The following is a 72,089-nucleotide window of genomic DNA, read 5'->3' as shown; positions in this document are numbered from 1 at the left end:
CCCTAATTTAGAAAACCACTCAAAAAATTCCAATTGTAACCGGTTAATAGTTTAAACAGTGTAATTGTGAAATTTAAGACCGAATGCGAAGAGATATATACCAACTAACCTTGTTCTTCTCGTCGATTCAGAAAGGTAATTCACCAATTTCTCATTATCTCCAACTTAGTGACCCAATTGCAAATTCAGAAACGCCAATCTCCAATTCGCCTTGATGCAACAAATGATTCTTGAAGGGGATCGAGAATGACGATGAGGATGAAAGAGCTAGAAGAAGAACGAAGAAGATATAAGTGTACAAGGGTTTGATGATAAACTGGAAAGAAGGGAATCCTATAAACACAAATGCGGTCTATGGAAAATCCAAAAACCTACTCCGTATTTTTTAATTTTTTCCTTATTTTAGATACTTGACAAAAAAAACTGTTGCAATATTTCATCAAAATATTAAAAAAATTTAAAACTATTGCAATAAAATAATGATAATATATAATTGTTGCCATAGTTTTTCTATAGCAACACTATTCCAAAGTCAAAGTCTACTCAAATTACTCCGTAAGAATTATTTAACTGTTGCAATAGCTATGATATAGCAACACCAACAAAACTGTGGTATATATAAAAGCCTAAAAGGGCGTTGCTATAACCATTTTTTTCTTGTAGTTTCTAAACTGAACGTTGACTTTTTAAAATTGAACATAACAAATAATAATACTTTGTAGGTGATTTTTATAAAGTAACTCTGGAAATATATTCATGAAATAAACATCCACGAACACATTTTTATCACAATTGATTTAAACATAACTTTTAAATATCTTAACAATAATTTTAATTTACAAAACCATAATCCAACATATATATCCTTATTTGTTGTATATTATGAGCATTATGACTACTTAAAATGAACATTTTTACCAATTTTGAAATTATGAAAATTAATTGATTATGCAATATCAAATTAAGAAAAGTGCACACTGATTTATAAATTATGAACCTAAGCGATTTTGATAGTGAACATAAATGAAACAACGTACTCCCCCCTTTTTAAATAGTAGTTTTTTTTTGACTTTTTTCATCCGTTTCAACTCAATGTTTAAACGTAAATATCTCCAAATACGTATGTTAAAAAAATTTAAAATTTTGATATTGTTAAATTACACACTGAGACGAGCAAAACAAGACCACACATGAATATATTTTAAAATACGTATAGGAAGAAAATTAGAAAATTCTCTTAAATTGTGAATAGTGTCAAGATTCCAAAATGGACAAATATTCGAGAACGGAGAGAGTACAATGTATTATGATAATGAACATTAAACGTTAAAATAGGATGTCAAACATGATATGAACATTAAACTTCTAAAACTGAACATTGAGTTATTAAAATTGAACATACCAAGAATAATATATAGCCATATAGGTGATTCTTTAATAAAATAATTTTGTAGATATATTCAGGAAATAAATTAACACGTATAAACTTGGTTCTTGAAAATTTTAGTCCGGATATTTTTCGAAATTGTTTGTTACTGACTTACTGTTATTTAATTTTGTCGTTATAGCCAGGCTAACATTGACGGAAATATACACGTAAAATCTTGTCACGTTTGTGGTTTCACAAATTCTTATTTACAATAGGTGTACAATAAATATTGTACACCGAAGTAAAAGTTAACTCAAAATGCTTAAAAGTTAAGCTTATATATGTAAAAGTTGTCTATTTTTAAGTGATTAATTTTTCATTTTAGTAAAACTTATTTCTTCAAAATCACTTATAATGTATAAAATTAATCATTTAATCATTTCTATCAACTTTTTTTTACTAATATAAAAGTTAATCAAAACTAGGTTAAAATTACGAGAAAAGGGATAAAAGTTATCTTGGTGTACAATAAATTTATTGTGCACCTTGTGCGCGCAAGACCTTTTGTTGTAGTTTTGTACGAGTCCGTTTTGTTCGTATAAGTATTTTGTGTACAAAAAAGTCAGGAAAGAGATCAAGACCCTAAAGTCAACAAACCCCTCCCGCCAAAACATTAATAGTCCGCGCTAAACCCAACATTCAAAACCTCTTGGCGGGGAAGGTTCTGTTTTCTTCTTCAGCTGCACATTTTATCAAACACCTGATGGTGCATCAAAATCCCTTTCTCACAAAAGATCACAAATTCTTCCTCCATAACATCCTTACCAATCATGGTGTGATGGTGTTCAATCAATCGCCCAATTTAGGTAGGATACCTTATTCCCTGACTATCGAATTTCCAGCCAAAACGAGCTTCGTATTGCCTTCTCCCTGGATTTGTCAGTTACCAGCCGCTATTTCCTCGGCCCAAATTATGATTGTCAAGAAATTACCCCCAAATCTCACAAACCACATGCCTTTTTCCGACATTTGATGAAAAAATGGGTATGCTTCTGCTGTGATTCAAGACATAGCCATCTCTTAGAGCTCCAAACCGCGCTAGACGATGCCCAAGAGCTTCCCAGAACCCTAGCTGTGCTGACGGAACTTGATAGGTTGCTAACTTTTGTAGAAAGGATGAAGCAATCGGGTGATGTGTTGTGTGTTGATATTGGCAAAAATGGGGAAGGTTTCAAGCAGTTTGGTAACTTTGGGTCTGAATTTAAGAGACTAATGAGTTGTAGGAAACGACAGCGAGGAGAGTAACGGTGATGGTGGGATGAGTGTGTTTGTGAGTATGATATACGTAGTGAAGTGCTTGCAATATGATATAACTAAGCCTCATTGTGCTTTCTATGATATAACTATGGTTTACCAGTTGTTCGTTCTTGGGTTGAGGCAGGCCGATAAGCTCTCAGCTTCCATTGTAGGATTCTAGTTCTTGATCCTGGCGCTTGAGTTCTGGTTGTTATGTAAGTCTTCTTAATTTGACTCATTTACTTCAATTTACAGACTGCAGAGTGATGAAATTGTGCTATTGGTAATGTAGATACATTGATTGAAAAATAGTGCACCACTTTTGATTGTTAGTTTCTTCTCAAGTAGCAAACTACCATAGTGAGTAACAATGTGTTTTCTTTGTTATCCTGCCTCTAAAACAAATTGTCACTTATGTTTATAAGCTTAATCCACTAATGTGACTTGTTGAGAATGCTTGTAGAGTTGTAGTAGATTAATCTAGCAATAACAAAGGTGTACCGTTGTAAATTTAGCAATGAATTGAGAGTATAGAGCTTAAGGGAGAAACCTATAAACCACAAATCATTCTCTCTAAGCGCCTTTCGTGGTCTCATTCTGATTTTCAACCCACGACATCTGAAATGCTTTTTATGGTTGAAAAAGGAATTAGCATTGGTCATTGAAGATTGAAGATTGAAGATTGAACTTTCAAAGACTACATAATTCTGTGAATAAGTGTTGTAAGGTGCTAGAAATTTCCCTAAGTTTCTTCCTTGAAGTTCCTGATGGCGTGATAAGCTGATAATCTGATATGGTCATGTATCTCCTATCCAATAGACAACTAGTGGTCCGTGGTCGGGTCAACCACAAAAACATTTGGTATCAATTATCAATATACCTATCTTAAAATGTGGTAAAAACTATCAGACTACTTGCAATTATGAAATCCTAGACCAAAGATGACTTTCCTTCTTTTTTACTCATCTTAACCCCTTACAAATTTAACTTTCTGAATCTAACTAGAAACATAAATTTAAGGTTACGGAGTTTTCTAGTACAGGAAACGCAGTGAGATCAATTTCAGGATTAAGTCTATAAGTGACAACTTTTGCATTAAGTCTGCCCAAGGATGCTACAAAGTTTAGTTTTACATGGTAATGTTGTATGAATCTGTTATACTGAATTACTAACAAATGCAACGTAAACGGGTATATAGCTACTGGTTTAATTGTTCAATATATTTGGCCTGTTTTGGTGCAATAGTTAGATACATTTCGGGCAGCCATTGTGTACTCAAGCTCGGAATATACTCAACTGAGTGGCCGGTCCTTTGTACTAGGTCAACATATGCCAAAATTTTGGTCTATAGCTCACTACTGATGCAGAAATAATCAATTGCTTTACAAAATATTAAAGTAACAGATATGATTGGTAATGTCGATACACATTGAATACTTGCAGTACTCTTGACTGTTAATTTAATTTTTTACTAGTTAAGTATCTTGGCGAGTCATTGTATTTCCTTTTTTCAATATGCCTCGAATTCTCGAAACATTTTCCTGATTTAACTGTCCAATTCTCTACAATGAGTATACTCTTACATCAGAAATCATTGTACGCACTAGTTGGTAGCTTAGTCTTCTCAAAACCCCTGCTGGAAAAATTTCAATTTATTTTGGTTAGAGGAAGGATTAACTATACAGAACTCACCAAATAATAATGGCAAATTTCAAACTTTTGCAATGGCAAGTCGACCACGATATATATATAATTTTACAGCCTTTTATTTGAAAGTAATTTAAGGACCTTTGACTTAGTTTCTAATTAACTGATTCAGAACATAATCAACACTATTAAACTAAATATCAAACAGGGGAACAGTTCAATAAGATAACAAAATCTAATACAAAGTGTTAATTAGTGTGTAGATAGATATTCAGATAAAATTTAACATCAATATGTTAACTCGAACCAACAGCCATGACAACATATAACAAGGAAAGGAAACACCTATTCCTACAAAACCAACTAGAGCACACAGAAAGTGGCAGTCTTTCCCAGAACAATACGGAGTACTCCGTAATATACAACTACGTGTCTATGTATAACGACAAATACTGATATTAATCCATGAGTACAGCTAGCAGAGAATAATATTAATACCAAGTACCAAGTATGTGATATGATTAACAAAATATCATATTCATTAATTTTGAACAGTTAAGATTCACAACAAGCAGAACCCTAATGAGTAACTTAATTACAAAACTTAATCAACAATTAATCGACTAACTTAATTTGTAAGCTAGGATAACAAACAATTAACTACCACCATGGAGTAGGGGTAGTGTGAATAATAGTCCCAAGCAATTTAAAAAAACTACCATCCTGCAACTTGATTGGACGTTTAGGACCTAATATTGCAAAATTCAGAAGCTTTTCAGACCGAAACGACACAATTCGAATGGTATCCCCTGCCTTGAGATACTTATCCATCTTTAGTTTCTTCCACTCATTCTTCAAAACATACTTCCAATTACAATTGTTGTTACCGTAATTCCATCGACTCAGACACATGTTGTACACACTAGTTTCCATGATCACCTTCACATCGATGTTGTTGTTCTTGTTCACATCAGTTTTAGTCGCAAGAAAGGTTTCCTCACCAGGAGTTAGAAATTCTGTAGTGATTTGTAATTTAGGGATAGCCAATCGCGCTTGATCATCTTTCAGATCACTGTCTGTAAGCTTCTTCTCCAGGATTAATTTGGCATCACTAACATCTTTAAACTCCAAATTATTGGTGTTGATGTGTTGACGCAATAATTCCAACACTTGACCATCTGAATGACGACGATCTTGTTGGTTAAGACAAGAGGCTGTTTTTAGTTTCTTGGGCCTGGAACGTCTGATGGGCGGATTCTGTGGGACTACGCGAACACCATGGTTGTTGATCATCGAGACCGGAACAGGATTGATGATATTGTTTTGGTCATCATCATCATCATCATCATCATCAGAAGGGTGTGGGTGTGGGTGTGGTTCGGAAAGTAATAATTTTAAGGTCAAATTAGGGCCTTTCACTCGGAAACAATGCTTCTTAGGGTTTGGATGATGAAGATGGTTAGGAGTTTGTGTAGTCTCAAAAGCCAAGACATTAGAGCGTTTTTTAAGAGAAATGTCAGGAACAGGGTTTAAGGAATCAGTAGAATGCTTGTTAGGGTTTTTGGGATCAAGAGGAACATGACTAGTACAAGTAGAAAAAGGCACGGAATGAGTGGGATCGACATTGCTGTTCGTCATCATAGCTTGATGATATGCCGCGCGTATTTTCATTAGGGTTTCTGGATTCGAACACAGAGACTTGGATTGAGGAAATTAAAGAATATGGAATGTAGAGATGAAGTTGATGATTAGGGTTAATTTGTGATGTGAAGAATGGAAGAGTATGAATAATGAATATGTATATATATAGGAATGGAATGATCCTGAAAATTGTTGAATTTCCGAAGAGAAGTAGAGTTAGGAAACCAATTCAACTAAGATTGTATCGAATGAAAACAAGTTGATTTGTGGCCAAGTTTCCAATTTTATGTAAACTTTCCTAAATCAACTCAAGATGTAAGTAGACTTTCCTAAACCAATTACAAACCGAGGATGTTATTAGAGTTACAACTGTATCACTACACGATTTTCCGCGTCCCAACGGCTATTAGTTTGTTCTTTCTTGGAAATCAAGCATTCACCGATTTTTTTTTTTTAGGAAATTCACCGAACTTAATTACAGAACAATTCACGTTTTTCCTTTTTGTTTTATGTTTTGGCGTTTTTTTAATCACTATTTCTCCCTTTAAACAATATGTAATTTTTTTGATAAATTATTTTAGACCTTATTTCAAACATTTATGGCAATTTGTTTCATTAACTTAGTTCTCGAATTTTGACCTGCCTAAGTGTCTAATGGCATCTATACTAAGACTCGTACTACTCGACTCATTTTGTATAAATTTATATTATTTGACATAAACTTATTTGTTTCATTGTTTGTATTCACTCCAAGAATAAGAGAGGGCGATTTTATCATCAAAAGGAAGACGATAATAAAATCGTCCTAGTAAACCAATCAAACAAGGCGGTATTGTATTGTCTTCTTTGATATGTACCAATAAAACGAAATTATTTAGTTGCCTTCTTTAATGTTTCAATTCGTATTAACAAATAGGGCGAAATTGTTTGGTTGCCCTTTAATAGTATTAACAAAGAGGAAGAAGGATGCTTCGTCTTCTCCTCCCCAGTTTCTTCTAATCCTTCATCTTCCTTTGTAAGATTAGATCCACATGAACTTGATTTTTCCATTCTCTTCAAACCCCAGATTAAAAAAAAAAAAAAATTCTCTGAATTTTTTTTGGAACCCTAAAAATCGATGTGCCCAAAAAGTCTCCTTGATGGTACGAATCTCTTCTTCTTTCACTAAAATTAGTTATGTTGAAGGCAATTATCTACATGTGTTTGATGTTTAGTGTTTTTCTAGCTCGAATTTTGTGATTAGTACTCTTTTACGTAAAATATGTCACAATTTTTCCTTATGAGTTTGCGAATTTGTTTCAATATGCAATATTAGGTTAACTGTTATAGTGAGTACTAATTCTTATTAAACTTTCAGATTAACTTAAATGTTTAATTCTAGGTAGACCTAACCACTATGACAAAGTTAATATAATTACCAATAGAATCCCTCTTAATATAAAAGCATACTCCCTCCATCCCGGAATACTTGAACCGGTTTGACCAACACATAATTTAATACAAAGTAATTGACTTATTATTTACGGAGTAATTAGATGGTAGTTGATAATGGAGTATTTTTAAATATATGTGTCAACTTTTTAAAAGGGGTAAGGAGGGTGGATGGTACCACAAAGTGACATGTGAAGGGAGTAATTGATATAATATTAATAAAATTTTACCATTTATAAAAACGGTGCAAGTAATTCGGAACGGCTTTATAAGGAAAGCGGTGCAAGTATTCCGAAACGGAGGGAGTAATATTTAGATATTTGGACTTGATCCAATGACCTGCGGAATAAATAGAGAAGGTTGTATCATCTATAGACAATTAAGTGTCTTCAATTTACACGATTAACTATATTATAACCAATAATTGAACGATGTTGGCCGATAACTTATATCGAATTTTATTTCCCCCCCCCCCCCCAAATTTTAGGGCTCTGTGTTGGAGGCCCTAAATCCTAATGAACGTTCCTATAGTCGGGCTTGTGTAAAACATAGATAAACATAGATAAACATAGATAACCAAGGTCTCGGGTTCGAGCCTTGGGAATGGAAAAAATCTCAACTGGGAGGGATGCTGCCCATCGAGGTACCCATGCAAACTCCCACGGGAGATTACCTCGCGGAAGGCGGTGGGAACTCCTCGTAGTAGAACCAAAAAAAACAAAATGTATTTTTCTAGATTTCCTTTTTTTTTTTTTTTTTTTTTTGAAATTGAGAAGTCCTCGTAATAGCTTATTAGCTAGTTTAGGGGTCGTGCAACGCACGGCTATTACTAAAACAATTTATTATTTTAATAGTAACTAAAAGACTTGTGATATTAGGAAAACATGAAAGTAAAAAAGATATATAAAAAAGTATAAATTTAAAGTTGTGTAAAAAAATATTCAAATGAACAAAATTTGCATATTACTATACAAAGTTAAAAATTATAGTCCTTTATTTGTATGTAGAACGATCTAACAACGTTAACCAAACCTGAATGACTCAAGACTAATTTTCGAAAAGACCCGAGCATAACCGAGTTAGTCAAATACAACATATTTTGAATTGAGTAAAATCTTGATAAATAAACTTATATGTTAGTCTACTTACCATGTATTATTATTTTAATTAACATTCTTACTTACCAGTTACCATGTATTATATTATTAATAATAGACTAACATTAGAAGTTCATTTATCAATATTTTTATATTTATTATCAGATTAAAAAGTTATAATAATACATAAATACAATTATATCATAAAGGAAAAAATAATATTGATTTAGCTTTCCTCCAATAATATATTATGCAATACACATCTATGGTAATTAAAATATATTTTTATCTTAGTTTCCTAAAAAAACGTAATGTAATTTATTTATTTTAAAGTTAAAAACTAAAAAAACATTTTGGCGGAAAAAATCGCACCAGGAAATGACACGTGTCATTCCTGGTGTCTCTTTTAGTATATAGTAATAGATAGATAGTGAACTATGGTTAATTTTTGTGTATTTTAATATTCTTCATTTATTGCTACTTACACAGTTAATACAAATAAAAATCAAAATCAAACTTCAAACATCATTCAATTTTAACAGAAATTAAGAGAACGTCTGGGGTCTAAATTTATTATTATTTTTTTTTTAATCATTTGGGGTCTAAATTTTTTTCTTTAAAATTTTTGGATCTAACTTCAATTTTCAGGTAATTTAACTCACCTTTAACTTACCCCTAACCATGTTTCCAAAAAGAATGTTATTAAATTTATTTTAATTTCCAAAAAACTTTAAAATGAAATATGAAGTACTAAATATAATCCTTGGAACACAATTAACAACTTATTCTCATCAAAAAAAAAGAAATAAAAATTCAAAGAATTTTTTTTCTAACATAATAGCTTTGCCCTTTGTGGCTTTGTCCATTACTACCTTCGTATTTTAAAAAGAGATACACTTTGACCGACACGTAGTTTTAGGAGAGTGAGTTGAATTTATTAAAATAAGATGAAAATAGGGGGGTGAGTGAATTATTTATTATAGTAAAAAGATGATGTGAGTAAGTGTGAGGACTACAAGAAAGAGAAAAATATTAATATAATTGGAAGTGGGACCAAAATATGTCAAAAAAGAAAAGTGTATCTTTTTTTAAAATACGTCCGTTTAAGGAGAGTGTGTCTCTTTTTAAAATACAGAGGGAGTACTAACTAATTCCTCCGTCGGAAGGAAGTAAGGAACTCACTGAAACTTCAATGCTATGAAGTTTTTTAGGCAAGTAGTCTTTCTCGGCTAATTTCCTTGTTTAAATGAGACTTTTTTGCGTAACTTCTATGGCATAGTACTCATTTACTCTCATATGGTTATTGTTAAAAATAAAAGATTTTTCAGATTATACATTTTTTTTTGACGGAAAAGCTTAGTAGCTTATGTATTTGTCCTTCTTTGCAATGTTTGGGGGGACTTCATCCAACCAGACCAGTGCTTCCCCAAAGGGAAGGGAGGCATTTGCCATGGTGTGTGTCACCTTGTTATAAGAGCGTTTAGCAAATTTAAAGGTACACGCAACAAAGCTACTGGCTAGCCTTTGTGTCACGGTTCGAATGTTCTGACATCGGATCATGCAGCGCGCTTTTGGCTATGGGGCGGTAAGAGCGCAAACCTTGTGCGGAAAGTGAATCTCAAGGCTCGAAACACGAGCAGGTGCTTTTTCAGAATGGGCACTCTTGCATATTGGCGACAAGAGCGAGGGTCGAGGTCGATTGTGGCGCTTGTGTGCGCACAACAGACACAAGCGGGACCGACAACAAGAATGTATCTGTTTTGAGGGAGACGTTGGAGTCTTGGATAGCTTAAAAACATACGACAACACAATATATATAAAGGCTAACAACAAGGCAAGTGATTAAGAAAAGACAACTTCTGATGAGAGGTATCGGCCCATACCCCTCATAGAGGTTTATTTTGAATTAGCTAAAAACTGCCAGTGAACAATGGAATGACAGTAACATAATAATTCTCTCTAAAGCCTAGAAAACTTTAGAAAGATCCTAGAAAGCAATAGATAAGAGAAATACAAGTAAAGGAAGGTTGGATTCTAACATCCTCCTCCACTTAAGATGTCGACGCCCTCGTCGATTTACAAGAGTTACAATAGATAAAAGAAAAAGCTCATATCCTAAATTTTTGCAGTCTCTTTTGCGTTGTTGGTTGATGGCGGTTGCTGGAATCTTCTTGAATCTTGTTGTGTCTTAGTTGGTTGGTGAGTTTCTGTGGGAGCCTTGATGAGTGTTTCTTTCTGGAGTGGGTGCTTCCTGTGAATCCAAGTTTTCCTTCTTTCTGGTTTCTTGCTCGAAGCTGCTGGGCTGGAGCTTGCATCTTTAAGACATGTTTTGATGAACATGTTGATGAAGATTGATTATATGATTCATATATATACTTGATTAAGTATGGTATTTGTTGAATATAGTAGCAAGCATGATTAGTCAAGTTTAATTATGTATATGTACTTTTAATTACATGCATACCTAGAAAATGAATTCGTGTTTGTACTTTTAATTACACTCATATTTAGCCAATTTTAATAATGTATTGTATTCTTAATTACAATCATGTTTCGTATTCTTAATTAATCACGTGCATCTCTAGTGAGTTCACCATATTTGTACTATTAATTACAAACATTTTTAAGGTTTAAATTGTACCTTATGGCATAGCTCTCATGATAATTCAGTCATGACGGGCCACGGAAGATTAATTAATAAGTCAAGTATTCTTTGATCACAAGTTTTTAAAGGGATTATTAAAATGAATTGTTTAAGTGATTTAATTGTTAGTTATTTTATTTAATTGAGTTGTGAGATGGAAAAAATTATTAATAAAATATATATAAAGTGAAAGAGGATAAGGTTTAAAACTCTTGAAACGTATACACGTACGTTGATTATGAATATATGAGGGAGTACGCTTCTACTGCATGTAATACAATACGTTGTATTATTTATTATGCGCAGGAATTCCTTCTCTTTTTTTGACACAAAGTGTTGGTTATTCCTCCTAATTTGGGGAAGATAAAATTAGTAAAGACAAAGAAAAAGAAAAGGAGAGAAAAAAAAAGGAGAGAAGTTAGAAAGCAAGAAACATTTATTGGCAAATTATTCTGCAATAATTTGCGTCATTAGTTTCTTAGTAATAGGTTGGTTATAAATATGTAATCATATTGATAGTTAAATTCATTCAGAAATATAATATTGTAACATAATTCAGATATATAGAAACACGTTACATTTTTAGAGTATACCATCGAATATTAGTTTATATTTCACAAACACTTTGTGAGTTTATATTATATCATAGAGATATAATTGTTAGCCTATTTTGTTTATACACGAAAGGGAAAGAATATTATTTCCTCTGCAAGATTATTTGTAATCATTCCCAACAGTCTGGTATCAGAGCCGAATACGTACATATACGTCATCGTATATAAACAAATGGAAGATTCGATGGTAAGCCTATCAGGAATGATTAAATTGACATCATCCAACTATTCCATGTGGAAGTCTCGAATGGAGGATATCCTTTATTGTAAGGACTTGTATAAGCCCATCGAGGAAGAAAATAAACCGGAAAATAAAACCGAAGATGCATGGAAATTGGAGAATCGTAAGGCGGTCGGGTTAATACGACAACATATTGATCAAAGCATTTTTCAACATGTTGCTAATGACACGGATGCCTACAAGCTTTGGAAAAAGCTTGAGTCAATGTATGAGAGGAAGACAGCTTTAAATAAAGCTACATTGGTGAGAAGGTAGGTTCGTCTCCTATACAAGGAAGGTAAAAATATGGCAGAACATATGAATGAATTTCAAGGCATTGTTAATCAGTTAACAAATGTCAACATGGAAATTGAAGATGAAGTCCTAGCCTTATTACTCCTCAGCTCATTACCTGATAGCTGGGAAACTCTTGTTATCTCGTTGAGCAATTCGGCTCCGAGTGGTAAACTCACCCTTGATATGGTGAAAGACAGCTTATTCAATGAAGAAGCTAGAAGGAAAGAATTTTCCTCGAAAAATCAGATTGAAGCACATATTGTTGAAAATCGTGGGAGACCAATGTTTAGAGGTTCCCAAAGTCAAGAAAAATCTAGAGGCAGATCAAAATCCAAAAAGAGGTTCGCTTGCTTTTATTGTCATAAGCCAGGACATAAGCAAAGTGAATGTAGAATATGGAAGCGGGACATGAGATCTAAAAATGAAAGGAGTAGTGATAATGAAGATAAGAAAAATATCACGGCTACAGCAGTAGGTGATGATATTTATTTTGTAGGTGATGACGAGTGTTATAACGTCCTAACAAGTGAAGATTGTAGTTGGGTAATTGATACAGGTGCTTCGTATCATCTAACTGCAAATAAAAATTATTTCACATCTTACACTAGCGGAGATCTTGGTTTTGTAAGGATGGGAAATGATGGATCCTCCAAAATTATTGGTATTGGGGATGTTTGTTTGGAAACTAATACAGGCTGTAATCTTACACTACGCGATGTCAGACATGTTCCAGATATTCGGCTGAATTTGATTTCAGCTGGTAAACTTGACGATGAAGGGTATGCAAATCACTTTTCAAATGGAAAGTGGAAATTGTCAAAAGGCTCGATGATTGTTGCTCACGGAAAGAAGCAACAAACCCTTTATGTCACAAATGGGAAGCTCAGCTCACAACTAAATGTAGCTGAAGAATGTTCGACCGAGCTATGGCATAAGCGTCTCGATCATATGAGTGAGAAGGGATTACAAATCCTCACTCGAAAGCAACTCCTCCCTTTAAAGGATGTTAATTTGAAATCATATGTTGATTGTTTGGCAGGAAAACAACACAGAGTTTCATTTCGAAGAAATCCACCACATAGAAGATCTCGAGTTCTAGATTTGGTTCATACAGACGTTTGTTCTATGACAGAAAAATCTCTTGGTGGTGCATCATATTTTGTTACATTTATTGATGACCATTCCAGGAAAGTGTGGGTCTTTCTTTTAAAAAGTAAAGACCAAGTCTTTGACGCGTTTCAGGAGTTTCATGCAAAAGTAGAAAGAGAACTTGGCATGAAATTAAAATGTGTGCGATCCGATAATGGTGGTGAGTATAGAGGTCCATTTGAAGAATACTGCAGGAAGTATGGGATAAAGCTCGAGAAAACTGTCCCAAAAACACCTCAATAAAATGGTCTCGCTGAAAGAATGAATCGAACGATCACGGAGAAAGTTCGTTCGATGTTATCACATGCAAAGTTACCCAAATCTTTTTGGGGGGAGGCAGTAAAGACTGCAGTTCATTTGATTAATCTTTCTCCTTCAGTTCCACTTGATGGTGATGTTCCACAAATGATATGGTCTGGAAGAAAATTAAACTATGAAAGTTTGAAGGTGTTTGGATGTAGAGCCTTTGTTCACATCCCGAGGGATGAAAGATCAAAACTTGATAGCAAGACAAAACAATGTATTTTCTTGGCTATCCTGAAGATGACTTCGGTTATAGGTTATGGAGTCCTTCTGAAAGAAAAAATGTTAGAAGCAGAGATGTTTTTTTCTTTGAAGATCAAACCATTGAAGACATACAAAAATTGGGAAAATCTACAACTTCCCATGAAGAATTGCCTATAATCATGGATCCAATTCCTTCTCCTGATGCAATTGATGATCACGGGGGAGAAGTACACCAAGATGATCAACCTCATGATGATGAGAATGTGGAACATATTCCACAACAAGAAAATCAATCATCTCATGAAGTAGAATTAAGAAGATCCACTCGAGATAGACGACTTCCAGCAAAATTGACTGGAGGTGAATATCAGTTACTTACTGAAGGGGGAGAACCAGAGTCTTATGAAGAGGCTTTGAAAGATGTACATCAGGAAAAGTGGATAGAAGCCATGCAAGATGAGATAAAATCCTTGCATGAGAATCACACATTTGATTTGGTACAGCTACCAAAGGGGCGACGAGCACTCAAGAATAAGTGGGTGTTTAGATTAAAGACTGAAGAAAATAATCCACAACCAAGATATAAAGCTAGGCTGGTTGTGAAGGGGTTCAGTCAAAAGAAAGGTATTGACTTTGAAGAAATATTTTCACCAGTTGTGAAAATGTCATCAATGCGAGTTGTTCTTGGCATGGCAGCATGCATGGATTTGGAGATTGAACAACTAGATGTGAAAACAGCCTTCCTACATGGTGATTTGGAAGAAGAAATATATATGGAACAACCTGAGGGATTTCAGGTTAAGGGAAATGAACACATGGTATGTCATTTGAATAAGAGCTTGTATGGCTTAAAGCAAGCACCACGACAATGGTATCGAAAATTTGAGTCTTTTATGAAAGATCATAAATATCAAAGGACGACATCAGATCATTGTGTGTTCATTAAAAGATTTGCAGAGGGAGATTTTATCATCTATGTCGATGATATGTTAATTATTGGTCATGATACCAGTAAAATTGCCAATTTGAAGAAGGCGATGAATAAGTTCTTTGCTATGAAGGACTTAGGACCAGCAAAACAAATACTTGGCATGAAAATCTCCCGTGACAGGAAAAATAAGAAGTTATGGTTGTCACAGGAAATGTATATTGAGAAACTACTTGAGAGGTTTCATATGCATAAGTCTAAGCCAGTGAACTCTCCACTTGCAGGTCATTTTAAATTAAGCTCTCAACAATGTCCTACAAGTGATAAAGAAAAAGAAGAGATGGATAAAGTTCCTTATGCATCTGCAGTTGGCAGTTTGATGTATGCTATGGTTTGTACAAGACCGGACATTGCCTATTCAGTAGGTCTTGTTAGTAGGTTTCTCTCTAATCCAGGGAAAGAACACTGGGAAGCTGTAAAATGGATACTAAGGTATTTACGTGGCACGTCAAAATGTGCATATGCTTTGGTCTAGGAGATCCTGTGTTGAAAGGTTACACAGATGCAGATATGGCTAATGATGTTGATTCGCGAAAGTCAGTATCAGGTTACATGATGACTTTTGCAGGGGGAGCTATATCATGGAAATCAAGGTTACAAAAATGTGTTGCATTGTCAACAACAGAAGCCGAGTACATTGCTGTGACAGAAGCTTGCAAAGAGCTCTTGTGGATGAAGAATTTTCTACAAGAGCTAGGAATTAAACAAGAAAATTATATACTTTATTGTGACAGCCAGAGTGCTATTCATCTGGCTAAAAATCCCACCTTTCATTCCCTTTCTAAACATATAGATGTAAGGTATCATTGGATACGAGATGTCTTTGAAGCCAAGTTGTTACATTTGGAAAAGATCCATACTGGCCATAATGGCTCAGATATGATGACCAAAATATTGACCATACAAAAGCTTGATGTATGTCGAGGAGAAGCGGGTTTATAAATAATATTATAATAAGTCGGAAGGGGGAGATTTGTTGGTTATTCCTCCTAATTTGGGGAAGATAAAATTAGTAAAGACAAAGAAAAAGAAAAGGAGAGAAAAAGAAGGAGAGAAGTTAGAAAGCAAGAAACATTTATTGGCAAATTATTCTGCGATAATTTGCGTCATTAGTTTCTTAGTAATAGGTTGGTTATAAATATGTAATCATATTGATAGTTAAATTCATTCAGAAATATAATATTGTAACATAATTCAGATATATAGAAACACGTTACATTTTTAGAGTATACCATCGAATATTAGTTTATATTTCACAAACACTTTGTGAGTTTATATTATATCATAGAGATATAATTGTTAGCCTATTTTGTTTATACACGAAAGGGAAAGAATATTATTTCCGCTGCAAGATTATTTGTAATCATTCCCAACACAAAGTTACCTTTTCTAATCCTTCCAGATACATATTCATTATATATAATGTAATACAACTAGGCAAGAAACAACAATACATATTCATTATATATAATGTATTGTTTGTTTTTTGGTCATGACATATTGCATTTTTGGATTATGCTCGTGAAGGGCACAAATGAATGAGAAAACAGTCAAACGTGAGCACAAGGAATCACTAACATTGATGGTCAATGAGTTAAGTCAAGATCATGTTTATGTTAATGTTAGTATTAATGATAACATTGTATGCGAAGTTTTAATATGGTAACCACTAACCAGACTAGCTAAAAGGTTTACACTAATCCGACTTAAATTATTCATGGCGTTGAGTTCTCCTGGAGCCTTCTGCTTCACATTATCGATCTGATCTTTAAGAAAGAGTTAGGCTAGTGTTGTAATTTGATTCATATGAATGATCGAACGTACGTAGCTTGATCTTGATCCCCATTAAAGGAAAAAGGAACCATGACAAATCCAAGATCGATCAATTAAATACTTTAAAATTACATAATAATAGATGACATAGCGAACATTTTATAGGATATATGATATTTATATTCATTTATTTTATTTTTCAAAAGTTTGTTAGATAGTTTGTTTCAAGTTAGTTAGGGTTAGTTGCTTGCTTGTATATAAAGCAATGTTGGCTTCTCTTCCAAGCTAAGAAACTCAATCAGTAAAATCAAGTTTCTTCAGCTGTTTCTCTCTAGCATTCTCAAATACTCTTAGATTCTTCATGGTATCAGAGCTCAATCTCATTTTCGAGATTTAGGTTTTCGATTTAGTGAATCAATACTGCACGAATTGCTTGGATTGCTGCGAAACTTCTTGCAATTGCGAAGTTTCTTGCACAATTTTGCGATTTTGAATCTGCGATTGTGATTGTATTTGATTGATTGTTGATACAATGCCAACTGATAATTCTGAAACTCATCAAGATTCTTACCAGAACAATGGTGAAAATGGAGGTAATCTTGATCCTTACTTCATAGCTAACTCAGACAGTCCAACTTCTTCTTTAGTTTCTGCTGTTTTCAATGGTTCGAATTTCTTGCGATGGAAAAGAAATGTTATGAGAGCATTAATAGCTAAGAACAAAGAAGGTTTTGTGAATGGAGGAATTATGAAACCTGCTGTGAATCACGGAGATTATTGTAAGTGGAAACGTGCTGATTTCATGGTAGTGAGTTGGATTTTAAGCTCTATGAACAATGAGTTAGCAGATGATTTTGGATACATTGATAATGCTGGAGAATTATGGAAGGAATTAAATGAGAGGTTTGGACAGTCCAATGGACCTTTGATCTATCAATTGAAGAAGGAAATTGATAGTTTAAAACAGGAGAATATGACTATTGTTACCTATTATGGTAAGTTGAAGAAGCTGTGGGAAGAAATGCAGAGTTTGAGGGCATTTCCTACTTGTATTTGTGGTGCTTTGAACAGCTGTAGTTGCCAAATTTTGAAGAAAATAGCTGAGTTCGAAGAAGAAGATAGAATGATGAAGTTTTTGTTAGGGTTAAATGGAGGATTTGAAGGAACTGTGACTAATGTGCTATCCATGGATCCTTTACCAAGTATAAACAGAGTTTTTGCTATCACTCAGAAAATAGAGAAGCAGAAAGAAGTTAGTGGTGTAGTAGTTGAGGCTAGTGCTATGAGTAGCAGTGCTATGGCTACTCAATCATACAAAGGTGATCAATCTCAGAGGTTTGCTGGTGTAAAGAAAGACTGGAAAGAAATAAAGAAAGAAAAAATGCACAAGATATGTACACATTGCAAAGGTAAGGGGCACACTGTGGATCAATGTTTCAAGCTCATAGGTTATCCTGATTGGTACAACACAATTAAGGCTTCAAAAGGATCACAGTATCAAGCAAATGGGAGCAGACTTGTTGCTAATGTAAACTCAACTGCTGATGTTGGAGATAATCCTCTTGATGATCAGTTTCATGGTTCTGCTGGTTCTGTGAACAATGAAATGATCAGTGCAATTTGCCAAGAAGTTTTGAAAGCAATGAAAGGCAAGCAAGTTCACTATGATACTTCTGGAGTTTCTGGTTCTTATGCAAACTATGCAGGTATCATTTCTCACTCTTTTAACTGCACTGTGAATAAAATGCTTAATTGTGGATTGTGGATTGTGGATTGTGGACTCTAGAGCCTGTGATCATATGACATATGATGAGAGTATTTTGATAAACAAGAGGCCACTTCAAAAGACAATTAGAGTTGGCTTGCCTGATGGAACACAATTGAATGTTGACACTATTGGTGATGTTGTTCTTAGTGATAAACTGGTATTGTCAAATGTGTTATTGGTCAAAGGTTTCAAACACAATCTGATGTCTGTTGGTAGGTTGATTGAACAAACTGGTATTCATGTTATATTCACTAGTGATGGGTATTCTTTCCAGGACCCTTCTAGTTCAGCTATGCTTGGTGCTGGAAACAAGACTCAAGGTCTTTACTACTTTGCCAAACACACAGATCTTCAAGATCTTAAGTGCAGTGGAAACACAGCTGCTAATGTAGTACAGGATGATAATACTCATGTAAATACTGGTGTTTTGCCAAATAAGACTGCTACTAGTATGTTTTAGTCTAAAATGGATAACAGGAATAAATTAGATCTTTTACATGCCAGATTAGGACACCCTTCTCTTTCAAAAATGAAGTATGTTGATGAAGCATATTGTAAAGGATTTACTGAATATAATTGTGATGTTTGTTTTCATTCAAAGCATCATAGATTTCCCTTCAAAAAGAGTGACAGTAGAGCATCTGAATGTTTTGAACTGATTCATCTGGATTTATGGGGTTCATATAGGGTCAGAAGTTTAGATGGTGCAGCTTATTTCTTGACTGTGTTAGATGATCACAGTAGAGTTACATGGACCTTTTTGCTTCACAATAAAATGCAAGTAGAAAAGGTGGTGGCAGATTTTATATCTATGGTTGACACTCAATTTCACAAGAAAATAAAAAGAATAAGGTCTGACAATGGAACTGAAGTGGTGAAAGATTCTTGCAGAGTTTTATTTGCCAGTAAAGGTATCATACATGAAAGGAGTGTTCCTTATGTTCCTCAATAGAATGGTAGGGTTGAGAGGAAACACAGGAGTCTTCTTGAAATTGCTAGAGCCTTAAGATTTCATGCTGGATTACCAAAGAAGTTTTGGGGAGAGTGTATACTTACAGCCACACATTTGATAAACAAAATTCCAGTTAAGGTGTTGAATTGGAAAACTCCATTTGAGATTATGTTTCAGAGTGTTCCTGTATATGACACACTAAGGGTTTTTGGCTGTTTATGTTTTGCTCACAACACTCGGGTTAAGAAAGATAAGTTTGATTCTAGAACTAGGAAGTGTGTTTTCCTAGGCTATCTTGCTGGTTACCGGACTTTCAAGCTTTATGATATGGCTACACACACTGTCTTTGTTTCTAGAGATGTCATCTTCTTTGAGGATGTATTTCCATACAAATCTCAACCTACACATAATCCTGATATTTTGAAACCTGTTCAAACAGTTCATTTTGGTTCTGAAGCCAATTCTCATTCTGTTGATTTTTCCTCTGATATACAGAATCATATTCACACTGAATCACCACTTTTATCCTTAAACACTTCTCCACCACATTCATCTCAAAATTCCTTACATCTTTCTCCCAATTCTTCTTCTTCTCATAGTTCTGGTTCAACACACAATACTGAACCTGAAACTCACATTACTTCTCCTAATACTCAACTTAATCCATCTCCTAATATCATACAACCTATTGTTCCAACTCTTGTTACCAGACAGAGTTCCAGAACAATTAAACCTTCAACTGCTCTCAAAGACTTTGTTGGAGGATATATTCCTCACAGACATGACAATTCTTCTTCTGAATCTGTCTCTTTTACTGTAAAAGATTGCTCTCTTGATAATGATTGTGATGACCTTTGGTTGACTGATTTGGCACTCAATAGCTTTGACACTTGGGAATCATTAGCTTTCACTGTGTTTCAGTCTCCCAATGATCCCAAGCATTACAATCAAGCTAAACATGATGCTAACTGGTTAACTGCTATGGACAAAGAAATCCAAGCTTTGGAGAGTAATGATACTTGGGAACTTACTTAGTTACCCAAAGATAAGAAAGCAATTGGCTCTAAGTGGGTTTACAGAACTAAACTCAATCCTGATTATACTATAGAAAGGCATAAAGCTAGATTAGTGGCAATTGGTTATCAGCAAGTGGAAGGAAAGGATTTTACTCAGACTTTCTCTCATGTTGCTAAATTAGCTACTGTGAGAATTGTCATTGCCCTTGCTGCTTGAGAGGTTGGCCACTGTATCAGTTGGATGTCAATAATGCCTTTTTACATGGCTATATTGATGAGGAGGTTTACATTAAGCCACCTCCTGGTTATCTTAAAGCTCAGCCTGGACAAGTTTGTAAACTTAAGAGATCCTTATATGGTTTGAGACAAGCATCTAGGCAATGGAACAAAGAATTGAACAAATTCCTGATTTCTCTCAACTTTCAGCAATCTAAGCAGGATTATTCTTTGTTCACAAGGACTCATGATGCAGAATTTCTTGTGATTTTGGTCTATGTGGATGATATATTGATTACTGGTACATCAAAGGCTCAAATTGAAGAAGTGAAAGTTGCTTTGGATACTGCTTTTACAATCAAGGATCTTGGTCTGCTTGCTTATTTCCTTGGTATAGAAATACACAGAACTGACAATGGTATTTTTCTTTCTCAAAGAAAATACATTCAGGATATTCTAACTGATGCTGGTCTGGAAGAATGTACTCCTGCACCAGCTCCTCTTTCATGTGGTCTAAAATTGTCCATTGCTAATGGGGTTTTGCTTGATGATCCTGATGTGTATAGAAGGCTTGTTGGTAGATTACTTTACCTAGGCATCACAAGACCTGATTTATCCTACTGTGAGCAGCATCTCGGTCAATTTGTTCATTCTCCAAGAGTTCTTCATCTCAAGGCTGCTCTTCATGTCTTAAAGTACTTAAAGGGTACAATAGATAATGGTTTATGGTATACAGCTAATTCTAATACAGAGTTAAGTGCTTACAGTGATGCTGACTGGAGTGCTTGTCAATACAACAGCAGATCTTTAAGTGCATATGCTGTTTTCCTTGGCAACAATCTGGTTTCTTGGAAAACCAAAAAGCAGCGTAGTGTGAGTAAATCTTCAGCTGAGGCAGAGTACAGAAGCATGTCTGCAACTGCCAGTGAGCTTGTTTGGATTCGGGGATTACTTGGAGACCTTCAGGTTCACATTTCCTTGCCTGTTAAGTTATTATGTGACAATACTTCTGCTGAACATCTTGCCAAGAATCCCATGTTTGATGACAAGACCAAACACTTGAAGAGGGATATGCATTATGTTCGTGAGCAAGTAGAGGATAGTTTCATTGAAACTGCTCATGTTTCTGGTGCCCTACAACTTGCAGATTTATTAACTAAACCACTTGCTTCCTCTCGACATCAGTTTCTATCTGCCAAGCTTGGACTTATATCTAAAGTCCAGCTTGAAGGGGGGGTATAGGATATATGATATTTATATTCATTTATTTTATTTTTCAAAAGTTTGTTAGATAGTTTGTTGCAAGTTAGTTAGGGTTAGTTGCTTGCTTGTATATAAAGCAATGTTGGCTTCTCTTCCAAGCTAAGAAACTCAATCAGTAAAATCAAGTTTCTTCAGCTGTTTCTCTCTAGCATTCTCAAATACTCTTAGATTCTTCACACTTGGTGTCGATTTAATTAAATAATCAAACACTTAAGGATAATAGTAAGATGCAGTATGATCTATTAACAAAAATAAAAGGCTAGAAATGAATTGAATGAATAAGTGAACAAGACAAAAATAACTTGTTGAATTATATTGTAGCTATATCCAAAGAATATAAATTGCAAAATTAAGGCGATTCTGAGAACGAAAGGACATAATTTTAATGCCCTGTCCTTCCCGGAGATTCTTATCCTTCAAGAGTTTAGCCCATCCATTCTTCAAAACATATTTCCCTGGTCGTCCACGCAGGTCGAAACGACATAGAAGCATGTTGTAGACAGACAAATCTTGGATTACTTTGACAGGAATGCTGGCACTCTTACCATTAAGTATGGTTTCATCATCTGGAGTTCAAAATTTTAGAGTCTACTTTTGATAATCTGGATATATTAGGGTTCACATCGCATCGTATAAGCTCCTTCTCCAGGATTATTTTTACATCACTCACATCTTTAAACTCCATATTATGTCTCTCAATGTAATCACGCACTGCTTCTAATAGTTCAACATCCTCCTCTTGTTCCACCGGAACTTCATCATCATCTTCTTCAACAGGAACTTCTTCATCATCTTCTTCAACAGGAACATCATTTAGATTCATCATCTTGTTTTCTTATTATTTAACTTTGGTTTTATTATTCTTGTAAATTTTGCTGAATAGATGTTTATAGGTTTGTGTCTACTTGATCATATTGAATTCCCAAAGAGGAGTAGGATTAGGATTAGGAAACACTTAATTACAACTTTGGAATTAGATCGAGTTCCCTCAACTAATTAAAACTAAACATGTGAGTTTCACTTCCTACCATCTCAACTAGCTACAATGTTTGTTATATTTTCTCATATAAATGTCAAATACCGCTTTTAAAAATGGGCACATCACATTTAAATAAAAAATAAAAAAAATTAAACCCCACTAAGAGTAAAATCCGGAGCAACGTCCGGGCCACACACTAGTTTAGTAGTAAAATGTGTAGAAAAATCTAGCCAAAACAATGTCTAGAATTTACTTGAAAAATATCTAGTTAAGTGTCTAGAAAAATCTAGTTAGTGAAGAGGTAGAAAATTCTAGAGAATGAAGAGGACCTATATTGAACAACTATAAATAGGTTGTATTTGTATAAGTTTAGGTGTGAGCCAATCAAGAGAGCTCCAACAAATATGAGGGGTAGAAATTAACAAGAGTTCTACAAGAGAGATAAGTGAGAGAAATGAGCTCTCGCAAATATTGTTGTGAAATTCTTATTAATGTAATCAATGATAAAAATGCAATTTTGTTATAGAATTGAGGTTCATCAAAACTTCCGCGTGCGTCTCAAATTTCTATCATTATTAACAAGCATGAAGCAACTAAAAAAATATAGGAGTTGAAGTATATATTTTCGATTTAATCATTAATTCTTAATCTAATTGTTAGCTTACCCGTTGATCTAGATGCAGGGAAAAAATGGAAGTTCATAATTGATTTATTTATTCCAAAGTTGTAATTAAGTGTTTCCTAATCCTACACCCTTTGTAAACAAGATTTTGTGTTCTATATATTTTATTTTCTAGTATACCTTACATATTCTCGTCTAATAAACCCTAATTTCTCCTTTACTTCACCGAGAAGTTATGGATTCTAGATTAGCAAAAGTTACCATTGTTTACCCATCTTTGAAGAAAGTCAGAAAAATTCGAGTTACAAGAATTGTCAAGTTATAAACCTATTAATAATGCTACAATGAAAACATCCATTAATCATACTACCCAAAAATCTTTAATTTCGTCCATTAAGACAAACACCATTAATAATTCTACCCAAAACCCTCGATTTCAACGATTAAATCAAACCCACTTAAATTACCTAATATAAGAATAAATCAAGAAAACATAAAGAACTTGATCGGAATCATCTGTGACTGCTTAGATGCATACGGTACTCAGACAACTCAGACAATCCCATAATCACCTTCACACTCATCTTATTGTTGTTCTTGTTACTTTGAAGATAACTATACTCTTCACGAGTCAAAAATTGGGCTTGAATCTGCGCTTCCAGGAATGTTAATTCATTCATATCAGATTCTGTAAGTTTTTTGTCCAAGATTCTTCTGGCCCGACTGACCTCTTCAAAACCCATATTACTGCTCTGAATCTGGTGACATAATAATGCTAACATTCCAACTGGTTCTCCGCCGTCATCAGATGTTGTACGCCAAGTTTTAATGACGGAACCATCTCTGTTGGAGTTTGTATTATCTTCTTGACTAACATCATCTTGTGTAGGAGTATCTGTAGAAGAAGAAGCCAAAGCCATTGCACTAGGGCGTTTCTTACATGGGACATTCTTCTCATCAATTATCTTGTTCATGGTGATCCAAGGCGTTTTTGGGTTCTCAATTCAAAACTAAAAGAGATCGAATGTATGACGAGAAAAGAGATCAAGTTTACAGAGCTTTTTCTTGGAAATTATGTTACGTTGCTGAAAAGAATGACTGGGTTGTATATAATATGAGTAGGAATTATCTATTTGTTCTTGATGGACACTACATACGGTTTTCCGCATAATTAACATTTGTAATGGTTTATAGATCGATAAGAAGCTATTGATTTACACGTGGTTTGTTACTTGTTGTTTAACCCTAATTGACAGTCCAATAATTAAAAAAAATATTCAATATGGCACAAAAATATCGATATTCAATATGGCAGGAAAGTGAAAAATGAAATCTCCCAATTTGTATCGATATTTTTCATCTGGGCTCTGAAATTAGTGTAACGACTAAATTGGGACGGGGGAGTAATATATTTAAGCTCGGATGACTACTCCGTAATTTAAAATGGGTTGTCTTAGACGGCCTGACCAAACTAAAATCACAAAATCTTGTTTACAAAGGGTGTACAATAATTTATTGTACACCGACTCAATTGGGCGGGCTTGGTGCCTTTTGGGCTGCACTCACACGTGCGAATGTAACCGGAGTTCTTTTAACTTAAATAATCTTTTTTTCTCGGTGCTCCTCCTATTTTCCATTACCAGACATAAGTTTCAAGCTCCTCTCTAGCATTTTCTCTTTCCTCGTTTCTTCAGGAAAAAAATTGGGAGATTTCATTTTTCACTTCTATTTTTCTTATTTTCTTTGATTTTTGATGTCGTGATTTCCTTTTTGTGCGCTTTCACTTGTTTTGTTCGATTTGCATAGCAGCATAGATTTTATTTATCAAATGCAATTCTTTTAATTTGGGGAGAAGTTGAACAATATTTTGCTGGAATTTGCTAATTATTGTGTGGATCAACCTGAAATAGAAGGTAATTCTTCAGTTATGCGAATTTTATTTTATATTCAAGCTTCTTTATTCAATTGTTAGGATTTACTGTTTTTTATTTAACTTTTTGCGAATTTTACCAACAATTTAGCTTCTTAGTTAACTTTTAGGGTTCTGTGTTTTGAATTGTGTAATTGGTGCGAATTTTATTTATAACTCCTCATCCCAATCTTCTGATCCTGGTGAATTAGAATTCAGTGACTAATGATAAAAACGTATTCAAGCTTATGGTTTTCGACTTAATAGTTTTGTTTTTTGGATTAATAGTTAAGTTTCTCGGGATAATAGTTAGGGATTTATGCTTAATAGTTATGATTTTCGGGTCGATGTTGTACTGCTTGTTCCGGTGGCAGATGATGATGGTCTGATAATGATGATGATGTTCTGAATTGATTGTCGCATGCAAGGTTGTCAGGATCGGGATCCCACTTGACAAATTGAGCGAGTGAAATGATAGAAGGTGATTAGTACATGATTTTCTAATAAGAATAAGACCTAAAAACACACTTTTTCTCACATAAGATCGATATAAGTGGCATACATGGTTAACAAAATACTACGAATGTTATTTTAAATCTTACAATTCCAAATAATACAAGGAAAACATTTTTTAAGCATATATAACAACTTTTAGTAATTAATCTAAATATATAGTAATTAACCAACAACACAAATTAATTGTTATCATAGCCGAAATTTTCGTCATCAGCAAAATCACTTAATGCCCCCGATGTTCCGAATCCCGTGACATTAAGATCATCATAATCATAATCATCACCATTACCAAAATCAGTTTCTAAGTTTTCAGAATCATGAACCTCATTTGAAGCAACACAAGCAACAACATTATTCTCGTCGTCTTTGATTACAAGTTGCTCGACACCCGCGTCTACGGGAATGAATTAATTGTAAATCATAGAAAAAATTGAAAAGTAAAAGTTCAATGATAAAATATACAGTACATTATACTTCCTCCATTTTTTTTTAATTGCACCATCTTGGATTTCACGCTTGTCAATGCACTATTTTAACCACTAATATATCTCATTATACATTTTAAAAAATTATAAAAATTTGATAATTTTAAAGTATATTTCGAGACAAATCTAACAAGATCCCACTTGATTGTATTTTTCCTTACATATAAATCACAAAAAATAACTGTATAAGAATATGTGAATAGTGCTAAAACCAAGATGGTGCAATTATAAAAAAAATGGAGGAAGTATTACAAATAAGCTTCATATCATTAACAAACATCAGTACGATACACCAAACAATGAATTTTTCTTTTCTTTTTCATCAGACAACATTTTTACAGAACATGACGAGCAACACAAACTTTTTAAAAAGGCCGATCTACGATAATATATTGTGTGGCGGCTAAAAGAGGAAGGTTATCCGCACCTGCTATGTTCTATTAGTTACCCTTATTGATGTTATCAGTTTTCTTTATTGTAGTTATAAGTTACCTTATTTTCAAGGCTATTAGCTCAAATGGTAGAATAATATACAATATTGTACATAGTGTGGGTTCAAGCCCCACATAGCCTATTATATATATTACACTTGTGTATTGGTATATTTCTCGTTGTTGGTGTTATATAGGTCATAGTTATAACTTCTAATGAACAAGCATATCACTCTTGATCGATGTCGCTTCATTGATTATTGTTAGGGTCACATTTTTCATTGGTTAAGGTCACATTTATCCTTGAGTAAGGTAACTTTAGCTCTCGACTAAGATCACTTATATCTTTAGTCAGGTACACTTTTATATTTTGTATGGGTCACTTTTTACCTTGAGTGAGTTTTATTTTCACTTTTTATGCTCTAGATTGGATGTACAGTAAAATACCGTAGATTGGGGGCACGCAAAAGTTTTTGGACAGGCAAAAACCAGCATTGCTTGAACTCTAAAGAACATGACAGGCAAATTACATTTCAATCTGATCTAGTAGTTGGCAGTTCCTGAACATATGTTCGGACGCAAGGAACTATCTATCAACTATGAGAGCCGAAAAGAAGAAAATATAAAAGCATATTACAGGATCACCACATAGTATAAAACACCAGTAAATAATTCAACCCAACATGCTAACAATTTGCCAATAAAGCTCCAAAAATGAAAATCGTGGAACTGCAACACAAATAAATTGTCCTGAGTCTTGTTTTCAGTCAATTCACCCTCCTGCAGTCCTGCCTTATTAAGCCAGCAATTTTCGAATTTGAATACATAAATCAAATTAAACTGTTGCCTGCTGCGATTTTCGAATTCAAATACATAAATCAATTTGAATTCACCATAACTCTGCTGCAATTTTCGAATTGAATACATTAATGATAAATCAAATTAAAATTTCGAAATTTAAAGTATGCAAATTGAATACATAAATCAAATTAAAATTTCGAACATCAATTCACCAAAATCATCAAATCAATTGAAAGTAGAAGTACTCAATTGAAAGAAAAATGGCAAAAGAAATTACCTTATGTGGACCGTGTGGTGGTGTGCTGGAGAAATCATGTAGCAGCATGGACCCGTGGAGAAGTGATGTAGCAGCGAGCTTCAATTCGAGCAAGAGCAGGCTGAGCAGCGAGCTTCAATTCGAGAAGAAGAGGAATGGGTAGCAGCGCAAAGGAGAAGATGAATTTAGGGCATCAAATCTCACGTAGGGTTTATTTTTTTGGTCTTAAATGGGCTTCAAACTGGTAGGTTTTAATTTGGGCTTCATTTCAGCGACCAAAAGCAGGATCATTAGAATCGGTGGTGGGATCGCGATTCTATACGATCCCATCGATTCTACACGATCCTGAACGATTATATGTATGATCCTGGAGTATTTGCGATTTTAGCACCGATCCAGATCGTTTTGAAAAATCCGGATCGTAGGATCGTACGATTCTACGATCCGGATTGCGATCCTAACAACATTGTTCGCAGGTAAATGACATCTTTGAAATGGAACATTAGGGATATATTCTAGTATTGTCTCAACTTATACTCTTTGTCACAAAATCAATGTCCAATTCCTGATCAGACATGTAAGAAAAAAACATAGTAATAGTTGATTATTCTAGCACTATTTTACTCGTAATCTTTCTAGTGAATAATCTCCCTGAAGTTCATGAATGTTAAATTCATACATTTAATTTATGACAGAGGTTGTATATCATAAGATTAACTTAAGAGATAACAGAGTTCAAAGCCTGTTTCTTTTTACTTTTAGTTTTAGATCAATTCAGCCACTGTGTTTCAGTTTCGGTAGTCTTCCTTTCTCCAACACTGTCTACTGTTTGTGTGAATGAAAAGAGGATAACCAAACCTTAAAATTATGCTTATTGTGTCTTACTTTCAGAGTGCAGCTCCTCAAAAGGGCGGTGAGGTGAATCTAACTCTTCGGGGCATTGACCTCAACAACTCAGCGAGGCCAGCGTGTTGTTTTTACCTTCATATTGTTTCTTTCACTAGTTGATTTCCTGCAATTTCTCAATACTATTGAACTCATGGATCTTATGAAACCAACACCTTTATATTGATACTCTGTTTTGGTTTTGGTGATCTGATATTCTGTTTCGGTCTGATGATCTGATGATGTTGTACCACGTTTTCATGTGCTACTGCGTTTTTCCTGGTGTTGATGTTCCTTGTGGTTGTGTCTTTAGTTCACAGCTGCTTGATCATGACTCACAAACATTGTTCATACTGTATATACAAGCACACAAAGCAAGGCATGTTGTAGGCTGAAATAGAGCAGTTAGTCATGAGTATGCAGATCGCAAAAGCTGAGAGTGCCTGAAGCATAATATCCACGCAAATCTGCAATTCCTCCAAAGTTTGATTCTATACCTAAAACAATTATCAGCTATTTTCCTTGGCTCTTGCATATTTCCTACTAATGATATCATTATTCTTTCTTTGCAGCCCTGCTGTTGCATCATATATAATGTATGCTCGGCAGGATGAACAAACATTGCCTTCAGTCCCCATTACTCCTATTGAGGAAGAAGATCCACATGATCCCTTGTTTGATTCTATTGATTCTTTCAGTCCTACTACAAAAGGCTATTAGCTCAAATGGTAGAGCAATGTGCAATTATGTATATGTTGTGGGTTCAAATCCCGCGTAGCCTATATGCTTGCAAGTTGCGAACTAAGTTACGAGATTTTACATAAGTGAAATGTTTTATGTAAGTTTTCCTAACTTTTACTATAACAAGGCTAACTGTAAATACATGAAGCCTAACTTTTAAAAGTTAAGAAAAGTTTTACATCAGTACGTTTACCTAACTTTTACTATATGAAGCGCGCCTAACTTTTAGAGTAAAATTGCTAACTTTAACTTTTTACTCAAAAAGGCTAACTTTAACTTCTAAGGTTAATTTCACTTAAATAAAAAGTTAGAATATTAACCTAAAAGTTAAGAATATCAATGTAAAAATTAGCATTAGTGTAGTAAAGTTAAGAAAAAATTTAATATCAGTTTACCTAACTTTTACTACACGGACGCTGACTTTTAATGCAAAAAAGCTAACTTTTACTCTCTTTTTTACTAAAAAATGCTAACTTTAACTTCTACGGTTTCACTTAAGTGAAAAATTAGGAATATCAATAAACTCTGTAAAAGTTAAGAATATCACTGTAAAAATGAGCTCTGATGTAGTAAAAGTTAAGAAAAATCTTATATCAGTTTACCTAACTTTTACTATGTAGTATACGCTAACTTTTAATGCAAAAAAGCTAACTTTTACATTTTTTTTACTAAAAAAAGGCTAACTTTAACCATTGGAGATGCTCTAAGAATACGAAAGGTCTTCTTATTAACAAGTTAACAACTACCTCTACGTACTACTTTAATAAACTTCCTAGCATTGTAGGAAATAGTACTGCAAAATTTGAAAATTGTTATGTAAATGTAGGTCGAATATTTGATTTGTCCATAAAGTTGTGACATGTTGATGAACATTGTCTTGGAAGTAAAATTCACCCCAACTATGGTGCAATTGAAAAATTCACAATAACAAGGTATATTTTTTAATTATGTCATTCTGTTATGTATTAAAATTTAACGTACAACCGGGTACACCTAGCTAGTCATGCATTAAGGTGTATACTCTCGCATTCTCCCCTTACATACATGTACAAACTACAGAGCCCTTGATACGTACCCTTTGATACACCGTACCACTAAGAATTTGTAAACGGTAAACAATATCTATAGCATGCATGAAAATACATATGCTCAAGATTGCTTTCTTAAGTCCGAGGAGGATATGGCCATTTATAGCAAGGGTCACCATGGGAGCCGTGATAATTGCAAGGACGTCTAGCGGGCAATTTACGTCGAATCCCCCCTATACCATCTCCTATAAAAGATAAACAAATTAAATATAATCAAATAAAGTTGGACCAAAGTTTAGCTGGTTTGAGCTAACTAACCAAATTTGGACTAAGTAATAGTAGTACTCCGTAACCACAGTAATTAAGTTTGACTCATTAACGTTTACGTAATTTCGTTTGAATCTATCCCTCAAAAAAAAAAAGTTACATTTGAATCTAATAATCTGATACTTTAGTTCAACTTTATTTTTGTTGTAAGGTAGTTCAACACTTCAACGTATTAAGATTTTATCTAAATTTATACGGAGTATACACTTATTTGAAATTATTTATCTGAACTCGTTTCATTTAAAAGTTACTCCCTTCGTCCCGGAATACTTGACCTGTTTTCCTTATCGGGCCGTCCCTTAATACTTGACCTGTTTCTAAAAATGGAAATATTCTAACAATATTATATTATTTCTCACTCCACCCCTATTAACCCACCTACCCCCTACTCCATACAAAAAATAATTAAAAGTTCAACCCCTACTCTCCCCCAACCCCACCCCTTTACACATTTCCCACTAACTACATTAAAATAATACCCCACTATCAACTACTACCTATTAAATTAAATAAGTCAATTCAAGTCTCTTAAACTATGTGCCGGTCAAACCGGGTCGAGTATTCCGGGACGGAGGGAGTATTTTTTTTAAAAAAAAAATACTTCATTTTTCTGTTTTTCTTGGGCGTATGTGAGAAACTATTTTAAAAACAAACCTTTTATACTACCTCCGTTTCTTGTTTCACGCATTCAATACGATTCTTTGAACATTAATATCACTAATTGCAGTAAGAATTATAAAAAGTTGATATTAGGAATCCTCACATTGATACAAATTTAACAAGATCTCACTTGACTATACTTATTCTTACCTAATATGAAAAAATGATTGTCAAAGTTGGTTGATGAATATTGCCCAAATGAGAAACGTTGTATCTATTGCGAAATAGAGGTATTATATAAATATAATTATCTTAACTTATTTTATGTTGTACTCCTTTCGTTTTTACAAAAGATTTTCTATTCTGTAGAAAAACATGGGTATTAAGAAATTGCATGCATGAGTAAGAAAAACAACCATGTGTTATTACTTTTATGGAAAGCAAGAGAAAGTAAATAATTGTTTAATGAAAAAATAGGGAAAAAAGACAAAAAACAGTGGGAGTACAAACGTTCAATTTACGTAATTTTTTGTCAGCCGCCGAATTAGACCTATTGGCTCTGAAACATCAAAGTGAATCTAAACATTATAAAAAACTAAAAACTGAAACGGACCGTCGTACCGAACGTGCCCTAAGTAACTTTTGGGGCGTTTGTTTTTCCCAAGGAGAAAGGGAAGAAGGAGAATGAAAAACTGCTTCCCTTAAATTATTATTAACTAAGTTCATAAATTGTCATGGAGATTTTTGGGAGTCCGGATCCTCTAGAGTTTTAATAAAACTCTACAAGGTAGAGTTGTATCTAAACCATTCATTTTAAAATCAAGGGCTCATATTGATGAGAAAAAATAGGGAGAATTTTGGAAAGATAATATATGAACCATTTATTTTTCATTCAATGGTTGATATGCTCAAACTCTACCTTGTAGAGTTATTTTAGAACTCTAGAGGATCCAAAATCGATTTTTGGTGGCTACAGCAAGGATTTCGGTGATTTGGTGGGGTCCGTGGTGGTTTAATATATTAGGGGTGGTAGTAGGCGAGCGATGTTGGCGAGGGTGGTGGTGGACCGGTGCCGATGAGGCTGTTGGAGTGATGCTTGTGAGGCAGTGAGGGTAGTTGGGTGAGGCTGGGAAGTAGGTGCATGGTGGTATATTGGTGGCGTTACTGGCGTATGTGGTGGTGTATTTTTTCGCTAAGGTAAAAGAAATAGAAACACCATAAATCGGAGGATTGTTCGGGAGTCAAAGAAAAGTACGTAAAAGAATGATTAAAATGACATCAAAACAATAACGAAGGGAATCAACTCTATCGATTCTCTAGAGATCAACCAACATAAACATAAAAAATAAAATAAAAGAAAACTATATCAAAAAATTGAATTTGCAAATTAATTAATTACCTTTTGAGGAAGAAGGAGCCAAAGGAGGAGGGGTTGGAGAGGTAATTATTAGTAAGATTAACAAAATGTAGTACATTAAAGAGTGGTATCTAATGGAAACTTTACAGGAAGCCATTTTCTTTAACCTTAATGTGTAAATAACGAAAGCATGATTCCATTATTTATAAGCGGGAAAAAAGCTTTTCTAAAGAAATGAGTAGCAAGTAGCCAAGTAGGTACGGGAATGGAGGATGTTTTTTCGCATATTAGATATATGTGGTAACACATATATCAACTAAAAGACAAATAGCTAAAAGACAAAAAAAAAAGTACCATTCATGTTAAAAAAAAGTAGGAATAATTACTTTAAATAATCCAACATTTCGACGATTTTCCGTTAATAATCCAACCTTTCGATTATTATCTAATAATCTAACCTTTGCACCCCATTAACTTTTATTGCACCCAACCGGTGACAAACCCGCTATATCAGGTCACCTGTACACGTGTCAATGTGTCACGTTACCTTTTGTTATAATTTATTTATTTTACAAAAAATTAAATTTTTTCTTTTCCAAATATTTAGTTGACTTTTTTATTTTAAAAAAATGTTTAAGAAACAATTTCACCACAACATCAACGCCATCTATACCAACTATATAACTTAGGCAAGCTTGTCCAATAACATTGTTCGGTCATCTTCAACATTTACATAGCAACGCCAACGTCTAGGCAACAACATGGTCAACACCATTAACAACATCTATAACAACAACACAGTCACTGACCCTTTCTTTTGTCCTCCCCTCTAACACACCTCTGCCACTACACGAACCATCACTGCACCTCCTGGCTCCACCGCAACCATCTTCAGCCCCACCTACACCAGGAACACCAAGAACACCACAAGCCCCAATTTGATTTGTTCAAATATAAAAACTTTGATTTTCATATGCCAAATTTAGTTATGTTTAATTTGTTTGAAATTAAACACCAATTACTCAAATTTATACCTAAATTCCAACAAAAGTTGCTCGAAGGTTTCCCAATACAAAAGGTCTTGTATGCACAAGTTGTACAATAAATTTATTGTACACCAACATAACTTTTACCCAGTTTTCTATAACTTTTACCCAATTTTCTCTAACTTTTATACTATTAAAAAATAAGTTGATAGATAATCATTTAAAAGGGCTAAATGATAAATTTTATACATTATTAGTGATTTTGAAGAAATATTTTTAATTAAAATGAAAAAAAAATTTAGTAAAAAATAGATAACTTTTACGTATATAAGGGTACTTTTATGCAATTTACGTTAACTTTAACTTCGGTGTACAATATTTATCGTACACCCATTGTAAATAAGAATTTGTGTTCCCAATATCACTCGAAACATTTTAAAATGTCTGGTTCGGTTATGACTTTCCGGTAGATCTTGGTTGCGCAAGTATGGCTTGCTAGAGGCGGTGAATCTTGGTGGCTCAATTTCTGGAGTTAGGGCGTGATTCTGTGAATGGGGTTTGGGTGTTAATGATGGTCGAATATGATGATGAAGGTGGTGGAGAGAGGGAGTTTTGATGGTGGGGTTGGTGTTTCAAGTAGGTGATGGTTGGTTTTTCTAGTGTGGTTAGGCTTGCTGGCAAGATCTGAAAGAGGAGGAAAGGGGAGATCAGAGGGCTGGGATACAGGAGAGATTAAGGAAGGTTATGGAGGAAGAAATAAGTACTCCTTAAGAGGAAGGAATTTGAAGAAAAAAAATGCTAAAACAAAAAACTTAAAAGTTCGACCTTTTTAACCGGTTACCGGTCTTTTGGGTTCAATGAAAGTTAATGGGGTGCTAAAGTTAGATTATTAGATAATAATCCAAAAGTTGGATTATTAATGGAAAATCGTCGAAAGATTGGATTATTTAAAGTAATTTTTCCAAAAAAGTATCATTCTGTAAAAAAAAAGTACTCCTTCCGTCCCAAAATTATCTTCTTGCTTTCCTAAACGAGCGTCCCAAAATTATCTTCCTGTTTCTAATTTTGGCTACTAAGAGCATCTCCAATGGTTACATATAAGGACTAGCTTGCAATTTTCATAAAATTTCTAGCTACTAGCCAACCATTGGAGTACATATGAACAATTAGCCAAGTTAAGCAAATTAGCTCTACAAAGCTCATTAGCTTGGAAAAAAAAAAACGGAAAAATTTGTTTATTTGATAAACATGTGAATTGAATAATAAAATAAATTTTAAAAAATTGTTAAAAAATTTCAAGCAACTTGCTTACCATTGGAGCAAAATACACATGAAAAAATAGTAGCTTGAAAATCTGATGTGGCATATGAAAGCAACTTAACAATTTGCTTACCATTAGAGATGCTCTAAGGTCCTCACTTTCTCATGTACTATATTAATTAAAATGAATTGAAAACCCCACCCATGTACTATATTCCACTTTTCCCATGTACTATATTCTCTTTCACATGTACTTTATTCCACTTTTCCATACAACTCAATCATCATTTGTACTTTATTCCATTTTTTTATGTACTATATTCCACTTTTCTTAAAATCCGTGTTTTTGGTCAAACAGGAAGATAATTATGGGACGGAGGGAGTACCATTCTGTAAAAAAAAAGTACCATTTTTGTTTAAATAAGTACCATTTAATTTCTTTTTTGTCCTTTTTCCTATTTTGTCTTTTGTTCTGATATGTATTTGCCCATACATATCTGATATGCGCAAAGACTTCCTCATGGGAATGAGTCCATAACCCGTACCAGATCTTGTTGGACCTGTTCTATTTTTAAGATACGGGTTCATTTATTTGAGACCCATTGGATATGGAGAGAGTTTAGGTCCATATGTTTAAAAATGGGTCTTGATTTGGGTAATATTCTTAAACTCAGACATGATCAAGATCTAACCCATGAATCCATTCAATTATTAAATCAAAGAATTTTTGTCACAAATGATTTTTTATAGTCAACAAATTGTGACAAAGGATCACCCAAATCAGTTTTTTTTTGTTTTTTTTTATTTTATTATTATGAGTAGGGACCACGACCAATTTTTCGGCAGTCAAACTCATATCTCTGACGTTGTCCCCCATAAAAACGAATAATTAAAGACTATCCCAGTAAAATTATACCGCAAGAAAGCAAGAATAGCAGCAACAACAATTGAAAACAATTAGAAAAAACGTGAAAGAAGCATGGCGTTCAGCAGAATCATCCACTAAAAAGGATTCAACAACTTTCTCCAACTCGACATAGAACTGACTTGAACGAGTTGGCAAATAAAATACTTTCGCACTCCGGCGGAGGAGAGAGAATCCACATAGCGTCCAGATTCATTAAGGGAGACGGTATTATCAATAAGGAGGTGAAAGGGCGGAAGAGACAGTATATCATGCGGCTGAAGGCAGCTACAACGCAAGAGAAGGAGCTCATACTCAAGGAGGTGTTACACTTCAATTTCCGCCACTGAAGAAAGAGAAAATTTGCAAATTAAGAATAACTAATTAATTGATTAGAAGTTACAAATTAAGAATAACTAATTAATTGACTTACTAAAATATGGTTTGACCGGCACAGTGTTTGTCCATTTATTTCACTAACTATATCAAAAAAAAATACTCAACTATCAACCCTACTATCAAATAGCCCATTTTTAAAATTAGGAATAACTTTAATGTCAATGAACCCCCCGAATGAATTAACAACTTATGAGAGCATTACAAATTAGAAATAGGAGAAGTGAAATTAAAACTTACTACCTCTGTTTCATAAAGTTCTTTACGCTTTAAAAAATGTGCCCAAAAATCAAAACTTTGAGCCTAAATTCTCACTATTATATCTTTAAAAAATTATCATAAGATATCTTGTTAGATTCGTCTCAAAATGTATTTTACAAATATAAAATTTTTATAATTTTTTGCCATATAGAATAAGATATATTAACGGTCAAACATTGCACCGGAGTTCGTGCAAATAGTAAGTGTAAAAATCTTTTTGAAACGGAGATAGTATGATATTTACCGTTACCAAGAGATACTGTATCGGACATAAAATAACATTTAATGTCAAAAACTCACACAAATGTTTGTAACTTGACCCACTAGAAAATTGTCAAAAAACGTGGAAAGAAAAAACGAACGAAGCATACCACTGTTATTAAAGTAATCCTATTTAATTACAAAATTCGGTCAACATTTTAATTCCTTGACTTAGTTATCAGATGACTAAGACTTATTGACAAACCATGGTTCTTTGCAATTTACTTACACTACATCTTTACAGTTTATTTTGAATCTGCCAAATTACAAAGTTAATATACAAAAACGAAATGTTTAATACTCCGTATTAACCTTTTGTTTGTAATAAATTTTGTATGTATGTTCTTGTTTTTTTTTTTCATTGTATATATATAATCCCGATGTATATTAAACATATTAAATCTTGTATGTAAAAAGTTAATCAAAATATGTTAAATTAGCAAAATTTACCCCGATATATACTAAACATATTGTACACCAAATGAGGAAGATATACACTATCCAAACTTTTGTGTACTTTTTTAAAAAAAAAAATTAAAAAAAAGTTGAGGAAGACATAATTGACAGGAATAACTTTTAATGACAGTAACTCAAACAAACGATTGTAATTTGGACGCACTAGAAAATAGTCAAAAAAGTGTGAAGAAAAAATGAACCAAGAATTGATAATAAAATTCAGTCAACATTTTGATTCCTGGATTTAATTATCCTAGTTATCAGACGACTAAGACTTAAATATTGACAAACCATGCTTCATTGCAATTTACTTACACTACATATTTTAAATCTGCCAAATTACGAAGTTAATATACAAAAACAAAATGTCAACTATTAACCTTGTGTTTGTAATCAATTTTGTTTACATGCTCTTGTTTTCTCAAGCAAAAGCATACAATCCAGGACAAACAGAAGCAAAGGCGCTTCTTAAATGGAAACAAAGCTTCCGAAACCAGTCTGCCTTCACCTCTTGGCTCTTACCACAAAGTCTCAATTCTTCCTCCAACATACGCCCGTGCACATGGCAAGGAATCACGTGCGACAACCATGGAAGAGTGACCCAGATAACCTTGTCCGAGTTAGAGTTAGAAGGTACACTCGAGGCCATTGATTTCTCTTCATTCCCACATTTAAATTTACTCGACCTTAATTACAACCGTTTTACCGGTATAATACCTACTAATATAGGCTTGATTTCTAACCTCAAATACCTTGATCTCTCAACTAATGAGCTTAATGGTACAATTCCTCTTTCCCTTTCAAATCTAACACTAGTTGAGCACCTTGATCTCTCTCGAAACTTTCTCACTGGTCGAATTCATCCGACCTTGTTCTCTGGTCTCGTAAATATTAAAACAATTATCATTCAAGACACTTATCTAGAGGGTCCAATCCCTTCTACCATAGGAAACTGCAAAAATCTTTCATCCATATTTTTTGAAAAAAGTAGATTTTCAGGCCATATCCCTGTATCAATGGCTAACTTGACTGAGTTAACCATCTTACGCCTGGATCAGAATTTTTTCAGCGGGTCAATCCCGAGTTTTATTAGTAGGCTTAGCAAACTAACTGACCTTCGCTTATTCAACAATCAGTTCTCTGGCCATGTACCTCAAGATATAGGCAACCTCTCATCACTTACTGATCTTGAATTTTCTAGGAACAACTTAACGGGATCACTACCCCCGCAAATCTGCAAGGGTGGAAAGCTTGTTTACTTTTCTGCTTCTCACAATAACTTTACAGGTCCAATACCAATAAGTCTAAAAACTTGTCCAGATTTGTACGAAGTTTACCTTCAATATAACCAACTCACTGGAGACCTTGATCAGGACTTTGGAGTTTATCCCAGCTTGGAATACATTGACTTGAGTTACAATCAACTAGGTGGTCAACTCTCACCAAACTGGGGAAAGTCCATAAACTTGACTGCTCTTTTAATAGCTGGAAACTCTGTTGGTGGTGAAATACCAATGGATATTTACCAGTTGCCAAATTTAGGGGTATTAGACTTCTCATCAAACAGGTTACAAGGATACATATCCCCTGAAATAGGACAAAGCTCAAACCTGGTTAAAATATATTTTCAGAATAATATGCTATCAGGAAATGTGCCGGTAGAGTTAGAAGATCTACATGAACTAGAGCAACTAGATCTCTCGAATAACAATTTAACAGGACAAATCCCAGGGGACATTGGGGGTTGCTCAAAGCTGTTGAGCTTAAATTTGAGCAATAACCATCTGACAGGACCGATTCCAAATGAGATCGGACAGTTAACTCACCTGCAGATTTTACTGGATTTGAGTTATAATCATCTCACAGGAGATATACCAAGAGAGGTTGGGCAGCTCACTAGTCTTCAAAGCTTGAACCTTCAACATAACAATCTCAGTGGTCAAATCCCGGTTTCTCTAGCCTCGCTTTCCAGCTTAGTAACCGCTAATTTCTCAGATAATGACCTCACGGGCCCACTGCCAGACAGCAAAACCTTCTCTGGATTTCCTCTGCAATCGTTTGCTGGCAATATGGATCTGTGTGGTAGAATAAAGGGCATGAAACCCTGCAATGATACTCAAACTTCTTCATCTCCAACAAAGAAGCAACATCGTCGTCCCATAATAATCGCAGCTTCCTCTTTTGCAAGCATCCTGTTTTTTCTTCTTTTTGTCTCCTGCAGCATAATACTTTGGAGAAGACGAAAACTGGAAAAATACAAAAGACAGGAAATGCACGAGCTTAATAGATCAAAAGATGTATTCACTGTATTGAACTTTGATGGGAAATTAGTGTACAGCGACATAGTTAAAGCAACAGAAAACTTTCACAGTCAGTATTGCATTGGAAGTGGAGCATCTGGGAGGGTTTATAAAGCAGTGTTTCCGAATGGTCAAGTGATAGCAATTAAGAAGCTCGACACCAGCACTTTAGAGAAAGAAGCGGTAGCAGCCAGGAATTTCGTGAATGAGGTAACAGCACTCACAGAGATTCGACATAAGAACATTGTGAGGTTTTATGGGTTTTGTTTGCATCAGAATATGATGTCCTTGGTGTACAAGTATGTTGAAAGAGGAAGCTTGGCTGATGTATTAAGCAGCAACGATGAAGCTAAGGAGTTAGGCTGGGGCAATCGGGTGAGAATCATCAAGGGTGTTGCTGATGCCCTGGCATACATGCACCATGGTTGCACACCACCTGTTGTTCACCGTGACATTTCAAGTAAAAACATTTTGCTGTCCTCTCATCTGGAAGCTCAAGTCTCTGACTTTGGCACCGCAAAGTTCTTGAATCCAGAATCATCTAATTGGACCACACTTGCTGGAACATATGGCTACCTTGCCCCAGGTTAGGAAATCTGAGACACCTACAGAAAATATGCAAATATATAAGTCCAAATGTTAAATAACATATTGTTGTTGTTCTTGCAGAGCTGGCTTTCACCATGGCTGTAACAGAAAAATCTGATGTGTATAGCTTTGGCGTTCTGGCGATTGAGATCCTAATGGGAGCACATCCACAAGAGAAGATTTCGAGTCTTTCTTTCAACATGTCAGATGACCAACTCAAAATAAAATTCAAAGATGTCTTAGATCGCCGTCTTGCATATCCTACAGGTCAAGAGCTCATACAACAGGTGGAGTTTGTCCTAGAGACTGCAATTTTATGCCTCAATGTTAATCCACAATCAAGGCCAACCATGAATTACGTCTCTCAAATGTTCGAAACAAAATGTGGAAACAATAACCCCATAGCCATTGATTTATAGAATTTCAATATACACATTGAGATTTCTAACACGGCTTCTCACATAAATATCCTGTCAATTGTCATCAGGGGTAGGATTGTGAGGATTAAGAAGTTCATGTATGTTTACGGTATGTAATTATGTATTGAAGTAAGTTCACAAGAACACTTGGCTATTTGGCATTGTATATGTAGTATATATATATAAACAATGTATTTTCATTTTGTTGGAATCATTTCATTTTCGGACCACCCCAAAGGAAAGCTTTCAATTGCTACTAAAAAGTGTTACCATTGTACTATAATGATACAGAGATCAATATCAGAGGGCTCTAAACCAAAGAAAACAAGTTTTGACAATATCAACCCACTAAAAGATTATCCAACAGGGAAATTTAAAGCAATGTTTGAACTTTGAACAAACGAAATGAATAGCAAACCTGCTTGATAATTTGAGCACGGATCTGCTTCCCAAGTCCAGAAAGTGCCAGGTTAGTACATGTATCAGGAAGTCTGGAACTGTTGCATGAGTATAAATATCCGGTTCCACAACCATTTCCAGCATCAGAGAGAAAATCCAAAGAGCTTCCTCGTTCTGGTTTTGTGCTAAACACCCAGGAGTAATTGCATTCCATGAAACAATGTTTTGTTGCTCCAGTGAGTCCAGTCTATCATGAAGCTTCACAGCCTCATCGATCACCCAATACTTACAGCACATATCAACCAAAATACTTCCCACAAAAAGGGTGAAAGGCCATTCCAGATTTGATAACTCTGCTATGGATTTCCATGCAATACTTTGAAGGTTTGTTTTCGTGTCAGAACACTGCTGTGGGTTCCATCCACAAGCTAGCACTAAAACAAACAGGCGTGGAGATTTCTCTGGCAACCCATTTTGCTCATAAGCTGCAATTATCACATTCCAAGACAAGTATCTCTAATATACATATCATTGAAAACAGCTTAAGCTCCAAAATGGCACTTGTACGCCCAATTTATAGTCCTCCAAAAATGAGCAACATTTTATCACTGCTAAAGTAGTATGATCAAAGCACAACCCTTGTTTCCAAGTTGCATGAATATCTCCAGTAATTCTGAGATTACCACTATGTAGTTACCTTGAAATTGAGGTATTCCACGACAATACATCTCTTTGCGGCATCAAATGAAAAAGAATCTGCGCAACTTTGATCTTTTAGACTGTATCTCGTTGTGGCATTTGATCGAACACCTTGTGTGCATACCCTAACAGAATCATTTTACATACACTTCAAGAATGTTCTCTTCTTATATATAGGTGTATTTTTAAGAAAAGTGAACTGAACTACTGAAGTTAGGATATATACTGCTGCTTCTTTGGATTCAAACGTGGAAACTGTACAGAATTACAGATGAATGATAATGATAATGGTAGAAGAGATAGCTGCAAAACAACAAATTATTTTCTCAACAGAAATTTGGAATAAATTGGCGCCATCAATTGTTCGAACTTGTGAATTTGTGATTTAAAAGTATTCCTCCTTTTTGTGGAAGTATGACCGATACAAAAATTTAAGGGACGGAGTCGTTTAAACAAACTAGTATAAAGAACTAGATTCACACATTCACACTTACAAGGTAAACTTCCATAACCTTGTGTATCAATCCAGTCAACCCTGGATAAGTCTTGGTGTATTATACCCATTTCTATGGAGACTGTAGGAACTTTTCAGTTTAAATTACTCTGGACCAAAAAGAACTAGATTCTTACAGAAATTTCTATAACCATGATCACACCAAAGTGAGGTTCTTAGACACCAAGTAACTGAAAAATACAGACTCGGTTTCTTCTGGTTAGACCTGGTTATTGGGCGGGGCGGGTCAGGGTCGGTGCGGGTCAAAAGAGGGTCGGGTATTGAAAGGGTCATTTTTAGCGGGTCGATAATGGGCGGGTAAAAAACGGGTCGCGGGTCAATAGCGGGTCATTAGTGGGCGGGTCAATAAACGAGCAATGAAAAATGAAAAACAAAATAGCCATGTGCAAGTACAAGTAAATACGAAGCTATACACGTAATTTTTTGTATAATTACGATTTTAATTTTCAAAATAATTGTAGTATAAGTTTGACCCTATAATGACCCTGTCCAATAAAGGCCCTGTCCAATAAGAGCCCTACCCAATAAAAGCCCTATTAACTTGACCCTAACCCTATATCCATTGGATTACCCTGTCCAATAACCAGGTCTACTTCTGGTGTATAAACACATTCCCAATTTAGTAGATGATCTCTTCTCTCCTTCCACCATTGAGGCTTCAACAAGAGGAAGTTGTCTGAAAGGATACACCTTTCTCCCTAAGTGTATTTTATTTCTTCAAGAAGCAGCAAAAATAAAGAATTGCTAGGAAATGAGAGAAGATCATAGATCCATGGTAACATGCTTAGTTTGAGTCTGTACAATTCAACAATGGTGAAGATCGAATGAGACTAGAGCTGATCTAGTCTTGCCCAAGGGTATGACTGTGTTAGATGTAGTCTTATCAATGGTTAAGACTCAATTAATCATAGTCTTTTCTTGGGCCCTGACTGGTTTTTGGCAAGAGTAGGCGTCACTAAGACGATATAAGTCTACCCCATGGGCTAGACTGAGACGATTCTAGTCTACCCCATGGGCTAGACTAAGACGATTTCAGTCTACCCTATGGGCTACACTCACTTAGATGTAGTCTCACCCTATTTTTTCGGAAACGTACCCAGGAGAAATAAAGGGGACAACTCACTCTAATTTGGCTGTAGATGAATGAAGAACAGTTCATCGGATGAGAGAGGCCGGACACATTGCTCGGAAACACAAAATTTCGTCGGACTCCAGGGGTACCTCCGTGAACTGTGGTACGGTGGCTCCGCTCCGGTGATTATGGATGAAGTGGTGGTGGCCTAGTGGGTGGTTTGGTTGGGTGAGAGAGATGGTAAGAGGTAAGAGTAAAAAAAATATGAAAGAGGTATGGTAAATGAGTAAGGTTAAAATAGGACAAACATGTAAAAAATATGGCGTTTTTGTGTATTTGTAGGGCATTGAATAACAACCAGCTAATTTGAACTTCCATCAAAAATTCAGTTTTGTGGGACCCACATCCAACGACCAAATTAGATTTCCCTCATCTTTTCCTTTCTTCTTCCTCTTTATAATATCTTCCTCCATTAACACACCTTGGTCGGAAAAAAATTCTCAAAAATCCGCAAAATAAATCAATTTCTCTTTCAATTTTTCAAGTACATTTCATCACCAAACAATTTTCGTCAATTTTCCCCATTTACCAGCATGGTGCACGTAGTTAAACAGGTTATTTGTGAAATTCCGAAATTAGGGTTCTTCGTATGTAAAATTTGAGGTTTTTTTTATTTGGGGTTTTTAACTCAATTCATTGTTGCAGGTTGATGGACCACGTGATTATTAATTATTGCGGAGCTCTTGGTAGTTTATTGTTATTGCGGAACTCAGTTTCTTGGAATTATTTGCGGAGCTGGTTTTTTTAGTATCACCTAAGAGATCAATTATAGAGTATAACAGGTCTTTTAGCTCTCAACTATAAGTTTCTTTTTTCAATTTTTCTTTGGGGGGTTTTTTTTTCAATTTTTCTTTGGGGGGTCGGTGGACCCCCCTTGCACCCACTTGGCTCCGCCATTGTGGGTGATGCCCGAAATGTTTGATATAGTTTTAGTTTTTTTTTACTCATTTCAAATTCACTTATAAAATTAATTCTTTATGTGTGCAGTTTGAGATATGAATTTTATTATATATGCACATTAAGAATAAAATTCGTTAACCCAACCATCGGTAAACCAAAATTTTATCTTTTGTACTACTTTACTTATAACATATAAGTTTTTTAAGTTACAATTGTATATTATGCATGACTTACAAAGTTGAAATACAATTTGGAGGAAGAAAAACACACTTGATTAGCTAAAAGAAAGCACAATATTATTTTTTGATATTCTTTTCTCTATTAATTTCATGGTTTAAAATTTTTGTGTTTGATCTAAAAAATTTCTAGAAAAGATATATGATTTGATTAGAAAGGGAATAAAAAAAGAAAAAAAATGTGTTATCATAAATTGTTACTCAAATACATAAATTTGGTCATTAAAGTTTTGTACATTCATAAGAACGAAGTTTTTCTGTTTAATTATTTTAGAGTCATAAGTTATATCGTTGAAGTGATGAATTATAAACTTTGCATTAACATACTAGATATGAGATATCATGAGTTCGGGGATGGATAACAATAAAAATTTTCCGATGACACAATAAACAATAATGTTGCATATGACATGGCACGACGATGACATGTCACTGTCAAGTCGTCGCAACATAGAGAGGTCGGGATGACTTGGATTGCCTTGGAGTTTTAATAATATTATATAGATTTTATTGTATTTGTCATTTGTAGTATTTGACATCGATACGATCTAACGGATAAGAAAAGACCATGCTGATTGAAGCTTGTGGAGAAGAAAAATAGCTCGACGGTTCGGTCGAACCTATAACAAGCTTGGTCGAACCTACCTATGGTTCGGTCAAACCACCAAAACCATGAGCTTACTGACTCTTTTCTTCTCTGTTACATTCGGTCGAACCACAAAAAGGTTCAATCAAACATTCAACATGTTCGAATCACAAACATGTTCGGTCAAACTTACCTGATTCAATACAACTTCTCGTAAAACAGTCATAACTCCCTCATTTCTCATCAAGTGCTTGTGACAATGTGTTGGAAAGCTTTTAAACCAAAGTTTTACCTCCAACTTGAACCAAGCAATTTAATAAGTAGATAATGAGATATGTCAATTTGACGTCAGACGTTGAACTATAATAGCCTAACGATCCTTAAACAACGATTCCAGGCACGCATATAACCATTGGTATTCCTTAAAAATAAGAGAATCGTACAAATTTATCAAATGTATTATTGACTAGTAAATGGGTTTTTAAGGGCCAGAAAAAAGGAAAAAAATATCAGGCAAGTGAAAAGGTAGCTATACAAACAGGATCCCCTAAAAAAAAAGTTAAATGTACAAAACAGAAACATGAAGATTGATCAGGGGTTGTTGTTATACTGCTTACGGTTGTTGTTCAAGACCTACGAGGCGAACCCGGCCATTTATAACAAGGATTACCTCTGCCACCGCCCCTGCCAGCCTGACCTTGATGACCACCACCATGATAATTGCAAGCAACTTTCATGGAACTTATACCATCTTGCCCAAGAAGAAAAAATAACAAATAATTAAACAAACGTGTATAGTGTATACAAAAGTTTGACTGTTTAAGGGCAAATTCTTATAAAAGATACTCTGTAAAATTATTAACATGCAAACATACGGAAATGATGAAGCTAAAAAGTTGGCCAACCAAATATATTATATTTTAAGAACTGCATCCAACAGCGGTAACCTTATCTTAAGGAACAAGCAATACAAATTACCTTATCTAATATCTAAAAATAGCGTAAAATACAATATAAATAATATTATGAAATGGATTAAAACAGAAAGTGTAAGATCATTACAAAACGAATGTAGTACATGCTTCTATATTGTAAATATTTTATAACAATCTGTAGATATTGCTTAGGCCAAAAAATAAAATAAAGGGGTTCAGGGCTAAGGAGTAAGGACTGGAGCTTTATTCCCACTTTTAAAGTTACATATAAAGAAATTACCTTTTGAGAAAGAAGCAAGAGTTGAAGAGGTGATGATGAGTAAGATTAACAAAGTGTACATCAAAATGTTGTACTTAAAGGAAGCCATTTATTTCTATAAGCTTAATTTGTAAATAAGGGGAGCGTGATGCCGTGATCCTGTTATTTATAATAGATGGCCAAAAAGCTTTTCCAAGGGAAATGACTAGGAAGTTCTTAAAAGTCCCGTCAACAAAAAGTTGGTGATGTTGAAAATTTCGACCAACTAATTAGTTAATCAAATTAATTATTCTAAGTTTTGTCAAAAGTTTTGCACAAGAAGTAATCACAATCAATAATTAATAAAAACTTAGTCGATGTTGGAAATTTTGACCAACTATAATTAGTTAATCAAATTAATTATTCTAAGTTTTGTCAAAAGTTTTGCACAAGAAGTAGGATTCTACTTACATATTCCCTTCGTCTCTTTTTGTTTTTACGTTTGGTGTTTTTCACGCATTTTAACGATTAACTAGTATTTGGCCCGGGCGATGCTCCGGTTGCTACTTTGAATAATTAAATTTTGAGATTTTTCGTCAGATCTATATGTTTGACCAAAATACATGTAGTCCATGCATAAAAGTGAAAAGATTCATTAAATTCATCAACTATACATGTACACCACATACTCATTTATCATGCGAAGTAATTTTTCAATTAGATTATCTTATAATTCGTTTAATTTATTTTCTAATGGAGCTAAGTGATTCAAATTAATAAACACCAAATTACATGCCGGTCATTTATATAGTTGATGCTTATGAGACTTATGATATCATGTTTAGTTCATGGTTTTCCTAATGTTTTAATTGTTATTTTCATTCCAATATAGTCCATAGGAAATAACAGGTAACATAAAGATTTAGTTGTTTTAGACTTTATGTTTACGTGCATTTATAAATTAATGTGCATGAATAAACAACAATTAGTGGTTGGTTAAGATGGTAATGAGAGTTTTCTCCAAACTAGAGGTCTTGTGTTCGAGCTTTATTGTATTGATTTTTTTTTTTGTCAATAACATTACATATCCTTGGTGAGTGAATGACGTGGCGTAAGTAAGAGAGTTCTACGTGACACATAAACTTTATTCACAACGCCTTTTAATATATTAGTATAGATTAATTTGCATCGTCCGGGCCCAAAAACTAGTTAATCGTTAAAACACGTGAAAAATACCAAACGTAAAGAACAAAAAGAGACGGAAGGAGTATTACATTATACTAAAATGTGCACTACCAGGAATGACACATGTTAATTCCTAGTGCAAAATTTTCTCGCAAAAAGTACTTTTCTAAAAAACATATCTACTTTGTTAGTTATTTTATTTTCTCTCCCTTTTGTGTAAACTACTATGTATGGAATTTTGTGTAAACTACTATGTATGGAAAAAAAAATATATATGAAGTATAAGATTATAAAAATTACAATATTAGACGATATTGGTAATACTTTTAGTCAAATCGACAAATCAATTGTAGAAATTATATTTACCCAATATTTGGGTAAAATTAACATATTAAGTCTATCAAATATTTTGGTCAAATTATCATATTCAACCTCTAAAATATATAATACGTATTAGGAAAACAGTTTCATATTACATGATTAAATGAGTACGTTCAAGATTTATAATAACGCATTAACTTTGACAGATAAAAAATTTCAGTTAAATATATTAGAAAAAAATGGTCAAATATTAATTTTTGAATATCCGTGCGTGCACGAGGCTTAATCTAGTTTGAGATTATTTTGGAGTCCAAACTTCACATATATAGAGCTTCTATATGCATCAGATACAGAGCAAACTGAAATGAATTATGCTACAACTTCTTTAGCCTTGGTTTAAGATGAAATCAAGGCTGATTAGTAGTTTGAGAATGAACATTCTTTTGAAAATATCTACTCCCATAAATGTAAGAACAAAATCCCCAGAAAGTAACAACCAAAGAGAGGATTTTAAAACCACTCATGGGATCATTTAACAGTATGACTGCTGCAATGCTTGTGAGTGGCACTCTGACTGCATTAAGGACTCCTGCAAGCATGGTTGATGCTAAAAACAGTACAGTCGTGGCACCGAACACTCCAATCTGAAACGTTATTGCACTCCAAATGAGGACCAAGCAGTATGAATTTACTCCTCCCTTGAAATTTCTGGCCTCTTCTTCCATCCCTTGGAAACTCCTCCCCACAACCAGGCCTAATGTTGTAAATACGAATGCAAATAATGAAACCATTACCTGCTGTTCAAGCACAACATGAAACGAGTTTCTTCCTAAGAGCTTCACAAATACCAGTTCAGAGAGCGCAAATATCAGTCCGTGGAGAGCAGATCCCAAGATGTCACACATAAATCCAATGGTGTACTGGGTTTTACTGACATTACCATACAAATCTGAGTCTGAATCTAATGCAATAATAGTCAGAGCTGTGGTAATCATGACAATAGAGTTTATAGTTGAAGCATTTACTCGGTTTCCAACAAGGAGATAACCAAAAAATGCAGAAAATATGAGGGATGAAGATGTCAGAAGAGTAGCAGTTGATGCTGGAAGGTAGGCATAAGCATATGCATACAAGAGGTTATCAACTGCACTTAGGAATCCCACTACTGCAAAAGAAAGAGTGACTTTCAAGTTCAAACGCGTAGGAAATTTGTTGCAAAAGATGTAAGTAGGGAATAAGGCGAAAGAAGTTAATGGCCATCCTGCAACTGCAACCCATGATATAATCAATTTGCTTTTCCCCCCGTTGGAAAAATAAAGACGCGACAGAAGACTAGAAGCAGGGAATGCAATAAGCATTGCACTACCACTAAGGAGTAGAAGAATCCAATATGTGAAAGGTTTTCCTTTGTATATTTCCCAAAGTTTCATTTTCAAGTTAAAAATGCGGTGCCTTATTGTACTAGATAAGCTTGAGTTTGTCTCTGTTGTTCTGTCCTCCGATTTGCAGACCCTCAACGAATTAACTCATCCTGCACAAAATCAAGAATTCATAAGCACAAAATTCTTTATAAATTTGTGAAAGAAACAAACAAATTCAATCAGCTGCAGTCCAACCTGTCTTTAGAAGTTGGGTATACAACATACAGTAAGATTATATGAACTTAACAATACCAGTGTTTTAGAGTAATCTTTTATACAGGATAGAAGATACATACTTTATCATACGAATTGATTCTCGTAAACTGCATGTCATGATTCATGCTCATGAAAATATTAAATACATAAACTTAGGTCATGATTAGTCAGCTAACATTAGCATGATATAAAAGCACCTTTGGTCCTTGTATATCCTCCTTATAGTTCTTGGCTTCTCGTAATACCTTAGATCAGGAATGACGTTTTCTGCTCTTGGAGAAGCCATTTTGTGTTTCGTTTCCTTTTCCCCTGTCTCACTTTTACTTTTTTAACAATTAAATTTAGCTGATTTGCTCTGTTGATGAAGTGGGAGTTAAATCCTCTCCAGTTACACGATGAACGGGAATGATAGCTCAACCTTTAACTTACTACCGGCACTTCACCAAACGCCCTGCAAAGAACGATCTTTCCTGGTTGTTCCATAACTTCCCATCTTCAAACTGCAACAATTTTTTTTGGTTCTTACATAAAACCAACTGTAACACTTAAAGCTAAGCAAGGATGTATTTTTCCAATACCTAAATTTGAAAGCAAGGAAGTAGTTTCTGACAAGTTTTGCTATATATATAAAACTTAATTCTTGAATGTGTTTAATGGAGACATGAATATTTGTACTATAACAGAGATAAGCAAAGCATATACAACCTAATTACAGTTTCCATAAAGCTTGAGAAATCTCTGCAGTACGATTGTGCAAGGACAGTGAAAAATGGCCATCGATAAACAAGATCGGATGTTCAGTGACTACAGGCCACACCAGAATAACATTATCGGAAATAAAAGCACCGGAAATGTTCTGCAGCATCAGAAAGAAGTTGTAGAATGATCATTCTTGGAAGGTCTACTACCATAAATATAAGAACAAAATCCCCAGAAAGTAATAACCAAAGAAAGGATTTTGAAACCACTCATGGGGTCCCTTAGCAGTATGACAGCTGCAATGCTTGTGAGCGGCACTCTGACTGCATTAAGAACCCCTGCAAGCATTGTAGATGCTAAAAATAGCACTCCTGTGGCACCCAACACTCCCAATTGAAAGGTTATTGCACTCCAAACAAGGACCATGGAGTATGAAGTTATTCCACCCTTGAAATTTCTGGCCTCTTCTTCCATCCCTTGGAAACTCCTCCCCACAACAAGGCCTACTGTCGTAAATGTAAATGCAAATAAAGAAACCATGACATGCTGCTCAAGAACCACATGGAACGAGGTTCTCCCCAACAACTTCACAAATAATAACTCAGATAACGCAAATATGAGTCCATGGAGAGCAGATCCCAGGATATCATACACAAATCCCATTGTGTACTGGGTTTTACTCACATTACCATACAAATCAGAGTCTGAATCTAGTGCAATAATGGTTAAAGCAGCAGTTATCATGACAACAGAATTTATGATTGAAGCGTTTATCCTGTTTCCAACAAGGAGATAACCAAATAATGCAGAAAAGATGAGGGATGAAGATGCCAGAAGAGAAGCAGTTGATGCTGGAAGGTAGGCATAGGCATATGCATACAACAGGTTATCAGCTGCGCTTAAGAAACCCACAACTGCATAAGAAATGGTGAGTTTCAAGTTCAAACGCGTAGGATATGTGTTGCAAAAGATGTAGGTAGGCAATAAGGCTAAAGCAGTTAATGGCCATCCTGCAACTGCTACCCATGACAAAATCCATTTGCTTTTACCCCCATTTGAATAGTAGAGACGCGATAAAAGACTTGAAGCAGGGAATGCAATAAGCATGGCTCCCCCACTAAGAAGAAGAAGAATCCAAAATGAGAAGGGTTTTCCTCTGTATAATTCGACAAGCATCATCTTTAAGTCAGAAATATGATGCCTTATTGTCTTGGATGAGCTTGAATTTGTATCTGTTGTTGTATCCCCTAATATGGAGACCCTCAGATAATCATCTTGTCTAACTGATGCTTCCTGGTTAGCCATTTGATCCCAAAGATGTCCCCTGCATAGCAACAGTAATTTAGTACAATTGCAATTTGCAAGTATTCAAAAGCTGTTCATTGTTTAAAAACATACATATATAAAAATAATGACAAGGCAGCCAACAACTTCTATAGGTAATAAGTATCACCCCATCAGTAGTAGTTTGAATCAATCCTAAATGGCGAGCATGCTCAGTACACAAGATTATACAAACCCTAATAAAACCAAGTTTTTAGGGTGATCTTTTATAAATGCTAGCTACAGATTTTAGCTTTTCTAATCTACAAATGAATGTCATGATTCATGCTCATGATAATTATTAAATCCAAAACTTAGGTCATGATCCATGACTTGTTAGTTAATATTAGCATGACATCAAATATTGAGCATTTTTTTGGGCCTTGTATATCCACCCTATCGCTCTTGCAATAGCTTAGATCACGAATGACGCTTCGTGCTCTTAAAGAACTCACTTTGTTTTGCCAATCACCCCTCATATTGTACTTCTTAACAATTAAATTAGCTTATCTACCCCTAACAGGACTGACATCTCAATCTTTAACACACTACCTTCACTTTTCTATCTTTTTCCAATTCTTTTCCACAAGTTTCCATCTCCAAATTCACACCTACACTAGCAAAACTATACATTTCCTAGTCCCCCCTTATTTCTCCCCATCATGCTCATCCGACAGTTATTTTGAAACTAGGTAAGCCTAATTACAATATTAGGCCTAACAATAATCACTATAGGAACCAATTGCCTGTTGGTTCAGTGGTGATTGGGACTGAACTTGGTAGGGAGAACTCGTGTTCGATCCCCCGCAACAACAATTGGGAGGGGACTAGAACCTATCCACCCAGAACTCGCCCCGAATCCGAATTAGCCCTAAGGGTGAACCGGGTGCTAACACCCAAAAAAAATAATCACTATAGGAAGGCTTAATATTCACAAAACTCGGTCCGTTTCTAAAGATAGAAAAATAAGACTTTGCAAATTGGACAACAAAATTTCACAAAATGACCTTTTCTGTCCAAAATCTTTGACAATAACCAAACTAAGATGAAAGCTTCTCTACTCTGATTAACAAAACAAATTCTACATTACTAAGCAAACACATTGTTTTATCTCATTGATTTCGTGATTTTATTAAAATTATTTTGTTTCTAGTCTTCCTTCACAGTGTACCCACTACCCACCCACCCCCTAACAAACAAAAATCAGGATAGAAAATTAATATGAACAATATCTAAACACCATAATTAATTGGTATAAATAAAAACATAGTAAATAACTAAAGGGAGCACATAATAAAAAGAGAATTACCAGCAGCAGCAACTTGAAGAAGATCTTTGAAGTCAGTATTCGGAATCAGCAGTCAAAGGAGAAAGACAGAGAGATTGAGAGTGCGGGATTCATCAATTTGTTTATTGCGTGAGGCGGTAAGGCTCTAACTTGCGAGGTTGTTGGCAAAACAGAAAATAGTGCCATTTCCAGTTAAAACTATAACATGTTTTTCTTGCTGTTTCGTCATCGTCCGCGTGGCTTTATCAAAAAAATTGAAAAAATATTCTTGTTTTTTCTTTTTCGTTTATAACCCTTTTTGTTAATTTATTGAAGTACAAAAAATGATCCCCAGTGAACAATAACTCTTCCGTATTTTAAAAATATATACACTTTTCTTAAATAACCGTATTTAAAAAGAGATATACGTTTATTTTTTTGATATATTTTGATCTCCACTTTCAATTATATTAATATTTCTCTCTTTGTTCTCTTTTGTGTGGTCCCTACAGTTACTCACATCAAATTTTTGCATAATAAATAATTCTGTTACAGTAAACCCCAAACACACTTTAGATCATTTGAGCGATACATGTTACGGTAAACCCAAACTCACTTTTGCATAAGTCGTCTTTCACAAGACGTATTGCTCTTTAATTAATTGGGAATTTTGGGACATTATGTCCTTTTGTGATCCTTGCTCTATTGAGAAAACGTTGTCCTTACAACTATTAGGAATTTTCAGCCACAATTTTAGCCAATTTTTTATTATTATTCTTGTACCATAATATTTCTAATACTTTTAAGCCATACATATAACCGATTTGGAGTAAAATAATCAAAATGTTATGCAAGTTTGCTAGATTTTTGCCATAAGCTATTACCAATTAAAACATAAATATATATAAGTTGAACAAATAAGGCAATCTACGTAACAATTTAGTGACTTTAAGTAAGGTACATATTTTTAACTAGACCGATCATAGTTGGCCAGTTGGGTATATAACGTATATCTTGCTAAACAAGGCTTTCATATTAAACATGGTTTGTAAAGAATGCGTGATTAATGACTGACGTCAAGATTATTAAACAGCTACATAATTATTTATCAGCTATATAATTATTTAAGGAGTGCTATTTGTGTATTCCATGTTGCATTTGTGGTCTTTGTTAGTATTTGTGCAGGCACCTCAAAGATGGCACATGAAAATGGAGGGTCCTTTCGGCTGATCTAACACTTGAATCCAATCAATTTATCGATCAAGAGACTAATCTTTGTTTAGACAATTCATGTAAACAAGTCTTCTTTTTCTCTTTTTCAAGACAGGACAATGTATTATCAACACTTCAGTTTCCTGCAGTCTATATCTTTTCATTAACATAAATACATTCCCTACCAAAAAAAATACAAATTTATATCAAAAATGAAATAAAGTGTAAATAATACATCTACATTGAACCATTTATAAATGGCAGGTCGGGGACACCAACGGTAATACATTTTGCAGCTGCTAACCCGAATCTAAAAAGCATTTCAACACAAAATAAGCCCAATGTTACGCAGCAGCCAAAATCTATAATACCTTTACATGCATGAAGCCAAGTCCATGGTGCACATTGATGACAGACATGAGTTGATTCGCCTCATACGTTTACCGTAAGCTGAGGGCAGGCAGTCACTCAGTGAGTTATCAATTGGGTCAAGAAATCAACCAAATATAATACCAAGCAGCATATCTACTACGCGTAAATGTAACAAACAACTGGCTGTTGGCATGCATGATCAAAATTGGACCGTTATAATTCCTTCTACAATAGCATGTATTCTACCAGGATCATCACCAATTATATATGCTGGATACTTCTACATATGTACTAGTTTTCAGTAACAAATACTCCCTCCGTCCCGGAATACTCGACCCGGTTTGACCGGCACAGAGTTTAAGGGACTTGAATTGACTTACTTAATTTAATAGGTAGTAGTTGATAGTGGGGTATTATTTTAATGTAGTTAGTGGGAAATGAGAGTAGGGGTTGAATTTTTAATTATTTTTTGTATGGAATAGGGGTAGGTGGGTTAATAGGGGTGGAGTGAGAAACAATATAATATTGTTAGAATATTTCCATTTTTAGAAACAGGTCAAGTATTAAGGGACGGCCCAATAAGGAAAACAGGTCAAGTATTCCGGGACAGAGGGAGTACTCCGTAGTCATGTATCAATGAAGTTGTAATCAGACTACATCAGCAGAAATTGGCAAAGGTTAAGTATATAAATTTTAAAATATCGAAACAAATTAAAACAGTACTCTCCCCTGATTCCTACAAGGTGGGAAATTCTAGAAAGCATGGAACGTACGCAGGTAACCGTCAATTCAGCTTTGCATGTCAAAGGAATTTCAAAAATATTCTCCTCCAACCAACCAACCCTTAATTGACTTCCTTTACCATCTAAAAACTTAAACAGTGATACACCAATAAGCAATGGATAATAAAAACTTACAGATACTCTAATGATTCAAGTTTCAGCATATCACAACAGTCACAACGATCAAAAGCGTCTAATGTCTTTAGGTGGCTTGAAATTGAGAGGATGAGTTTCAGGGGTAGCCGTCTCATCCTCTTTCCACATCTTAATAGTTTTATCCGCTTCACATGTCACCAGCCTTGAACCGGTGAGATCATAAGAGAGTGCATAGATGCCAGCCTCACTATCCAATGAACCTGCAGCAACAGAATCATAAGCTTAGCGCGTAGTCCTTATTTTACCTTCTGATCTCAAAACACCAATAACAAGCACTCAGACAATAAAACATACCAGGTTGCACAATAGTTTGAGATTGCTGAAAATTATGACCACTCGTCCAGTCCCAAAACCAAAGGCTCCCATTGTCACCTATACAAACAATGTAAAAGAAAATAATGATGTTGCAATCAATAAAGAAGATTGATTGACAAATGATCTCATACAACTGAACACAGATAATAACACAAAGAATTCTCAGATAATCCAACTAACAAATATTATTCAAAACACAAAAAGCGTTTCTTACTTCAGGGTCCACAGTCCCCAATGGTTGTTTGTCACCTACTTACCCGTGCTAATTAGCCTTTAAGGTTCATAATTCCCTAAATTTAGTACTCCCTCCGTGGCTTTTACCAAAATGGTGCTCCCTCCGTTTTCCAAAGTTGTACTCATTTTCTGTTTTCATCAATTTTGTCTGAGTTCTACTGACTTTTACATTACTCCCTTTACGGCAAACTATTACTCCCTTCCTCTCTATTTACTCAAAACACTTTCGTTGTAAAGTCGTCCTTATCTCTCTCCTTGTGGAACCCTTAAATTTTAATCAATCCCTTACTCTATCTCTCACCTCCTAAAGGTGAAAGTACCCACTCGAGTGGTCCCTTTCTTGAGCTCCACTCCCACTGTTCCTTTTAATTCTTTACATATTCTGTTTTGGGCGTTCCTTTTTTTAATTTACGTTTAGAATATTTCCTTTTAACAATCCACAAAACACCGTTCCCAAATTTTATAAAATATTCAAACATTGAATTCACCTCATCATTCCCCATTTTTTCACTCCACTCACCTTGTTTAATTAATTACGCTATTATTTAATTAAAAAAATAAAGGAATCAAAGCCGTTATTTATTAGGCTAAATCCGTGTGCATGGTACCAAAGGAAAAGAATAAAAAGGAATGGGGTGAGTAGGTTTCTATGAAACTTGAACTCAGGCAAACGGAGGGAGTATTAAGTTGGCATTTAATGAAAAATGTTTAGGGTTTCCACTTCACAAAATACGCTTAATGCTAAATAAAATGATTTTGACAGGCAAGTAAAGGTTACGAGTTTCACTCATTTTGGAATTTTGTTTGTTTTGTATTCTTCTCTAGTTCTCTTTGTAAGCAGGCATTAGCAGCTTTAGGATTGTAATTGTATTTTATGTATTAAGGTTGTATTCATTTGTATAGCTTGTGAATGGTTGAGGTTTGTGCTTAACATTTTCCTAAAAATAAATGGAGACAGCAGGTTTTAAGTTTACATAAGCTATGTATCCTACGACCTAGCATATTGACTGATACCTAAAAGACAAAATATTCCTTTAGTTGAAATCATAGAAGTGATCATATGCTAATTAAATTATATTGACACAGACATCATATCAAAAGGCTCTAGAGCAAACAAAACGAGTTCTAACAATATCAACAATCAACCAGCTCAAAGATTATCACATTTGAGCAAACTCGTGGCCAAGGATCAACCAGAAAATTTTGAAGCAATGTTTGAACAAACAAAACGAAAAACAAACCTGCTGTAGCCAAGACTCCTTCCTCGTTGACAGCCATTGCATTTATAATTGTTTTTTGCTGAGACCTGTCCCAAAAAGGATGGAGAGACCAAATAGATCATAAGACAACAGACTTCTCACTAGTAAAGCCACACAACATCTAATTTCCAGCCAAAATAGTTTGAAGCATAAATATTTTATGCCGAGTTAGAAATGACGAGATATGGGGCAATATAAATATAAGCTATGCATTCTAGAAGTTTTTAGGACTTACAGCATGTTATGCATAAACTCTCCTTTTGGAAGGGCAAACTTCTTTATGTTGTCAGCAGAGGCTGATGCAAACATATTCCTATAATACCACAAAGTGCATAACGAGGTTAAAGCAGCACCAAAAAAAACACAGAAAACCATATTCAATTATCCACGAGATAGTAAACAGACAGGAGTTACAGCAAGAGGAAAAAGATTAAGTAAGAGAGCAAAAATTAGCTACACACTCTTTAGGATGCAAGGCCATTGCCCGTACAGACTTCTTATGATGTGTTAGTGTTGTCATTGTTTTTCCTGCATGTCTCAGGTCCCAGAATTTTATGGTTGAATCATGTGAGCCCGTCACCACTTGAGGATCCTGGCAAAGAGAATTTTGTAATAAGATTTGGATAGCAATATAAGTCTGAAAACAACTGAAGGGACTATAACAATAAAAGGAGAAAACTAAGCCATCAATATAAGACGTGATGGAAATAGTGTTCGTTCCTAACTCTTGCAAAAGTCAAACAAATTCGACCACATTGAAAAGGAGCAAACAATACCAGAAAAAAGATAGAGCGACACAGTAAAAGGAGGGTTTACCACTATAACACCTAGTTTGACCTGATATGAAAAGACAGTTAGACGTCTTACAAGTAACACTGACTCCACCCTCCACCTTCTGGTTTCTCGTTCCCACATTCATAAGCTCAAGAGTAAAACACTTAGTCAAAAAAAGCGCGTCCAGGGGCTAGGCAAGTCAGGACACAAGGAAAATCAAAAAAAGAAAAAAAAGAAAAAAAAGAAACAAATTTCTTCAAATTAAATGAGCAAAGCCATCTTTTCATCCATGAAATATCTTCAATTTCAGTCATGAAACCAAACCCTCTCTGTCACCCACACACACCTTTTTCTTCCATCTCTTATTTTTTCTCTTCCGCAACAGTCTTGAACCAGCTCCTAACCTCCTACTTTTTCTTTTTCTCCCTTTTTCCTCTTTGAGCTGTACAAGCAACTGTATTTTAAGACTTTTTCTTTTTCTCCCAACTCTCCCTTATAAGTGACTGAAGTAGTCACATGGGCCATGTGGCACCCACACCTACCCCTCTTCTCTGAATTTTTATTTCTAAAGGGTTTTACAGAGTAGTTTTTCAACGACTTATTTTGAATTATAATCAATTTAATTCAGATTTGGGCTCAAAGCCTTGGTGCACCTCACACGCCTTTTGAAACTAAAGTAATATCTTCCAAGAGAACTTCACTATACAATCTGTATCCTTGATGTGGCCTTCAATATTCATCAATTTAGTGTATAGTCTGTATACTAAGTTAAGATCAAACCACTCATACTTCCAAGTTAGATCACACCCATTGTGTTGCAGCCAAATGTTCATTGAGGCGGCTACATAACATCTCCCAGACTCCCACGGTCCCACCAGAGTAATTATTTAAACAAAATACTGTCCATCAAATAAATTTAGTTCATTATGATCATTTTGACGATGTAACCAATAGCCTAATCTTCAGTTCTTTTATGTTAACCAACTCCTAAGTAAAAAAACACCAACAGGGTAAAGAATTCTTCTACACAAGCTCAGCACTGAGCATAATTACTATAACAAGAGTCCATTTTACAACCTATTGAAAATTTAATAGGTTGTCAATCTTTGGCAAAGACCAATACAGGTTACTCATCACTACTGCCGGGTTTCAAAAATTACAAAATGTTTGATTTTCTGAGTTGCTCACTTGCTCCAGTGCATCACTTGTCGGAATCATACTATAAAGAATTGATAATTTACCAGTACTGGTTTAAAGGGTGAATAAGCATTTTCAGACACTTTCATTATACTATCAAATTTAAGCCTCCCTGTCCACTGGCAATCCTAACATATTTAAGATGCACAATGTGTACTGCAATGATCAAAAGGCTTCAACAATTCACCTTATACACCAGCCAACATCCCGAAAAAAATTCAACATCATACACAGAACCTTAATCCTCTCATTAAGAAGTTATATCACAACTTTCCAACTGTGAAGTCCAACTTGTAGAACTCATAGTGATACATCTAAATTTCATCATAAACCTCAAGAATCAAAATTGCAACAAGCAGGTGTGGATGTCCCCAGATGAATAGAAAGCCACTCTTAAAACACTATCCGAAAAAGTGTCAGGAACACTACCACCAATGAGAAAACTTAAATGGATCTCAATCACTGCTAAGAGGCCCAGGAGGATAAACCACGAGTTTACCTCCAACCAGTCCATGCTATCAGAATCCAGAAGACTGTACCAGTGTACCTACAGATCCCATTATCTCATCTTAAACTTTTCTGCTTATTCTGCTCCCTGTCCTTTTCCAACCCTCCAATGTATAAAAAGGTTCAAAGAGCACTGAGGCAATAAGGGTCCTGCTGCACCTCAGTGCGCCTCATTGATGTGAGGTGCATTAATATAATAATTAGATAACTTGACTGCTGTACGCCTCGGATACGCCTCAACGAAGTTGACTCACCTAGTCGCCTGGCACCTCATCCCAGTCGCCTGGCACCTCAACGAAGTTGACTCACCTAAGTGCATATAAAGGCACTTCATCTCAGTCGCCTGGCACCTCGGCACGCCTGCTATACACTTACCCTCCCTCAAACATTTATGTCAAATCTACTGTTGAATAAGAGGGAAATAACCTAAAACTCACGCATTGAAGGCACTGAGACAATCGGACCAAGTTTTTCCATAAAGTATACACAAAGGGACAAAAATTAGAGACAAGGTGGGCGGTGAAAATTAAGGACATGTCATAGTTGTTGCAAGGAAAAAGTTCCAATCAATGCTCCTCCCTTTGTCCCGGATTAGTTTTTGTAATTTCCGTATTCATCTACACTTGCAATTCAGGAAAAGGTCTACGGAGTACTATTATTTTGTTACAAGTTTCTTTCCACTACACAAAAGTTAGGTCCAGACTCGATAAAAATAAATACCCCGCTGTCTCCAATCATCCTCTTTTTCAACAAAAGAAAATAAAAACATTCCACTATCTCCTTTCACATCTACTTTTTCAACAAAATAACAATTGATAACTAAAGTACTAAACAATTGATAACTGAACAATTTATTCCCTGAAATTGTCATGTCAAGTGTCAAAACTAATCTGCAACGGAGGGAGCATACTAGAACAATGTGCCTAATGTGTAAGACAACTCAAATAAAAAGTTACTAAAACAGTCTCTTCATCAAAAATGGAGAAACAAGCAAGCCACTACTTTCCCGAAAGGAGCTGACATACCGTGGGTCGGCTGAAAACCGAACAGACTGTGTTATCATGCCCTGACAAAGCAAAGATTTGTGTTTTACTACGTATGTCCCAAACCTGAAAATTAGATCAAAATCATATTCATTCAAACATAAAACTTGAGAGCAGATTCCCAATAACGATAGCTTAAACAGTTGCATTACAAAAGATATAAGGAACTCTTCATACAAAAAAGACATACCCGGCAAACCGAATCACGACCTCCAGTAAGCAATACATCAAGAGTGGGATGAAGAGCCAGGCAGTAAACTCCACTTAGGTGGCCGTGATAAGCGCGAATCACCTGAACAAAAAAGCTTTTGTAAGCTACAATTGCCAGAAAGTGAGGACATGCGAATTATTGAAAGAAAACCTTCTTTGTATACGTTCCAACAACAAACCAATTCATATTCAAAATTCCCCTTCCTTCGGTGTAGGCTTTGGATAGCACATTTTCTATCCAACAGGCAACAAATATCCTAACACGCTATCTACAGATATCCCGCACACAGTATCTCATTTAAGGCAACAAGAGCGGAAGTACATTGTTTAGCATCTTGTGTATTTAGTTTATATTACCCTCGTAACTGTTTATGTTCATTTAGAAATTATGTCAACAGGACATACTGTCCTCAATGATGATTGGAAATGAAGAATTAGGAAAGATAATCTCAGAATATTATGCATATAAAAGGAATATAATAAAACAAACAAAAAAGTGTAGCAAAAAGGGATGTTGCCAGCATCCACACAGTTAAAAGATAGGAGAAGACCTTTACTCAGAGGCTCTTTATTGAAATAGGGTTTTAAAACATTTATACATCAAAAACTCACATAGAACAAGAGAACCTACTCCAAGAAATTCATAACGATAAGATTACAGTTGAAGACGCAAAAGTGAAATCAAACTAGAAAAAAGAAACAAAAACACAAGCAAAGAAGAAACTGGCAAAATTAGATAGCTAAACATACAACAAGTAGAGGTTTAACCAGAATTATGTACTCTGATGTTATCTTACCTTATTTTGCTCAAGATCCCAGCACTTCACCATTTTATCATCACCAGCAGAGAACATATAGGTATGTCTCTGGCTAACAGCGAGCCCTGAAAGGAAATGTAAATAACTAAGCATATAACATATATTATACACAGTAGAACTTCAATTCTAACATCAAACTCCTATGGTACTAACCTCTAACTTGTTCAATATGTCCCGTGAGAGTAAGTTTCAAATGCCCAGTTGCTACATCCCATATCTAAATCAATAACGAAATCTTGTCAGCAATGACCCTAAATTTTGGTTTACAAATAACACTCACAATTCTCCAATCCTTTTAAGTCATCAAGGATGAATATGATATGTGTATACACACACACACCATCAATTCATTTAATCTTCAAGTTCTTTGAAAAATCAACATAAATTGCCATTAAGTGATGTATATAGAGTATTTAATCCTGAAAAAGTTTCAAATGAGCATTTTAGTAGCAAGGATAATTAACTTGCACTTGTTTTTAACAAAAAGCATCACTCATTATATTCAGTACAAATAATAAAGTTTGCATTATGATTTTGTATTTAACACACGGTAATCTGTTAGATTAAAGTGATTGCCAAGTGACATTTATTTATGTGGTGTCGGGATGGATGTGTGTGTGTGCGCACGTGTGTGGGAGTGTGTGCACGCATGTGTGTGTATTCCTAGTTTGAGGTGACAAACCACTACCCTAGGACGAGAGGGGAGAAAAGGCAAAAAAAAAAAAAGAGCATGATATTAGTGATCTTATTTAGAACAGGAACCTGCACTTATGAAACCAATTTTATTAAGTATTCTTAGTTCTTTCAGAACTATTAGATCTTGTTGACGTTGGATCAGCTAAAGACCAGCATAGTCCAATTTTTTCAGCATACATCTAAAAGTCAAGAGTATACTCCCCGCCCTGCTTATGCAGCACTTATTTCCAAATTTGCATTAAACAACCTACAACTTTAGCCCAACCAATATCCTAATCATCTCTATTACACATTTACACTTCATTTTCCTAAATAGAATAAATTCATTCTTGTCGTTCTGTAACCACCCCATAAGCTTAACCATTGTGACAGCATTTGTGTAAAAATGATTTATGCATAGCTATTGTCTTCGAAATTTTATTTTTGACAGGAGAAAAGTTAAACCTTAATAGTACGATCAGCTGAACCCGTACAAAACCAATTGTTACTCGGATCAAAGGCAAGCGATCTCACCCATCCCAAGTGGCCACTTATTACCTGCACAAATCAGAAGATGCAACATGTAATAAGTAAGCACAAAAATAACATAGAAATGGGTGCATAATTATACAGTTACACTTTGACCATGAAGCATGAGCCACCTAGTTTAGAACATTATGCATGACAAATACCAGGCCCTAATACAGGTTAATATGCCTTTGAAATAATCCACATAATTACACATGTTTGAACTTTGAAGTCCATGAGGAATAACAGGTACAAAGATACAGACATGAAATTCAAGACTGTGGGACGTACCAACCACTCCCCTTATGTTAATAATAAATACAAGTACCAAGATGAATCCTTCTATATCATCTCCACTCATTTCCTTGACAACTGACGCCCCTACCTTCAAAGACCACTGCCACAATTGCACCACCAACTTCCCAAAATCTGGAAGCCCTCCCCCCTCCCTTACCAGACCACCGCCACACCTCCCTTTCTCTTCTCCAACCTGAGCACCTGACTACGACTGATTCCACCACAACTTCCTTCCCACTAGAGTTATCTCCCATTCCATCTTCCCAAGCCACACATTACCAATTCCTTATACATGTAAGAGAGAGAAATGGATAAATAATGGCAAAAAAATCCACCAAGAATCCACTTAATGGTGCAGCCGGCATCCAATAATTGTGTCTAATTATCCACTTCTTCATGGGGTAAGGGTGGGTGTGGTCTGTGAGCAGAAGGTGGCGGCATTTACCTCAAAAGTTCAGACACTACTTGAGAGTACATTTAGTGTGTCTGCTCCACCTTAGATTTCCTTTCTCATTGTGATTGGAAGAGGAAAATGCTGGGGGCCGTTCATGATATAACCATTTGACGACCTTTGCACCCACTTCTTTTGTTGCAGCAAAACCAGCACCATCATTTCCAGTTTTCCATTTCTCAAAGAGTACTTATTCAACAAACCCTTCCTCGGTAAAAATCTTTGCCCTACTACAATATAGCCTCCTGATACACCATACTATTTGTCACTCCCCTTCAACCCCATCCTTACTTCTTATACGGCTCCCATCTACTCAAAGGGAAGTGCGTCCTCTCCTTTGCAATATATCTAAGACCCTTTGCCATATAACTTCTAAGAATTTCTAACTTGTTTTCCTATCGTTTTAGAGAGGCAAAGGCAACATAAGCAGTGAAGTAGAGGTGGCACGTAACATGGAAGATACAGATAAAAGCAGTGCTTTATCGATTTTTACAATGTAACCACAACAAGAAAAAATTATACGATAAATCCAAGATATGAACAAGCCAAAGCCAAATTAACCTTATTAGCCACTAAAATTTAAAATGAACTTGAGGAACTTACAGAAAACTGCAACTTTAGAAAAAAGAAAATAATAAAACAAAAAATTCTCACCCTGTAGTTCTTCCATGGAGCACGCCACACAGGTCTTGGCCATCTACTTGGAATCCTTTCCATAAGTGCAGACGTTGAAAACCTTGAATTGTCACACACAAGTTAACTCAATGCTTATTAAGTGGATTTAAATAGGACTAATCATGAGACAACTAGCGAAAAGATGTCATGCCGACTGGTTTAAAAGGCCTAGTTACACACAAATATTTGTACAAATACTAGTACATTAAGTGCTTCAAAAAAATTAAATTAGGCATTGAGTTGTATATGGTGCACTACTATGTAAAATAGTAAAAAATCAGATAACCATGATATCAACCATAATAACTAGTTAATGGGAATAACTTCTAAAATAAAGGGACCAATATTAAATAGCATATATGATATATCCCTTAGGCACTGTTTGGCCAAGTTTCTAGAGGACGAGTTCTGTTTCTAAGAAGTATTTTGAGAAATAGAAGTGTTTGTCTATGAAATATAAAAGTAGATATGAACAGAAACATTTTTAGACCGTTTGGCCAATTATTTTCTAAGAGTTTATAATCTATTTAATTTAAATTTTAGAAAAGTAAAAAGAAAAAAACCCCAAATTGTTAATGATAAATCATAGCAGATAAGCAGAGATCAGAGGAGATCGATCAACAACAACATCACCAATCAAGTCCACCTTCCATTTCTTCTTCACCTTTCTGAAACTTATTCAATCAATTCGTTCATATGAACAGATCTCCAACTTCTGTTTCATAAAAGACGCCATCGCCGATTGGATCACCACTCAAATCCAACCGTGTAACTCACCCAAAACGGCCCAACACGACCAGCCCAACACCACCAAACCCCCACATCTACATCAAATCATCTTATGACTACCATTATAAAGTTCTAGCAGCATATGAAATGAGGTGGAGCTGAATTAACAAAAGAAAATGAAATAAGGTGGAGATGAGGAGGAAATACAAAAATAGATGGGGGTAACTAATTAACCATCTTGCGTGAGTAAGTTGGGTCTTGAGGAGGAGAGGGTGTGGTAGTGGTCGGATCTCATGCTGAAAAATAGTGGTCGCTTGGAGGCTGATTTCTCCGATCCCGGTAAGTGTGACGAGGAGTAGGCGCCAGTAAATATTTTAAGTCAATGGGTCTCCAGACTCTCCACTGACATGAATGTAATGAGAGAGAAGGGAGGTGAAGAACCAATAATGTTTTTAGGTGGGATATCAGGGGATTTATTATCAAAATCAGGGGCATTATTGTCCAGTTAATATTTCATTCAATAGGAGGAAATGGCTCCCGAGAAACGATTTTGGGCTTCAACAGAAGCTGAAGTCATTTTGTAGCTTCCGCTTCTCTGCATTAAATGGGCCCCTAGAAGTTGTTTTGGGCTTCTACATAAACTGAAGTCATTTTCCTTACCTCTTGTTTGGCCCATTTCTTGTTTCTCAATTTGAGAAGCACTTTGAGAAGCTTGGAACAGTTACTTAAAAGTCTTCCTATTTTTCCATTTTGGTTTGTCCCAAATAGAAAGATGGTTTGGACACGTAAGCAGAAGATCACATGATGCCCCGGTTAGGAGGATAGAAGGGTGGCAAAGGGATAGAATTGCAAGGGGTAGGGGAAGGCCTAAGAAAACTTGGAGGAAGGTGATTGAGCACGATATGAGCTTTCTTGGAATTGAGGAAAATATGGCGTTGGATAGGACAGAGTGGAGGGAGAAAATATACATTGATGACTTTATTTGACTTATACAACTTCAATGTGTCTGATTCCCTTTAGTTTTATTTTTTACTTTTATTTTATTTTTAAATTTCTTTCAATTTTTTTATTTTTTTATTTTTTTATTTTTTTATTTTTTTTATTTTTATTTTTTTAAATTTCACATGCTATTTGGATACTTATTTTACTTATTTTTTATTATCTCTTACAATATTTCTTCTATAATATATATATATATATATACATTTTTTCTCTTATCCTACTTTCATTAATTTCACTTTCTCTTCCTTACTTCCTGCTCCTTTCTGGTTTGATTGGTGACAATGACGATCTCCTACGACGATTCATGTTAGCCGACCCCAAATCATTTTGGGACTAAGGCTTTGTTGTTGTTGTTGTTGTTGTTGGTTTGTCCCAAATAGACTTCTCATTTCTTCTTTATATGGGTCCGCTAAATATTAAATTATATTTCGCAGTATTTACCCTTAGTACCTTGCCATCATTTTTCATATGAAAAATGGATTGTTAAAAGTTGGGAAAAAAGAGTGCAATCAAACAAGGACAACTAGGTGATACTTGAAATTCAACCCCACCTTAACCCCTAGTGACGTTAAATACTTTTCTTTGGCCCAAAACAAATCAGAAGAAAAAGAAACATGTGAAAAGACACCGGAGTTGCACTCCGATCATACACAACGGAATTACTGTTAAAGTATTGTGTCATAACTTCTTTTCCTTACTCTTATATAACCCCCTAAAACAAACTTGCAGCCAATCCATAACCTTGAAAGGGAAAACCTATGATTTTTCATGCAAACTAAAAAACTTCCTCCAAAAAGGTACCTTGCAATTTCACGATGTAATAAAAAAAATGTGAACAAGACTCACAAACAGCACATCAGGGAAGCAAGAAGATAACTGGTGAAATATCAAAATGCAACTTTCAATTTTGGAACATGCCATTAGTGTTAATCCTCCCCAACACCAAAGTCCACACAAAAGCACTCCCGGCCTCCCCTTAAGAGGGGCACTTGTTTTCCAAATAAAGCTTACTACTAGAAAAGCAAGAAACTAAGGGGGTTAACTGAAGCAACTAAGAAAATATTAATATTTACTAGTAAAGATCCTGTTGAATCCCTGGTCCACAACCTAGAATCCCCTGGTGCACATAATTGAAAATCGAGTAACTCTAGTAAAGAAGTGAGTTCCTTCTTCTTCCTATCATGTGACGGTCTCTAAAACAAAAACCAGGCCTAGGGCATTGTGGAGTATAGACAATTGATATAGTTAAGGGAAATTATCTCCGAAAGACTTCTCTACAGACTAAACATCTTCCCAAAAACAAATTCAATAATCATCAGACTCATCACCTACCTGAGCCTCGGTGAAATTGAACACATGTGAAACAAACTTCCAAGGACAACCATGTGTTGCTCTAAGCTGTTTGAAAGGAAAAGAGAAAATGAAAGAAAGATTATCTCCTCTCGTTGTAAACCCAACGCCACGAATGAATCCATTGATATCTCCTTCCCGATGAAATCTTTCTTTCTCCCCCCCCCCCCCCGTCCCTTTCTATATTTTCCCTCGATTTCTTTATGGCCTGCACAAGCAGTCGTCTCCTAGTGTAGAACGAACATAACAATGACCCACCACAAGAAGTATCCTAGAACTATGTGCTCAAAAGATTGGGAAGACTATTAAGGGACAGAAAGAGTAGAATTAGTTATCATGGCTTCAAAATAACTATTATAACCAAAAAAAATTGTCATGGAACAATGATATAGACATTAGCTGAAGGCTACGGACCTAAGGCTACATAGACCACATCCAAAACTCAAAGTTTGAACTATAATCAAAAGCAAACGACAAAATACAGTAATTAAAAGTAATAAACCCTACACAATCCAGAAGGTAGACTTGGAGAGAGGAGATAGATAACAGATTGAGGAGAGGAACCAGACAAAGAAAAGGGGGAAGATTGGAAGGAGAAGTAAAACAGAAGATATAATTAATGACACTGGACACATCAGCTTTCTAAGTTCACAATTATAGTTAAAACCCCCCAACTTGTTCGTTTGTTCCTATAAGAGATCAAATATCTGTAAAAGTTGAAGGCAAATCATAGAATGGGAATAAAAATATAATCAAGGGCCTCGCTGCAATGACTCAAAAGTACCGATTAAGGCAAATACAAAAGCATTAGTCATTGCACTCCACAATATAATTTTGTAACTAGCATGAAGAGAGTAAACTATCTGTGAAACGAAGCCTTTAGTCCTTGCGCATAACACAAATGAATTTGGATAAGTAGGCAAACATGGAAAACTGAGCAACCTAATAACATGTGCAAGTGTGCAACAAAAAAAGAAGAGTAAAGCTATATACCTTTCAGAAGAACCAGGAATAGAGATAAGTGTATTGCTTTTACTAGGACCAACTTCATTCCTGAAAACAAAAAAAGAAGCAAAACATAACATATGAGAACTGTAACAACTATGAATTAGGTGAAAAAATTATAATTCCAATCTTTCTAATTCAATTCAAAACTGAAGGTTATCCTGTGTTATTTGACACTCAGTCTCCTCCAAGTTTAAAACATGCTATTCGATTCCAAAGAGTGAATCAACAGGAGTTCCACTAATCAAAATACAGCCAGATAAAAAGTTCGCTATGACACCTAAATGGATTTGACAGAGGATATTAACACTTTATAATCCCAACCCAACACTTAAAAAGTCAAAGAAAACCAGTAAGGATACGTACAGTCTCGACTGTGGTGCTGGAGCAACCACTAGAGCATTATGAGATCCTCCTCTTTGTGCATCTTCCGGGGCTGATTAACAGTAAAAACAAGTCATAGGGTACTCATACACACAAAAAGTTACTTAAAAAACACAAAAATAACTAATAATAGTCAAAATAAAAACAAAGAAGAACACAAAAAGTACCAGGGAGAGCAAGGGGATCAGATGGAGCAGACGAGGAACGCCCTTGATTCTGCTTAGTAGGCTGAGGCTGAGCTAAAGCAGGTTTAATTCCTCCATATTCTAAACAAATCTTCAAATATTTTCGGAAATCAAAAACACCAATTATCAGAAGAACGAAAAAAAAAAAACCTAAATTTAACAAGAACAGCAATGTTTAAATTTGCAGTGATTCACTAACCTTGTGGCTCAACCGTATCTTTTTACTGCACAATTGAAAAACAAAAAAAAATAGAACATTAAAATTATAAAGAAGGCATCACATCAAAATAAATTAAAAAATCCAATAAAACCAAGAAATTAAAATTAGGGTTTTGAGCAAGGAGAGGACCTTTCGGAATCAGGAGGAGGGAATTGACCATGAAGAGGAGAAAAAACGTCAAGAGCACGTTTAAGGGACTTGAAGCTGAGCTTCTTTAACGACTGTCGTTCGACTGGCTCCATGGATGCCGTTATCCCCGGCATTAACGACGTTTTTCAAAAACTCAACAATTAGGTTTTCGAATTAGGAGATGATGGTATTGGGGGAACCGAATTGGAATATAGGTTAAGTAGTAGTAGCAGCAATGGCTGTTGGTGACGGCGGAGTAGCAGAGATTGGGTTGTTTGAGAGAGAGGTGTTGCAGAGTGGGTAACGCGCGACGGAATTGCGACCCCTCGGCGGTTGCGGAAGTAGTAGGAAAAGATAAAATCAAAGGTAAATTTAATTTAAATATAAAAGATAAAGCAAGATAAATTTAATCTATAAAAAACATAATTTCTAAATGCAGAAAAAAAATTACTCTTTGCAAAACTAAAAATGTCCATACTACCCTTATTTAAAATAAAAATAAAAAATAAAAATCATCTTTCGTTTACCGGTTACCTCCCTCATCACTTCCATTTCTGCACTTTTTGAGCTCCAAACATGCATGCTCTCCATTTTCGCAATTCAGTTTTTTTGAACTTTCAATTAAAGTGCTTTGGGAGCAAGAATACATGAAAATAATTGAATTGAAATCGTTTTGTTTATTTTATTTATTTATTTCTTTTTCTGTTTAAAGAATAGAAAATAAATTCACAAACCATCACTCAAAAATTAATCAGATTAGATTACAACTAGAATAAAGTTATTATGGAGAAAAAAGCTAATTAAGTTTAATAAAATACTCCCTCCATTTCTTTTTGTTGTATCCGTTTCCATTTTAAGCGTTTCTTTTTGTTGTATCCGTTTCTATTTTTGGACATACATTTGATCCTAAAATACCCTTACATTTCTATCTAATTACCAAAATACCTAAAGATTCTACCCATATTCCCACCTAAATTTCCCCACCCCTATTATTTAATTCTTTTCCTTTCCCCATATACCCACTCTCTCACCTCCTTTATCACCCATCATTATCACTCCTCTCTCTTACCTTATTTCTTTATTATTTTCTCTCTTCTTTTTTTTATTATAATCTCTTACATACAATCATTTTTCTTACACCCAATCATTACACTTATACTAATACAAACCAAGATTCCAATTTTCTTAAAAACTCCCCACTTTCTGAAATGGATACATCAAAAAGAAATGGAGGGAGTAGTTAATAAACTAGGATAAAATTTTAGGTTAGATTGTCAATTTTGTCATCAAATATAAATGCCCACTTCCTATCAATAGGAAAGAAAATAAAAAAAAGGCCTAATAACGGTTATAATGAACCAGAATAAATTTTGAGGTGTGGGTTTTTCAGGGGCAGTTTTGTCATTTTAATTTTGCATAAAGATATTATTTTCTGCATTTAGCAACACCCATAAAAAAGATAAAGCTAAGGTAAATATAATTTAAATAAAAAAGATAAAGCCAAAGTAAATTTAATCTAAAAAAAAAGATAAAAAAAATGAATTGAGAATACTTCAAGTTAGAGATTTTATGGCATGAATGCATATTGGATACATCGTCGGAGTTTACCATATGGTTATTAACTTATTATTGTTTTTTTTTTGTTATTGGAAAAATTATATATAATAGAGTATTTTGTTTTATGACTTTTTAATAAAATTTGTTTGTGTTGGTCATTTTTTATCTCGCCTAATAAATTGTGAATTGTACAATATGGTGTTAATTTTCAGTTTAATGGGACAAGACTTTGATTGCAACCAATATACTTCATTCTTCCCAGGTATATTTATTCCTTTTAAATAATTAAACTAGTATTTGGACCCGGGCAATGCCCCGGGTTATTTCGTGACTAACAGTAATTATCATATGTTTTTTTATTGAAATTTTGTTTGTGTTTTTTCAGAACATAATTTTTCTAGATGATAATTTTTCTATATTATATTAATTTTAATTTTGCATAGATAACATCTAAAAGATTGTAGCTCAATTGGTTAATGGTCTAGTGTTGAAAGTGGAGGTTGCAGGTTCAAATCTTATACTAATGAAAGTGGATATATGGCATGGATTTGTGGATTGAAGGAGAGCGTCACGTGGCATGTAAACGTTTGTAGAAACACTTTTTAATATATAGTATAGATAAGTTCGAATGTATTACGTGCGTAGTATGCAAGTTAATATTTATGAAATTTATTTTACATTGTAAACGAGTATATTTTCCAAATAGTATTAATAATACTTTTAAAATGTTTGTTAATAACAGTACAATAAATTAAAATACACTTAGGTTGTGTTCTATTCACCTTGTTTCCACTTATTTCATGAAAAATAAGTTCAGATAAGTTCAATTAAGTTCAGATAAGATAAGTTCAGGAAAAATAAGGTTTGACCAAGTATAATTTTTAACTAAAATAAGTTTTGATAAATTCTAATAAGTTCAGATAATTTCAAATAAGATAAGTTCAGGAAAAATAAGTGAAAATCAGGTGAATAGAACGCAACCTTAAAAGTTCACATGCGAAGTATATATATTTTTTCATCAAAGATTTTTCTTATTTAGAGTAAATTTTTTATTTTAGCTTTGGTATTACAATTAGGCCAATTAGGGATATCATAGACGGAGTCTAAGAGTTTTTTTAAAACTTATACTATAAGTTGTATTTTAACTATTATTTTTTGTCGTGCATCGCACGGGTTTCAAACTAATCTATATTATTAAAGCGGAGTGCTAGGAATGTGACCCCCAATCTTTACCTCTCATGCAAAGTTATTTAATGAAATTAAGGCAATTTAAAATAAAAAATGACAAATCAGCGA

The 72,089-nt window shown here is 34.8% G+C and overlaps 5 protein-coding genes and 1 long non-coding RNA gene across 11 annotated transcripts; 2 read left to right on the top strand and 4 right to left on the bottom strand.

Moving 5' to 3' along the window:
* Window positions 1-20,586: 20,586 nt before the first annotated feature.
* LOC130463555 (uncharacterized mitochondrial protein AtMg00810-like) lies at window positions 20,587-21,867 on the top strand (the record flags this gene model as incomplete). Its single annotated transcript, XM_056832718.1, has 1 exon — window positions 20,587-21,867. A coding segment is annotated over one exon (1,281 nt), but the record flags the coding sequence as incomplete, so codon positions are not given.
* A 15,741-nt stretch (window positions 21,868-37,608) lies between these two features.
* Window positions 37,609-41,026, top strand: LOC110805833 (MDIS1-interacting receptor like kinase 2). The gene is made up of 2 exons (XM_022011451.2): window positions 37,609-40,235; window positions 40,319-41,026. Exons 1-2 carry the CDS (start codon window positions 37,715-37,717, stop codon window positions 40,654-40,656), a joined length of 2,859 nt encoding a protein of 952 aa, XP_021867143.1. The 5' UTR covers window positions 37,609-37,714; the 3' UTR covers window positions 40,657-41,026.
* On the bottom strand, window positions 37,650-46,497 carry LOC110805840 (uncharacterized). Its single transcript, XR_002538126.2, has 5 exons — window positions 46,338-46,497; window positions 41,075-45,873; window positions 39,176-40,254; window positions 38,687-38,936; window positions 37,650-38,583 (listed from the first exon to the last, which is right to left on the bottom strand). It is a non-coding gene; the product is annotated as an uncharacterized lncRNA (long non-coding RNA).
* Window positions 46,498-48,099: 1,602 nt separating this feature from the next.
* LOC110805838 (probable purine permease 5) lies at window positions 48,100-49,886 on the bottom strand. Of its 3 annotated transcripts, none has more exons than XM_022011457.2 (2): window positions 49,418-49,886; window positions 48,100-49,332 (listed from the first exon to the last, which is right to left on the bottom strand). In XM_022011457.2, the coding sequence occupies exon 2, from the start codon at window positions 49,229-49,231 to the stop codon at window positions 48,209-48,211; it is 1,023 nt and encodes a 340-aa protein (XP_021867149.1). In that variant the 5' UTR covers window positions 49,232-49,332; window positions 49,418-49,886; the 3' UTR covers window positions 48,100-48,208. The 3 variants fall into 3 exon arrangements, with proteins under 3 accessions (XP_021867149.1, XP_056687240.1, XP_056687241.1); XM_056831262.1 differs by having other exon boundaries at window positions 49,636-49,886; XM_056831263.1 differs by having other exon boundaries at window positions 49,684-49,886.
* A 151-nt stretch (window positions 49,887-50,037) lies between these two features.
* On the bottom strand, window positions 50,038-53,059 carry LOC110805836 (probable purine permease 5). Of its 3 annotated transcripts, none has more exons than XM_022011455.2 (2): window positions 52,770-53,059; window positions 50,038-51,461 (listed from the first exon to the last, which is right to left on the bottom strand). In XM_022011455.2, the coding sequence occupies exon 2, from the start codon at window positions 51,440-51,442 to the stop codon at window positions 50,303-50,305; it is 1,140 nt and encodes a 379-aa protein (XP_021867147.1). In that variant the 5' UTR covers window positions 51,443-51,461; window positions 52,770-53,059; the 3' UTR covers window positions 50,038-50,302. The 3 variants fall into 3 exon arrangements, with proteins under 3 accessions (XP_021867147.1, XP_021867146.1, XP_021867145.1); XM_022011454.2 differs by lacking the exon at window positions 52,770-53,059 and adding an exon at window positions 51,536-51,683; XM_022011453.2 differs by lacking the exon at window positions 52,770-53,059 and adding an exon at window positions 51,591-51,658.
* A 961-nt stretch (window positions 53,060-54,020) lies between these two features.
* Window positions 54,021-69,987, bottom strand: LOC110805835 (protein pleiotropic regulatory locus 1). Of its 2 annotated transcripts, XM_022011452.2 has the most exons (17): window positions 69,237-69,616; window positions 69,087-69,111; window positions 68,870-68,978; window positions 68,685-68,754; window positions 68,307-68,366; window positions 64,212-64,293; window positions 62,747-62,839; window positions 61,760-61,823; window positions 61,586-61,671; window positions 60,769-60,870; window positions 60,561-60,644; window positions 57,519-57,649; window positions 57,293-57,370; window positions 57,040-57,104; window positions 55,544-55,621; window positions 55,229-55,449; window positions 54,021-54,389 (listed from the first exon to the last, which is right to left on the bottom strand). In XM_022011452.2, the coding sequence occupies exons 1-16, from the start codon at window positions 69,368-69,370 to the stop codon at window positions 55,277-55,279; spliced, it is 1,434 nt and encodes a 477-aa protein (XP_021867144.1). In that variant the 5' UTR covers window positions 69,371-69,616; the 3' UTR covers window positions 54,021-54,389; window positions 55,229-55,276. The 2 variants fall into 2 exon arrangements, with proteins under 2 accessions (XP_021867144.1, XP_056687239.1); XM_056831261.1 differs by lacking the exon at window positions 54,021-54,389 and having other exon boundaries at window positions 54,980-55,449; window positions 69,237-69,987.
* Window positions 69,988-72,089: the final 2,102 nt, after the last annotated feature.

Source organism: Spinacia oleracea, chromosome 6, assembly GCF_020520425.1.
Source record: "Spinacia oleracea cultivar Varoflay chromosome 6, BTI_SOV_V1, whole genome shotgun sequence".
NCBI classification, from domain to species: Eukaryota; Viridiplantae; Streptophyta; class Magnoliopsida; order Caryophyllales; family Amaranthaceae; genus Spinacia; species Spinacia oleracea.
This window is presented reverse-complemented; position numbering and strand designations above follow the sequence as displayed.

Bases quoted from the DNA above. Each gene is read 5' to 3' on its own strand.
- LOC110805835 (XM_056831261.1), bottom strand. From the start codon at position 69,370: ATGCCGGGGATAACGGCATCCATGGAGCCAGTCGAACGACAGTCGTTA. The intron at 69,112-69,236 runs GTCCTCTCCTTG...TCAATTGTGCAG, and splicing joins CCTCCTCCTGATTCCGAAAG to TAAAAAGATACGGTTGAGCC. The intron at 60,871-61,585 runs GTAAGATAACAT...TTTTTTGTTCAG, and splicing joins GGGATCTTGAGCAAAATAAG to GTGATTCGCGCTTATCACGG.
- LOC110805833 (XM_022011451.2), top strand. From the start codon at position 37,715: ATGTCAACTATTAACCTTGTGTTTGTAATCAATTTTGTTTACATGCTC. The intron at 40,236-40,318 runs GTTAGGAAATCT...TTGTTCTTGCAG, and splicing joins ATATGGCTACCTTGCCCCAG to AGCTGGCTTTCACCATGGCT.
- LOC110805838 (XM_022011457.2), bottom strand. From the start codon at position 49,231: ATGAAACTTTGGGAAATATACAAAGGAAAACCTTTCACATATTGGATT.